The sequence below is a fragment of the Eschrichtius robustus genome, chromosome 1 (genome assembly GCF_028021215.1).
Source record: "Eschrichtius robustus isolate mEscRob2 chromosome 1, mEscRob2.pri, whole genome shotgun sequence".
NCBI classification, from domain to species: Eukaryota; Metazoa; Chordata; class Mammalia; order Artiodactyla; family Eschrichtiidae; genus Eschrichtius; species Eschrichtius robustus.
The window spans coordinates 82,464,288-82,536,376 of record NC_090824.1 but is presented as its reverse complement, the minus strand read 5'-3'; positions in this window follow the sequence as shown (position 1 = coordinate 82,536,376).

Below are 72,089 nucleotides of genomic sequence, written 5' to 3'. Positions count from 1 at the left end.
GCAGTTGTGGCACATGGGCTTAGTTGCTCCGTGGCATGTGGGATCTTCCCGGACCAGGGCTCGAAACCATGTCCCCTGCATTGGCAGGCGGATTCTTAAACACTGCGCCACCAGGGAAGTCCCTAAGTCAACTTTTGAACTTATGTCAGGAGTCAGTTATCATTAGCAACAACCTCAGCAGCTAATAGTTATTGGACAAAATGAGGGGCAGTTTAGCAGAATAGTAATGCATTTGACTTCTGAAATAAGAATTCTGGCTCCAAAACTTACTGGCTGTCCCGATGGGTGCAAATGACTTAACCTCTCTGTCTCTAGTTTCCTCAGTTGCAAAATGAGGAATGGAACCCTAACCACACAAGGTTGTTATGAGGAGTCAGGGAGTTGGTATCTAGAAAGTGCTCAATAGAGTGTAGTACACACCAGTAAACATTAGTCATCTTTATTATTATCATTACTATGTTCTTAATGCTTAGTATTTTGCATGCATCATCTCACTGAATCCTTGCGGTAAGTCTATTCAGATAGGACACTAAGGTTCGGGAGGTTAAATAGCCAGTGAAGGAGAAGGGACTAGCCTGTGAAAGGGCTGGGATTCCAACCCAGATCGGACTCCAGAGCGCACCCTTGGCAGCTGCTCAGGTTGCTCATCTGACCAAGACAGTAACGAAATATCATGGATGAAGGAGGACTGTTGAATTTGCTTTCCATGTTGTAACAGGAAGATTTATTTCAGAGTACAAGAAAATACTCAGGTTTGTTCCTGAGGCTAGAACTATGTGATATATTTTTTAAATGTTTGTGTAAGTCGGAACTTTTTCAATGAGAGTGACAGCAGCCGGTTTATTGGCTGACGAAATGAAATGCCCAAGGGTAGATCTCCTCCATTTTCAGATGTGACTTGATCCAAGTGTCAAGTGATGCAACCAGGGATATTTCTCTCTCCATTGATTAGCTATCTTTCCCTCTGTTGGCTTCTTTTTCACTCAGGCTTTACCCTCTTAAAGGCAAGATGATCACCAAGGGCTCTGAGCTTATATCTTAATAGTCACATCTGTTGGACAAGAGCTTCTCTCTCCAGTTGTTCCAGCAAAAATCTGGATGGCATCTCATTAACCTGGAGTCACGCATCCCTCCCTGAACCAAACCCTGTGGCCAGGATGGAATACTCTGATGGTACAGGCCTGGCTTAAGTCATACTCCTTTGCTCCCCCAAAATAAAGTGAGGCACATGGACTAAGAGTGGGGGTCAGGTGACTTTCCAAAGGAAACCTTAATTGGCTGTTACCTGAAGAAAGAGGAATGGATGCCGTTTAGGCAGCAAGGAACCATGTCCACTACCAGCATTCTGTTCACTGATGGAAGATGGTGCTGTAGACTGAAGGAGTCCATTGCTGACTAGCTGAGGAAACGTAACACAAATCCCTTAAGTCCACAGCTTCAGTTCTCCTGTTTGTAGTAACATCTAACACACACGTAGAGCCCCACGTACTCCTTATAGTAACCCAAGACTGTACACACTTTCATTAGTCTGTAACTTTCACTTTGCAGTTCAGAAAAACCAAGTACAGACAAGTAAATCACTTGGCCAAGGTCACACAACTGGAAAGGGGCTGAGCCAGGATTTGAGCTCAGCCAGGCTGACTCTTGAGCCTCCACTGTTAACCACTAGGCTTTACTGTTATTTATCTGTATAATGATGAGACTGGACAAGATGAGGTCTTTTCTTTTTTTTTTGGCCTTAATGTTTGCCTCAGTGAAGAAGGAGAAGAACAGGAAGAATAGTTAATAATAGAATGGAAACTCCTGAAAGCCCCCATTTGACAATAAATGCTCATTTGGAGGGATAATGTAGACCTGGTCTCTTGGTTTCATGCATTCTTATCTTGAGTGGATGTTCTCTGAATTTGTTAACAGGAAAACAGTTGCTCGGCCATTTCCAAATGAATTTGGAGTCTGTCTTTTATAATAACCAACACACCAAAGGCTTTATTCACTGTCAGTTTAGCTGCAGAAATGTAATGATTTCTTAATGCAGTTGTGTAAAACACACTACTTAATGAAAACTTAACAGCTGAATATGATTGTGAAGAGGATATTTTTCTGCCCAACAGTAACTTCCTTTTCATTGTTTCCTTTCAATGAATTATTGAGTAAACATCAAGCTGACTTAAATATTCTCCTGCTTTCAGCTGCTTATCTTCAAAATCTACTTCTGGAACAGTGCTTTGTCACCAGATGACTTAAGGTAAAAGCAGTCTATAAATTAGTAACTTACATCAAAGTGAAAAGTAGCTACTTATGTTGAATAATGAATAAGCCAAAGCCTTTCAAGGTTAGCAGTTCATGGTTAAATAAATAAAAATAGCCATGTAATGTGGAAAGTTAGCTTATTTTAGATGGTTCAATAACATGAAAGATTAAGCTGTAGCTTTTGGTATAAAAATGTCAACATTAAATATATATTATATTCATTTTTAACTTGTCCAGCAAAAGAATACTTACCTTAAACTTCTTGGTGTCTTGAAGAAATTTTTGAGTTTATAGGTTCCTCTGTGTATGTTCCAAATTGTCATCTTCTTTTTTGGGATTATTTATTCAAACTTCTCACCTCCATGACATATTAAGATTTTGAAGAGGTTACGACTGGTATTATGATTCTATTTTAATCGTCTATATGATAGTCATGCGACTTGTTCAGTACTAAGAAAAATATAGCAACCATGAATGTTAATTTTCTTCCGAGTTCCCTTCCTAAAAACAAGAGTGGTATGGACTTCCCGAGTGGTCCAGTGGTTAAGACTCCGAGCTTCCACTGCAAGGGGCACAGGTTCAATTCCTGGTCGGGGAACTAAGATCCCACATGCAGCAAGCACAGCCAAACACCACCACCACCAACAACAAAAAAAAAAACAAGAATGGTACGTGTAATAATAACTACAAATATAGCATCAGCAACAACTCCTATTTATGTAGAATTTTCATTGGGCCAGGCTTTGTGCAAAGTATTTCACTTACATTTAGTCATGTAATTCTAGCAAGTCTATAAAGTGGATATCACTATATATTTTTTTACAGTGAGGGTAAGAGAAGTTAACTAAAATTCGCCAAATCACACAGATGGTAAACGATAGACCTAGGATTTAAACTTTCTTAAAATCCTATTCTGAGGCTAATATCTTCCTCTCAGGTTCAGATAAATTTAAATTCCGGACTCGAACAGAGGCCGTGTATAAAATTTCCCCTTGCCACTCTGTTGAGAGCTTAAGAGTTCCTGAATAGAGAAGAATTTCTCTTTCATGGCCTCCCAAGGACCAGATCTATAGACTATTTTGTAGGAATAGTCTTGAGGGTGAAAAAAGGTGACCATGAATTGGGTCCCATACAGATCATATGTCATATTGAAACTGTGCTTGAATCACTGGGAAGTTTTGTTCTTTAAGCCACTGGCACTGATTTTATTTAGCACAAAACACCACATGTATTATGCTGTCATCAGAGCCATCCTCGGTGATAATTGCAACATGCCAGCAATAAAAACACCCAGCCCTGGCTCCCATGGCCTATTTCTGAAAGGAACTGCATGGCTTTACAATTATCACTCAGACTGGCAGGGAGAAGGGGAGGGTGGCAGAGCAGCAGGAGAAGAAATCTTTTCAATCTGGATGAACAGATCAGCTGCCTTGGACACCATGCTGTTCTGGCCAAGCCAGGGTTCCTGTGACATCATGCCCCACTCTCATACTGTCAGCAAAATTCCCTGAGGACAACAGCTGCCACTGCCTACAAACGAGTGTATCTGCTCACTCCATTCAAGAATGCATGGCAATTCCTCCTTTCCGTGAGGTTGCTCATCTCCTTTCTACCCCCCAAAGATGCTGAGTTTAGTGAGGATGAGGGTGCTGGAAGAATACGTTTTCATGATAGTTGGAGGACCACAGGTGAGGTGGCCCAAACCTGGCCATCTCCAGACCTTCCCTGTCAGGGTGCCACAGATGGGTTCCAGGTGAGCAGAGATGTAGGTCTATTTTACCTTTGAGCCAGCAGGAAGAGGCACTGAGAAGCCAGAGCCCAGCAGCCTCCTCCATTTTTCCAGGGTGCCATTCACGGATTATTATTTACTATTTGTGCCAGGATGTGAAAGAGTTTGGGAAGTACTGATAAAATAATAGGGAGAGACTCAACCTTTTTCCATCTATCGATAGATCGATCTATCTATCTAACAATGTAATCACTTTGTGATCTATGTTAAGCCTGTAATTATGCCCAAATAACCAGAAAATGCAAGTGTCCAGGTTTTCATGGTTCAAAGTGAAGGTTCTGAAGCATAATCCTAGAGTGTGGTGGGATTATTAAGACCTCTGAATTATTGAAGGCTAAGGTGTTTCCTGTCGCTATTGGGTATTTGTTTGCAGTCTAATTCATCACAAAATTGTAATCCATTTATGATGTGATGTTAGAATATTTTAGTTTTATCACTGTAAATTTAGCCCTTCTGAAGTACTTTGACTGTGGTTAAGGTAATCTAGCAAATCCTCAATTATGAAACAGTGATTATGCCTTGGTTATGGAGTAGTGACTTTATCACGTAGAGTTCCTAACTTTGTTGCTTTGTCAAACAGCTTAATGGAGAGACAGCCTTGGTCTTCTACTCAACAGTCATTACGTTTTTAAAAAAATTAAGTATGGCAAATTTAAACATGCTGTATCTCCGAAGGATGATACCTAAGGAGAAAGGTATAAAGTAATTGAGACATATTTTCTATTAATCCTTAACTTCTATCCATTAGGGCAGGCGTCCCCGACCCCTGGGCTACGGACCCCCGCTGATCCGCAGCCTGTTAGGAACACCAGACCGCACAGCAGGAGGTGGGCGGCTGGGGATCCCCATCGCTCGCATTACTGACTGAACCACCCTCCCCGGCCCCTCCCCCGCCCCGGCTGTGGAAAAATTGTCTTCCATGAAACCGGTCCTTGGTGCCAAAAAGGTTGGGGACCGCTGCATTAGGGCATTAAGTTGATCATTGTGTCTAGACCACAGTGGATTTTTTTTTTTTCTTCACTCTAAAAACAGATCATTGCTGGGAATTTGTCTGTAGGTTCCTAGGATTCTAGACCCATTTGGTATCAAAAGTCTTTGGGATAATTTTCCCAGACAACAAAGTAACCCATCACTGTCTACATTTGACTGCTGGTCCTAAACCATCACTCTTGTCATCCTCTTGGGTTCCACCAGTCTTCCTGTTCTACACTTAACTGCAAATGTCAAGACAGACTGTCTTATTAGTATGCTCTCTATATGTAGTATTCTCCACTCTTAGCTTTTTCAGTCAAGGTATCTTCTGTTCAATTTTCAAATAAAATTTCTTCTCCAACTCTTCCTTTCTGCATTCAGGAATCTAGTTTCTAAAGTGTGTTTACTAGTACTTTGTATATATCATGTCCTAAGTGTCCAACATCTTGCCTGTAACAAAACACCTGTTTAACAAAATCTTAGTTTACACTAGAGACTGTTTTCTGAAAGTGCTAATGTTTGAGAAAATTGCTAAACAAAGATTTGAAAGCACCTCAAATGTGGTAGATGCTCAATAAATACTAAATTTTGTACATACAATTTATTTGATATTTGTTTTGCTGTCAGTCAATAAAAATTTATTAAACTGCAGCCTCTGCACTCTAGGGAAAATGACAAAGTATAAAATATTGCCTCTGCCTTACTGAACTGGCAATGAGCTAGGATTAAAAACCGACAGTGGGCCCATGATAAAGAATACAAAGTAGTTTAAGGTCAGCTGCTGAATGTTTGGCAAAGACCATGCATCCTGCAGAGTGTAAAAGCATGGCTGACATCCTGAGGACTGGAGCGGTCAAGTATGGACTTCTGAAGGAGGATAGATGGGCCTGGGAAAATCTCAAACACAGGGAGAACACAGTGAAAACATAAAGGCAAGAGCACATACAAAAACCACCCCTGAGCTTAACCATTTTCAATACATTTGGGTTAAATTAACTTAATTCAACTAAAAAGAGACATATTACTTGATTAAGAATGACTTTGAAAGGCTAACTGGTACACCCTCCTATCTTCTGATACGTCACTTCTTAGCCTACTCCCAGGCAAACACAGATTAGAGCTATTTTTAAAGATCTAAGGAGGCAGATTTCAGAACTTTCTTCAGTGACCTGGCCTGTTAACAGCCCTTGTTAAGAAGTAAGCCTGCATGTGAAAATAATATTATAGTCCTGCTACCCTGTAAGCTGGCTTCTTTCTTGTTCTGTCCTCTGTGATGTTAAAAAGACATGTTAGAAAGACTCTTCTTTTGGTTAGATGCCCTCCGTGTAATTAAATCTCTCTTTGGCTTTCTCTTCCTTGTTCCCAAACTATTTCTGAGTTGAAGCATCATTTTTCCTTTTCTGTCTGGTTTTCCCTTGTCCATTCTGCCTGTGGCAGTGAGAGGCCCACGTCCCCTCCATTCCCTGAGGGCCTATTGAGGAGTGATGACCTGCCTGAGTGAAGACTGCCCTCTCCCCATGGCCACTAAAGTCACACTGTGCCCGCCCCTGTGGGCACCTGGGACATGCAGCAGGTGAAGAGAGTAGTCTGGTTTCTAGCGAAGGCTAGGACGTGAATAGATTATAGCTGCATCTCATTAGCAGCCTTTGGAATATCTAGCAAACCACATCACCGTGATCTGAGAGATGTGGGTTACAGGGAAGATGAGAACTGTTAAAGGGGAGAGAATTGCCTTCCGTTCCCATTTCTGTGCTATGCATCTAGGCCAGAGGGATGTTAATTTCCTACTCTAATTGGAAGTGTTCGTTTTCATTAAATTGTCTGTATAATGGGAGGGAAGTGTCACTTTCACTAGTGATGACCATTGGTTTCTTGTCCTAAAGAAACTATGTTCTTCATAGTGTCCCCCAGCTCAGGATCATGACAGTGGCTATCTCTCCCCTGTAGTACCAAATTGGAATTCTTTTGCCCGATATTCAAGACATTCAATAGCCTGGTCCAGTCTACCCTTTCAACCACATTTCTCATTATTTTCTGGAGGAAATCTTTGCTCTACCAGAGAGCTCTCTCCACCCACTCTAGCATAAGCCACTATTGTTCCTACCAGTGTCCTTTGCTAACATGATATGGAAAGCTGTCCCTTCTTGTCTCCTCTCTACAAAATCCCATGAATTCTTCCAGACCCACTTCAATTTCCTCTTGGAATTACTTATTCTCAAGTTTGGAAGGGATCACTAAGGTGATCCAATCCCAATCCAGCACCTAGCTTATAACAGAAACGTTTTGTAAATATGTGTGGATGAATTAATGGGCTACATCTCTCCTAGAAACCCCAGCTGAAAGAAATATAAATAAAATATATTGTGAGTCAGAGCTAAGGCTAATTAGATTCTCCCAAAGAACTCACCCTGAAAACTTCAGTTCTACTTTTCAAAGATCTGGGAAAAGCAATTTGATGGCTTGTGTTGATTATTGTAATTCACTGTAATTATGAAAATGTACAACAATTGTTTCAAATGGTTAGAATGGACCATGGAGAGTGCCTTGGCTCAATAAGGCCTCCATCAATACTTAAGGAATTTTAGACCAGAGAGCTCTTTGTTAAGGGCATTTACTCTTGCTAATTCATTCTCTTAAGTTGGCAGAAAGAGAGGACAGATAAGGAATAAGGGATGCCCACCAAAGATGTGACTGAACAGACGCCATCCCATCTTTTAGGAAATACAGAGAGGACATACCAGAGCCAGAGGAGATACTGGAGTTTCCCCATGTGTAAACTGAGGAAAATTCACAGTACCTGGGAGGATTTTTGGAGAAAAGCAAGAGTTGCTTCAATCAAGCAGTAAGCACTGCATCTGCCACAAGGTAACTTTTCATTAAACGTGAGGGGAAAAAATGACTTATCTTGTAGAAGGGAAACAATGAGAACTAAAAGGGAGAATAGTAGGAGTTTTTCACTTTTTGAAACATCTCCTGTTGGCAGGGGCAGGGAGTAAGGCTCAGGAAGAGGAATGAATATTTTTCCAGGGGGAGGAGATGATAACAAATGAAAGATTTTGTGAATCAGGAGACACGAGGTCATGTGAAAGAGTTTGATGTAGCTTCACAGTGAGAACTCAGTGTTGTACAAACAGTATGAAAGGTTATGGGTGTGAAGTTAGCAAAAAGTAAGAATAGGTCCCTTGGAGCCTGGGCTGAGGGTTCCAGCAGAACAGCAGAGTTGGGAATGCGATGGGTGGCTTGAGAAAGGGGACAATCCCTGGGTATGAGAATATGGAGGAAAAAAATAATCAAACATTTTATAGACTAGTGGCCGAAAGGCCCAAGGTGGAGTCTTCTCAGTGACCATTGGATTGGCCCAGAGTAAATACTCAGCCTTCCTGAAAGTAGTCCATAGAGGAGATGGGGCAAAGGAATGTGTATTGAAGGCAGGTGAAGGAGGCATGTGGTCGGGAGGCTGGGGCAACTCCACGGGTTTAGGGACCTGAGCTAACATATCGTTCTTCTATTAAGGTTCGATGTTTGGAAAATGGCTTCTTAGGGAAGAAGTGGCCCCACGAAAGGTCAGTATAAGCAGAATTTGCCTGCCGTACTTTACAGAAGTGTTCATCCTAGGGCATGCTCTAGGTAGCTCCAGGAGTTCTGAGCAAGGCATATATGCATAAGTTCATGTTTGGTTACTCACATTCTGAAGTCACTGACACCTATTGGTCCATCTTTGCCCTTGAGAAAAGACTCTGCATTGCCAGTTCTGCTTGGGCTGTTCCCTGAGAAGCCAGGAGATCGACGGGTGTCAATGTTGGCTCCTTGAGAGAGGTCACTTTGCTTGGTGAGAGACTATAAGTAAAAATAGAAGCCCCAGTGGGGCCTCTTGGGCAAATGACTTATTCATGGGTTCTAAATTATTGAGGTCATTGAAGAGAGTGCTATTTTTAATCTTTGAGAGAGGAAAAAATGGGGTGAACTGCGTTTTAAGAAAGGCTGTGCCTTCATAGGGCAAAAGGTGGATGGTGCAAACAGTGACTGAAAGAAGAGGGGTGGGTGTGCTCACCTATGATGGTCATGTGCTCCATGGGTGACCTTCAGAAGCCTTGTGTCTGTAGACCAGTCTACCTCATCTGTGGCCCTTGCAGAGCTGGGCTGGCACTGCAGGCAGGCACTTTAGCTAGAGCGATTTTACAGAGTGCTGGGAAGAGCTCTCTGCCACCAAATACCGTCCCCACCTTTTGTCACTCCTCCAGAACTGGAAGGCCTTGCTTTTCTCTTTTTTTTTTAGCAAGGTTTTTTTTTTTTAATTTTATTTATTTATTTATTTATTTATTTATTTATGGCTGTGTTGGGTCTTTGTTTCTGTGCGAGGGCTTTCTCCAGTTGCGGCAAGTGGGGGCCACTTTTCATCATGGTGCACGGGCCTCTCATCATCGCGGCCTCTCCTGTTGCGGAGCACAGATTCCAGATGCGCAGACTCAGTAATTGTGGCTCACGGGCCCAGTTGCTCCGCGGCATGTGGGATCTTCCCAGACCAGGGCTCAAACCCATGTCCTCTGCATTGGCAGGCAGACTCTCAACCACTGCGCCACCAGGGAAGCCCCCTTGCTTTTCTCTTGAAATGGAAGTGCTTGCTGAGGAGCTGCATACATTCATGATTGGTTTATCAGCTGCCACCTCCATCATTGGTGAACACCTTTGCAAACAAACAAACAAACAAAATGATTTAATAGTTGATTAAGAGCAGAAATGGAATGCAGAACAACCCTCGAGGTGAGGGTAGGGGAGGAGGGTTGCAGTAGATGAAGGGCCTGGCATGTGGGAATGTAGAAATGAGGACCCTGAGAAAGGAGGGAGAAATTGACAAAGGCAAACTTCTGTTTAAAAACATAATATTTCCCCTGCACTGTCCCTGAGCTCTTTAAGGAATTCCAGATGATTTTCTCTTCTATTAATTTTTCTTCCTCTTATAACAACTTCTCACCCACATTGATCAATAAGTACTGCAGATAGCCCATAATTTATCAAGTCTGTGTGTGGATTTGCTGGTTCTTTCATTTAAGATTCTTATAATCCTTCTTTCTTGGAACCCCCTACCCATTTAGCACTCTTGTTGACTTCCCACTGAATTTCATTTCTAAAATTGGGAAATCCCCAAATTTGTGAGGCAGAGCTTATCTCCCACTGTAGAAGCTCCCTTGCAGCTATGACGTGAGCCCTAACCTACCCCACCCCAGATATAAGTGCTCACCCTAGACATGGAATTGGAGGGTGATGACCCAAGGAATCAGGGAGGCTATAGCATGCCCTCTGGGGAGAATGGAGGCAGCTACCTGCAGTTCCCAGAGACAGCATCCTGGGTCCAGCAATGTGGCCTTGGCAACCTGCAGTGTCTGTTGTGTCTTTGCCCTTCACACCTATACTGTCTTCGTGGGACAGCTCTGGGGTCTGTCCACCTATTCCTCCCAGACATTCTCTGAGGAGGCCAATACCCTCTGAATTAAGGTCCAAATCTGCTTAAATTGACAAGGACTGGTATTTGCCGTGTGCAACTTAGAGTTCTGATTTTTAGTTTATTTAACACATACAAATGTTTCTATGTACCAACACTTTACAAGTATTAACTCATTTAATCAATTAGCTCTTTAATCCTGATACCCAGTAGGGACTTATTATCATCCCTATTTTATACATAAGGAAACTAAGATACAGACAGGGCACCTAATTTGCCTTAGATAACTCAGTTGGTCAGGGGTAGAGCTGGGATTCAAACCCAAGCCCTTAACCACTATGTTCCCCTGCCTCCTAGGCAGATCTTTCCCCATTGTCTTCCTTGGCAATCTTCCCCACTACTTCTGTCTGCTTTCATGCTTGGGCTTCCACATCCTGTCATGAAGCATAAGGGCCTGTGTCTCAGACTTGCCTGGTTACTTCACCAATCTACAAACCTAAGTTGTTAAAAAAAAAAAGAAAAAAAAAAGGTTAGGTGTTTTGCTCCTGAGACCTAAAAATATTTCATTACAATTGTAAGAAACAATTTCCCCTGAAAGATCTTAACTAAGTTTGTCTTAAATAAGTAGCTTTGGGAATTTCTAATACCTTTAGATAAGGAAGAAATATCACTATCAGTCTATCAGTTAAGGAAGAGCAAGGCCAAAAGAAATACTGATATTAATTCAAGCCAATTTATGAGACATTTCTCTGTGTGCAATAGCTTATGATGAAATTTTGAATAAAGTAGGTTATTTCTATGTAGGATATTGAATAAAGTAGGTTATTTTTATGTAGGATAAATATCAATGCTGTTTCTGATGGTGTTTTGATTTCTGTTTCTCACTGTCTATCTTGGTCTTTCTCTTTCCAAGCCTTCTGTCTTCATATTAATTTGCTCATGATCCTGAGCAAAACACTAACTGGTGTCTAAGAGGACATGTCTTTCACTTGACAGGAAGCCATACACGGAGAACTGTGCTCCCAAAGACCTGTCAGTGCTCTGTTATCATTTATTCCTTCCAGATCTGTCAAAGCCTCCTAACAACTTGATTCCTTCTGCTGGCTGTTGCTAAGTGTCCATCATTCCCTTTGAAGAGGATAAAAGCCATCCCAATTACATTCCACTTAGGTCACATATACCCTTGAGAGATTTACCAGAAGGTTCCAGTATGTGAAGAGACTTTCCACAAGTGAGAGGCAAGAGTTGAGGACTGGGTAAGAGAACAGTGGTCGTCCACATCAGCAGGGGGATCTGAGTGAAAGGTGGAAAGGAATTCTCAGATGGTGAAAGGCAAAAATACTGCACAAGAGAGACTCTTGGATTCTCCTTCTTGGCTCTTTTTTTTTTAAAGTACAGGCAATTGCCAGTTAGAAATGAGAGAGTAGAACCTGCCTCAGAGCATGAGTGTAGATATCCCACTTTGCTACCTGAGTGGCACTGATAGGCTGAGAGTATGTAGGGAGTGCCAGGAAGACCAGGGAGGGAGAGGAAAAGAGAAGAGAATGGAATTAGGCTTATCTGTAGTGCTGTGCTCTTCAACATTCCCAAGGACTTTACAAAGCCTGTGTTTGAATTAACAAAAATGCCCATAAAGGGTAGCCAATGTACAGATGAATAAAAATGATAGGTTCGCATGTTCTGCAACGTAAGGAAATACATACTTTGACCCTAGGAACACTTGTGGCCAACAAAACAAGACTGTGGGTGGCATTTTAAGGAGTCTCTCCATTTATCTCCCCCCGTTGCATGAAATGCTATTTATTCCCTCTTTTCGCAAACCTCATTCGTTCTTTATGACCTGACCCAAACCCCGTCTCTTCCATGAAGCTGTCACTGGTGACTCTAATCTTGATTAAACTTTACTCCGAAATCCTATTAAATTCAGAGTCTGTGCCACTCAGTGTAAAAAACAGATACTTATAATCTGTATTGGATTGTTTGTCCTTGTTTCCTGTAAGTTAGTCTCATCTCCCAGTCAGGAGTTGAGCTTCCTAAGAGGCCAGTTTATCCTGTGCTTTTATATCTCCCAAACTCCCTTCAGAGTAGGAAACAACTGAACTTTCAGCTGCAAGTAACTGAAATCTCCAACTCAAACTAGCCTAAACAATAAGGACATTGATTATGTCATGTAACAAGAGGATAGGCAATAGGGTGGGCTCAGGTGTGGCTTCCAGCTCCACCTCTCTCTGTGATACTGATGGCTCTACCTTCCTTTATAAGTTGATTTCCCCCAGCTGTAGGAAAATGGCTGTGGCCAATCCTGAGTCCCTTCAGTCATGACACTATCTGAGAGAAAAAGGGGATGGACCATTTCTCCCTGTGCCCCTTTTCTAGGAATGAGGAAACTTCCTCCACAGCTCCTCCAGTAGACTTTACCTCATACCTTCTTAGCCAGAATTGAGTTACATGACCTTTAACTATGCAAGGGGACTGGGATTACCAGGGTTAGGGTTAGGGACAGGCTGCCCCTAGAACTGAGGACAAGGTCATCTTCCTCCAAGTCACATGTGGCGATGGTGAAGGAGGTGAAATCTTTTTACACAAATGAAGGAACGAGCATTGGGTAGACAACCAGTGGTGTCCTGGGGCTGCCTTTTGCAGGCTTGTAAAAGCCAACTGCTAGATTCAGGAATTTTGAGTGCTGGTGGTTAAACACAGTCATTATAAGAATTGAATTATATAATCTTACAATTAAAGTATATTAAAGCAAAGGTAATAAATACTCAAAAGTCATCACTTCCTAATTATTTTCACTACATCATACTATTACCTATGCTTCTGCTGTTATTGACAGCTGTGTATCTGTACAGTGGAAATGCTATAATGGTGAGCCACAATGCATCATTCCCAACTCTGCATTCAGTAACATCATGTTGGCTATTTGAAAAAGGCAATGGTGCTAGTATTCCACCATGGAAATAGTCAAGTGATACAAATTGGGGCTTGATTTATTGTTTTGCTGATTGTCTAGATGCAAGAAAGGGACAGAGAATACGTTACTAATGCAGATTAAGCTTAAAACTCTGCTGTGTCTATAGACATTTTATTGTGAATAGTACAAAATACTGAAGAAGTATTCTTCAGTTTTCAAAAGCCATTATTTGAACCAGCAAAGTCATTCACATTGACAAACGCGTGAAGTTTTGACATGTATCTTCTTTGTTTCACTTTCATATTACTCAGTAACATAAATGAAAATATCAACCAACATTCAGATCAGAATTACACTCATTTATTAATTGCAACCATAAAATGATTGTGAAGACAAGAGTTCAGAAAAAAATCAACAAAAGCATGCTGTGAGAGTTGGTTTTATGGAATTTATAATGAAAAGTGTTGTATACTTTATGATTATTTATAAATTATATGTTGCACATCCTTTATATTAGTAAAATTTGTAACATATATAAGTACAAATATATAGTATAATACTAATATATATAGTATAATATCTGTGTGTGTGTGTGTGTGTGTGTGTGTGTATCTCCCTGAAAGCCTGTTATTACACATTTATCAGTACAACACTGGGACTGTCAATAGATTTAAAAATCTACAACATCCTCAATGACCAAACAACTATGGTTACTTTTCTTCAGGTGCCATTTAGGAAATATATTAATCTGATTTTAGATTTCCTCAATAAGTTAAAAAATGGTTCACTAAGTTTATCTTTGTGGAGGTAAAGGCTTGAATGAACAACTCTCCTTTGGTTTAGTTTGGTGGTGATTTCAGCAGATCAGGGAGGTTTATTTCCCCACTGAGTCCATAGTTTGAATCAATTCAACTTCCTGGTAATAATAAGCCACACTGACAAAGAGATCTACCATAATCACATTATTCTGTCTCATCATGATGAATCCTCCAGGACATGGCACATCTAGGTATTTTGACACCCACTGAGCCAGTGTTCAGCTCTGAGCTTATACCAAGGGAAGCAAGGAACTTCATTCATAAAATGTTTCTTCCTCCTTTTTGAGTTGCTTTACCCAGGAGAACAGATGAGCGTTCACCTGCTGTTCTATACCTTTATCATGTTACCCGGTGGTGAGAGGAAAGAAGAGGTTTTGCCCCCTGGAAATGCACGTTCAAGATTTGACTCTCAGGAATTCCCTGGCGGTCCAGTAGTTAGGACTCAGCACTTTCAGTGCTGTGGGCCTGGGTTAAATCCCTGGTCTGGGAGCTAAGATCCTGCAAGCTGCGTGGTGCAGCCAAAAAGAAAAAAAAAAAAAAAAGATTTGACTCTCTTCTCAGGCCAGATGTGAGTTGATGATGTGCCCTCTTTGGGGAAGTTGCCCTCTGGGCTTTTCCTGAGGATGGTTTCTCTTCTCAGTAAATGTGATATATGTTGAAATGGGGAATGAAGGGAACCCAGTCATTAACCTTATATGTCTTTGTTGCTTATTTCAGCAATGCTTCCCTTTTAGGTTCTCAACGTGGTTGAGCAAATCTTGACACCTCATCTATGGTTGTTGTTATTTTTATTGTTATTATTAATATAAGGGCAATGGCAGTTATTTATTTGTCCTCTGCTATGTGTCAGGCACTAGGCCAAATACTCACCCATATCTTCTCTAATACTCAGAACAACCGCACAGATAGAGATAATCATTTTCTTTTCTAAATAAGAAAACTGAAACCCAAAGAGATTTAATAACCAAGGTTTTATCCAGAGTCTGTCTGACTCTAAAGCTCTCATTTTCCCCACTATACCAGGATTTCTCTCCTCCCTCAATAACTCATTAAGGCTGAACCCTATTGGAGCAACATATCGAATGATGAAAAAATTCAAAAGTTGCATTTGGGTAACATAGGCCAATAATCCACATTAGGACATTCTTACTTTAAGCTTGACCATTTGCTAATGGGTTCAACGGATACCAATTTTTTTTTTTTTCAAATGCACTTTCGGTGTCCTTACAAGTCTACAAAGGTCAGGTGGAGCCAGGGCAATAAGGGCTCAGGGACACTTCCTGAAAACCTAGTGACTATCTGGGGCACAGAGTCTTCTGTTTCATTGGTTTCATGAACCTCTTGGTATTTGAATCTCAGAAAATAAGCTGAGGCCACACAGAATTTTTTCATTGTGTAAGTGTAATGCTGTAGATAGAGGTCCAGCAGTTCCGGAAACAAAATGTGCCCTGCCTGATGTGACTAGTTTTCCTGGTGGAATCCCAGCTTTCAGGTCAGAAAAGGAATGCATTAGGTGTAAGGCCAACCAGACAAGGAACAAGCAGCCTTTCAACAAGATGATCCTGTACTAGTTACAGGATATTATTCTATATCCTGCATCATGCAATCAGAAGAAATTTAAAAGGCCAGATCGGGTTTCCTTTGTGGTGCAGTGGTTAAGAATCTGCCTGCCCTGAATGCAGGGGACACGGGTTCGAGCCCTGGGCTCGGAAGATCCCACATGCCACGGAGCAACGAAGCCCGTGTGCCACAACTACTGAGCCTGCACTCTAGAGCCCATGAGCCACAACTACTGAAGCCCACATGCCACAACTACTGAAACCCGTGTGCCTAGAGCCCGTGCTCTGCAACAAGAGAAGCCACCACAGTGAGAAGCCCATGAAGCCCGTGCACCACAATGAAGAGTAGCCCTTGCTCGCCACAATTAGAGAAAGCTCGTGTGCAGCAATAAAGACCCAATGCAGCCATAAATAAATAAATAAATAAATAAATAAATAAATAAATAAATAATTTTAAAAATAAAAAAATAAAAGGCCAGATCATCAGCATAGAACCACGGCAATTCCTAGCACCCACAACCAAGTGGCATTAGGCCTAGAGAGAGAAAGGCTATTGCTGGCATCATTTTTCTTCCATGGATTGCTTCTAAACATCAGAATTAAAAACAGATGGAGATGCTTTATATCATAACAATTGAGATGCTCCAATGTCATTACAGGTCAAGGTAGGCTTGTCCACATTTAGAAGTTCAACACAGTCCTCAGACACACAAGTAGGTTTAGCCTCACCCAAGAAGGTTCTCTGCAGCCCCCATGAAATCATTGAAATGAGCAATCAGGGCAGCCTTGAAATAAAGGAGGTATCACTAAAGGGCAACCAAGCCTATGGCAGTGTATTCAAATTGTTTTCCTCCTGTACCCACTTAAAAAATTATGAAAAACTATATACCCCTGATGTATTTTTAAGTTTACAAGTTTTATCATCAATTTTTTATAGTTGCAAAGGATGTAGTTTCTGACATACCGTGTTGTACAACACATTGGCATTCAAGATCTTTTCAACAAAATCTTGAAGTTACAGAGCTAGCAGCGTCCAATTTATTGAAAATATCTACCATGTCTAATTGACAAAGGCAGTCCTCATTGTCAAACTAATAAAGAAATCAGGGATAGTTTGTGTCAGAAAAAAACAGTAATGTAAAAACTTCAAAGTAAAATATGCATTTCCCCTTGACAGTCTTCTCCCTTCTGAATACTAATTGTGAGAAAGAGGGAGATTGAGAGAAAACAGTGTGTCTCCTGGATGACATAAAGCCACTGCTGTCTCCAGTGTCTGTCATCCAGTCTTTCTTGGCTTTCTTGCAGAGGCCTCTCCTGCTGGAATGATGTGTTCTTGATTTGACCCTTTGTTTTTACTCCCAGAGCAATGGACCTTGGTAACATTGGGGGTGGTTAGTATTCTTTTCTTTTTAAAGTGGGAGAAGGTCTGTTGTGAAAGTGGGGGTGGGAAAGGAGAGCCTGTGACAGCAGGAAAGTTCTCAGGCAGAGTTTTTAGCAAAGGGTTATAAGGAAGCTGAGTCTGAAAATTTATTTTCTCAAAGCTCTCAATACTGTGTATGGCTGGGAAAGTCTTCCTTATGCCCAGCAGTGAGCAAACCATTTCTGAAAACCACTGTTCTGAGCCATGGAAACAAATAGGGTTTTGTTGCTAGGACACTGTGTTTATGAATTTTAGGGTCGTCTTTCCTTCTTCTTCCCTCTTCCTTCCTCCCTCCCTTCATCAATGGATAGGATCAGGGAGCATGTGTTTCTCCTCCACTATCTGATGTTCCCACAGCCATTTAAATTCCCTCCTCCCCAAAGGGGAGAAATCCTTCCCTACTTGCCATACCTTAGGGCTGACATACAGAGTTTACCTTGAGAAATGGCACAGAGGGAAATTTACCATGAAGCTCATGAAGATGAAGTGTCAAGTCTCTCACTTTCACGGCCTCTTCCAAAGTCTTGGGAGGGTCCCTAACGTGTGTTTACAATGTCATGTATTTCTGTAAATTCTTTTTTAAAAAGTATGTCTGTATTCTCTTACTTAAAGAGGATCCCTTCCCCCAAGTATAAGCTTCCCATCCCTTGAGGGTTTCCAGATTTAGCAAATAAGAATACAAGATGCCCAGTTAAATTTGAATTGAAGATAAATTATTAATAATTTTTTAATTATTCCAAATATTTCATGGGACAGAGTTATACCAAAAAAATTATTTGTTGTTCATCTGAAATTTTGTCTAGCAGCAAATTTTGTCTATTAGCTGCCCTACCTCTCTCAAAATTTTGATTCGCTACTGTTTGGACACAAAATAGTAAGGTAAGCCTTGCTCTTCCCCAATCATATGAAGATATATTGAGTTTATATTGTAAACTCTTCTCAAACTATAATTTGAGACTTTGAAAGTCAGTCCTGACCGATCTTATGCAACCTTATTTTTTTGGCACATTTTTGCTACAGAAACACCGATCAAAATAATTTCCCAGCTCTGTGGGAAAATGAGAAACTCTCTTGTTTGGTGAGAGACAAGAGAACAGTGAAATGTCACTATTGGGCTTTGAATTGGGATCCAGTGTGGAACATGAAGTGTTGGGAAAGGAAGCTCTGTAAGTGGCTGCAGGGAAGCAATAACTAGTGGGGGAGGAGAGAATCATGGCTCAAGAAGATTGGGGTCGCAATAGGAAGTACTAGAGAGTATTTCTCAATTTTACACCCTGACCTACAGTGAGAAACACATTTTCCATTGTGACCCAAAATTTACCTCCCTATGTATGTGATTGAAACAAAAGTTTCATGAAACATTCACCGTTACTACATGTACAATTACTGTATGTAACGCACACTGATATTTTCTACTCTAACTTATTTGATTTTTTTTTTTTTAAAAAGCTAATTGCACTCAGTTGATTTCACAGCCAACTGATGGATCATGAACTGTGGTTTAAAAACCACTGCACGGGAGCACTGCTACTCAAAGCAACTGTTCAGGGCACTGGCTGTGATGGCCTCCAACAGAAAAGGAGCTTGTGGGAATTCCCTGGTGGTCCAGTGGTTAGGACTTGGTGCTTTCACTGCCAGGGCCAGGGTTCGTTCCCTGGCTGGGGAACTAAGATCCCACAAGCCATGTGGTGAGGCCAAAAAAAAAAAAAAGAAAAGAAAAGAAAAGAAAGAGAGAAAAGGAGCTTGCGTCACAATGTAAATCAATGAGCTGCTTTCTTCATTGAGAAAATCTCTGAAAACCATGTCAGCTGAAGAACATGCTTAGGGACAGCTGGGTCATCTTCTGGTGTGAGTTCCTTACCCTGTCACAATGGGTAACAAGCAGTTCTCAGGTGAGTACCAGTCCTCAGATGACCCTTTGAGAAGCAGTGTGAGCTAGAGTGTGGCACAGAAGAGATGACCTAAACCCATGGAGCTGGGGGCCAGAGGAGCATAGACAGAATGCAGTCTAAAGTGTGAGAGCAGGGAAGCAAGAGCAAGTGCTACCTGCTGCTTGGAACGTCCATGAATACACATCACTGAGACCAAGGGGCTTGCTTCAGAGAAGGGCGAGACCCCTTTCCAAGGATGCCGTCCAACTGAAGGAGAAAGTCCGTTGCAAACAACTGGCTCAACAACAGAAATTTAATTCCTGCATTCAGAGGGACGGGTTGGAGAAAATGTGAAGATTTTACTGCAAAGAACAAGATTGGTCTTTCTTACCCTGAAGAAAGTAAACTTCATCTCTCACTCTCTCTAGCATCTATGTCAGACCCTCTCCTTTATCCTGGAATCACCAGTTCTTTCATTTGGTCCCCTCCCTCTAACTTAATGACCTTTCTTTACACTTCATAGAGAAAACAGAAGCCCATGTAAAGGAATTCTTTCCTCTTTTCTCCACTAAACCTTACCAGTCCGCCAGCACAGCCCTCAGTCTCCCTTCCCAAGGAAGGTACTGCCTGGTGATGTGAAAAATTATGAGAACTTTCATTGCCCCATTACAGTGGGGGTCTATACTCCTTCAAGCCCAGTACACAAACCTTAAATTATATTGCTGTGTTCATTAACAGGGACAAAGACTGATGACTAACACTTAACAAAACAGACCCATTCTGGCTGCCAAACAGCTTTATTCTCATTGCACTCTACATCTCTAAATTTAAGAAGAAAATAACATGGAACCACAAGGCCCATTTGTCTTTAGGTAGTAAAATATGTTAGCCACGCCTTTGGGAAGTTATCTCTGTGTCATATTGGTTGGGAGAAAACTATCAAATGCTAGTCCCTCCATTTGTGACAGGACCCTGTCCCATCTGATTTTCAAGCACTTGCACTGTTGATTACCTTCTCTCTTTTGCATCTTCTAGCATTCCCTCTCTACCAGATCCTTTCACAAGCACTCAGTATATCCCATCTTTTAAAATATGCCTCCATTTATTCCATGTCCTCCCCCAACGACTGCACTCTCTCTCTACACTCCTTCACAGATAATTTTCTCTAAAGAGTTGCCATCTCCATTTATTTCCTTTTGCTAGTCTGCCTTCAGTACCTACCACTCCACCAAAAATACTCTTGCTATAAAAGTCATCAGTGACTTCTGTATTGCTGAATCTAACAGAGACTTTTCAATTCTCACCTTCCTCAACATTTTAGCAGCTTTAGACCCAGTTCCAGCTCCCTTCTCCTTGAAAAACTCTGATCTTTGCTTCCCTGATAACACACCTACTCTCCCGGCTTTTCCTCCTATCCTTCAGTCGTCTATTCTTCACTGGCTTATCCATCTTTCATTGATCTTTGCTTGTTAGGAGAATAATTTTTGCTTATTGCTAGAATAATTTTTCCTTGAAGCCATGCACATCTCTATCACATACTCCCAACCACATCTTCAACCTGCCAGATCCTTTGGCAGGCTGGGGATTTCTCCTGTCTTTGCCCTCAGTTCCTTATCTGTGAAATGAAATGGTCCAAGTTGATTGTCTCTCAGATCCTTTATAGCTCAGAAATATTGCATGGTTCTAAACGGTTAGACATGTGAACCCTATTTCTAAATGAGTCTAAGAAGAAGGCCAGGAAAACACGATTCTGAAAGGCCTTGGCCTGTGATAAAAAGATGCTCAGCAATTCCATTTGGGGATAAAAGGGTGAAGTAGAATGATCCCCTTGCTACAGAGTTAGGTCAGTTTTCTTTTGGCCAAAGAAGAGATTTGGCATCTGAGGATGGCAGGCAATCTCATGGGTTTTCCCAGTGAGCATCATTAGGTACATCCAGTGGCCATTTGACAGGAAAATGAGGTCACAGGAAAAGGGCAGAGCAGCAAGATAGAAAGAACTGACTGGAGAAACTAATCGAATCAGGCTTGATAGAGCTGATGCTGCCTTAGATCTCCTGTGCCTAGAAGCCTTGTTGGAGCTGGTCTGCCACAGATCCTGATTTAAGATATAGGCTGACTCGGCAGAAGCAAGAAAAACTACAATCCTGCAGCCTGTGGACCAAAAACCACAGTTACAGAAAGATAGACAAGATGAAAAGGCAGAGGGCTATGTACCAGATGAAGGAACAAGAAAAAACCCCAGAAAAACAACTAAATGAAGTGGAGATAGGCAACCTTCCAGAAAAAGAATTCAGAATAATGATAGTGAAGATGATCCAGGACCTTGGAATAAGAATGGAGGCAAAGATTGAGAAGATGCAAGAAATGATTAACAAAGACCTAGAAGAATTAAAGAACAAACAAACAGAGATGACCAATACAATAACTGAAATGAAAACTACACTAGAAGGAATCAATAGCAGAATAACTGAGGCAGAAGAACGGATAAGTGACCTGGAAGACAGAATGGTGGAATTCACTGCTGCGGAACAGACTAAAGAAAAAAGAATGAAAAGAAATGAAGACAGCCTAAGAGACCTCTGGGACAACATTAAACGCAACAACATTCGCATTATAGGGGTCCCAGAAGGAGAAGAGAGAGAGAAAGGACCAGAGAAAATATTTGAAGAGATTATAGTCGAAAACTTCCCTAACATGGGAAAGGAAATAGCCACCCAAGTCCAGGAAGCGCAGAGAGTCCCATACAGGATAAACCCAAGGAGAAACACGCCGAGACACATAGTAATCAAAGTGGCAAAAATTAAAGACAAAGAAAAATTATTGAAAGCAGCAAGGGAAAAACGACAAATAACATACAAGGGAACTCCCATAAGGTTAACAGCTGATTTCTCAGCAGAAACTCTACAAGCCAGAAGGGAGTGGCATGATATACTTAAAGTGATGAAAGGGAAGAACTTACAACCAAGATTACTCTCCCCGGCAAGGATCTCATTTAGATTTGATGGAAAAATCAAAAGCTTTACAGACAAGCAAAAGCTACGAGAACTCAGCACCACCAAACCAGCTCTACAACAAATGCTAAAGGAACTTTAAGTGGGAAACACAAGAGAAGAAAAGGACCTACAAAAACAAACCCAAAACAATTAAGAAAATGGTCATAGGAACATACATGTCGATAATTACCTTAAACGTGAATGGATTAAATGCCCCAACCAAAAGACATAGACTGGCTGAATGGATACAAAAACAAGACCCATATATATGCTGTCTACAAGAGACCCACTTTAGACCTAGGGACACATACAGACTGAAAGTGAGGGGATGGAAAAAGATATTCCATGCAAATGGAAATCAAAAGAAAGCTGGAGTAGCTATACTCATATCAGATAAAATAGACTTTAAAATAAAGAATGTTACAAGAGACAAGGAAGGACACTACATAATGATCCAGGGATCAATCCAAGAAGAAGATATAACAATTATAAATATATATGCACCCAAAATAGGAGCACCTCAATACATAAGGCAACTGCTAACAGCTATAAAAGAGGAGATCGACAGTAACACAATAATAGTGGGGGACTTTAACACCTCACTTACACCAATGGACAGATCATCCAAAATGAAAATGAATAAGGAAACAGAAGCTTTAAATGACACAATAGACCAGTTAGATTTAATTGATATATATAGGACATTCCATCCAAAAACAGCAGATTACACGTTCTTCTCAAGTGCGCACGGAACATTCTCCAGGATAGATCACATCTTGGGTCACAAATCAAGCCTCAGTAAATTTAAGAAAATTGAAATCATATCAAGCATCTTTTCTGACCACAACGCTATGAGATTAGAAATGAATTACAGGGAAAAAAACGTAAAACAGACAAACACATGGAGGCTAAACAATACGTTACTAAATAACCAAGTGATCACTGAAGAAATCAGAGAGGAAATCAAAAAATACCTAGAGACAAATGACAATGAAAACACGACGACCCAAAACCTATGGGATGCAGCAAAAGCAGTTCTAAGAGGGAAGTTTATAGCTATACAAGCCTATCTCAAGAAACAAGAAAAATCTCAAGTAAACAATCTAACCTTACACCTAAAGAAACTAGAGAAAGAAGAACAAACAAAACCCAAAGTTAGCAGAAGGAAAGAAATCATAAAGATCAGAGCAGAAATAAATGAAATAGAAACAAAGAAAACAATAGCAAAGATCAATAAAACTAAAATTTGGTTCTTTGAGAAGATAAACAAAATTGATAAGCCATTAGCCAGACTCATCAAGAAAAAGAGGGAGAGGACTCAAATCAATAAAATCAGAAATGAAAAAGGAGAAGTTACAACAGACACCGCAGAAATACAAAGCATCCTAAGAGACTACTACAAGCAACTTTATGCCAATAAAATGGACAACCTGGAAGAAATGGACACATTTTCAGAAAGGTATAACCTTCCAAGACTGAACCAGGAAGAAACAGAAAATGTGAACAGACCAATCACAAGTAATGAAATTGAAACTGTGATTAAAAATCTTCCAACAAACAAAAGTCCAGGACCAGATGGCTTCACAGGTGAATTCTATCAAACATTTAGAGAAGAGCTAACACCCATCCTTCTCAAACTCTTCCGAAAAATTGCAGAGGAAGGAACACTCCCAAACTCATTCTATGAGGCCACCATCACCCTGATACCAAAACCAGACAAAGACACTACAAAAAAAGAAAATTACAGACCAATATCACTGATGAATATAGATGCAAAAATCCTCAACAAAATACTAGCAAACAATCCAACAACACATTAAAAGGATCATACACCACGATCAAGTGGGATTTATCCCAGGGATGCGAGGATTCTTCAACATACGCAAATCAATCAATGTGATACACCATATTAACAAATTGAAGAATAAAAACCATATGATCATCTCAATAGATGCAGAAAAAGCTTTTGACAAAATTCAACACCCATTTCTGATAAAAACTCTCCAGAAAGTGGGCATAGAGGGAACCTACCTCAACATAATAAAGGCCATATATGACAAACCCACAGCAAACATCATTCTCAATGGTGAAAAACTGAAAGCATTTCCTCTAAGATCAGGAACGAGACAAGGATGTCCACTCTCACCACTATTATTCAACATAGTTCTGGAAGTCCTAGCCATGGCAATCAGAGAAGAAAAAGAAATAAAAGGAATACAAATTGGAAAAGAAGAAGTAAAACTGTCACTGGTTGCGGATGACATGATACTATACATAGAGAATCCTAAAACTGCCACCAGAAAACTGCTAGAGCTAATCAATGAATATGGTAAAGTTGCAGGATACAAAATGAATGCACAGAAATCTCTTGCATTCCTATACACTAATGATGAAAAATCTGAAAGAGAAATTATGGAAACACTCCCATTTACCATTGCAACAAAAAGAATAAAATACCTAGGAATAAACCTACCTAGGGAGGCAAAAGACCTGTATGCAGAAAACTATAAGACACTGATGAAAGAAATTAAAGATGATACCAACAGATGGAGAGATATACCATGTTCTTGGATTGGAAGAATCAACATTGTGAAAATGAGTATACTACCCAAAGCAATCTACAGATTCAATGCAATCCCTATCAAATTACCAATGGCATTTTTTACGGAGCTAGAACAAATCATCTTAAAATTTGTATGGAGTCACAAAAGACCCCGAATAGCCAAAGCAGTCTTGAGGGAAAAACATGGAGCTGGAGGAATCAGACTCCCTGACTTCAGACTATACTACAAAGCTACAGTAATCAAGACAATATGGTACTGGCACAAAAACAGAAACATAGATCAATGGAACAAGATAGAAAGCCCAGAGATTAACCCACGCACCTATGGTCAACTAATCTACGACAAAGGAGGCAAAGATATACAATGGAGAAAAGACAGTCTCTTCAATAAGTGGCGCTGGGAAAACTGGACAGCTACATGTAAAAGAATGAAATTAGAATACTCCCTAACACCATACACAAAAATAAACTCAAAATGGATTAGAGACCTAAATATAAGACTGGACACTATAAAACTCTTAGAGGAAAACATAGGAAGAACACTCTTTGACATAAATCACAGCAAGATCTTTTTTGATCCACCTCCTAGAGTAATGGAAATAAAAAACAAAAATAAACAAGTGGGACCTAATGAAACTTCAAAGCTTTTGCACAGCAAAGGAAACCATAAACAAGACAAAAAGACAACCCTCGGAATGGGAGAAAATATTTGCAAACGAATCAACGGACAAAGGATTAATCTCCAAAATATATAAACAGCTCATTCAGCTCAATATTAAAGAAACAAACACCCCAATCCAAAAATGGGCAGAAGACCTAAATAGACATTTCTCCAAAGAAGACATACAGACGGCCACGAAGCACATGAAAAGATGCTCAACATCACTAATTATTAGAGAAATGCAAATCAAAACTACAATGAGGTATCACCTCACTCCTGTTAGAATGGGCATCATCAGAAAATCTACAAACAACAAATGCTGGAGAGGGTGTGGAGAAAAGGGAACCCTCTTGCACTGTTGGTGGGAATGTAAATTGATACAGCCACTATGGAGAACAATATGGAGGTTCCTTAAAAAACTAAAAATAGAATTACCATATGACCCAGCAATCCCACTACTGAGCATATACCCAGAGAAAACCGTAATTCAAAAAGACACATGCACCCGAATGTTCATTGCAGCACTATTTACAATAGCCAGGTCATGGAAGCAACCTAAATGCCCATCAACAGACGAATGGATAAAGAAGTTGTGGTACATATATACAATGGAATATTACTCAGCCATAAAAAGGAACGAAATTGAGTCATTTGTTGAGACGTGGATGGATCTAGAGACTGTCATACAGAGTGAAGTAAGTCAGAAAGAGAAAAACAAATATCGTATATTAATGCATGTATGTAGAACCTAGAAAAATGGTACAGATGAGCCGGTTTGCAGGGCAGAAGTTGAGACACAGATGTAGAGAATGGACATATGGACACCAAGGGGGGAAAACTGCAGTGGGTTGGGGATGGTGGTGTGCTGAATTGGGCGATTGGGACTGACATGTATACACTGATGTGTATAAAATTGATGCCTAATAAGAACCTGCAGTATAAAAAAACAAACAAACAAAACAACTAATACTAAACTTTCATTGGGTTATTTGTATGGAAATATGTTAATATAAATGTTTCAGACATTACATGAAATTTCTAAAAAAAAAAAACAAAAAACCATATAGGCTGACTCATTCACCTCTTCTGAGTAGCAATTCAGCTGCATGCATTTCAATTACATGAGGCTTTGATGGTGCTAAGTAGTGGCAAAAGCCTGGTATCTGCTGAAGGGACCTGTTCCCAGGTATCCATGGACCCCCAGGTAGGGCTGGTTCTGGGCCCCCAAGGCCCTCTTTTCCCTCTCCCTCTTTGCTTCCTCCTCATCCCTAAAGGCAGGAACAGCTGCTGCCAGGTTGGGTAGTTCAGCCCACTCATCTCAAGCCTCCCTGAAGCTGCAGGACAGCAGGAAGCCAGAGTGATGTGCTTTCCCCATCAGCACAGCCCAGCTGTAGCTCTGCACTGCTGCAGGCAGCCATGTTGACATCTGGCTCAGAGAGAAGAAAGGCTGAATGAAGTCTTCTGTGTCTGGAGTTACCCAGCCCAGGTGGCTGTGGCCCTGGCCGAAAATGTGGGTCAGGGCTTGGCCACCCCAGAGGGCAACTAGACATTTGCTTGCCCCTGAATCTTTTTTTTTAATTTTATTTTTTTTATTTTTATTTATGGCTGTGTTGGGTCTTCGTTTCTGTGCGAGGACCTCCTCCAGTTGCGGCAAGCTGGGGCCACTCTTCATTGCGGTGCGCGGGCCTCTCACTGTCGCGGCCTCTCTTGTTGCGGAGCACAGGCTCCAGACGCGCAGGCTCAGTAATTGTGGCTCACGGGCCTAGTTGCTCCGCGGCATGTGGGATCTTCCCAGACCAGGGCTCGAACCCGTGTCCCCTGCATTGGCAGGCAGACTCTCAACCACTGCGCCACCAGGGAAGCCCCTGCCCCTGAATCTTTTGATTTTTCCTTTTGGAGGATGAAGACAGCAAAAATCTGTTTCTCAGAATGGTTTGATTCACCATAGATTTAATAAGGGCCTGCATCAAGGGTAGACAAGTGAGTACTGTGGGCCAAGAGGAAGAAGAACACAGTTTCTGCATTTGAAGAGTTCACAGTCTCCTGTGTGACATTTTACATGAACACATACTTTCAATCAAACGAGACAAGTGGTAGCGTAAACATATGCACAGGTTGCTATGGGAGCCCACAGGAAGGATCTTAGACCAAAAGGAGCTGTCACCTGACCTGTTTTGTGAAAGATGAGGAAGAGTCAGATAAAGCAAGTTAGAAAGAGAGTTCCAGGCAGAGGGAAGTGCACAAAGCATTAACAGCATGGAAAAACTGGGGGCTCACAGGCAGTTTGGTGTAGGGAGGGTATAAAGTGGAAGACAGGGCTTGAGAGACACACTGCTAGGGAGGAAGTCTGCAGCCCGGTGGGGGCAGGACTTGAGAGCCTTGGTAAGGAAACTGAGCTCTGTTCTGTAGGAGTCTGGGTAAAGAAACTATAAAGAAGTAATATGATAAAGTAAAGTAAAGAAAGAAGTTATAAAGTAAAAGTAAAAGTAAAGAAAGAAGAAGTTATAAAGTAAAAGTTATAAAGTAAAGAAGTTATATGATCAGTTTGCATAGATGGATTCCTCTGGTGCATGAAGAGGATGAATTTAAAGAGAGTGAGATGAAAGGCAGACAGGTCCTTTGTGCAAAGGGATTGGTGCTCCAAGGCAGTAGTGGTAGATATAGAAAGGAGTGGGCAAGTCTGAGAAGCATTTAGGAGGTAAGCTCAGAAGAACTAGAAGAACTTGATGATGGACTAAATATGTCAGGTGGGATGATGGGAGAGAGGGATTGGCCTAGGATGGCTGCCGGGTTTCTTGCCTGGGTGACGTGGGTAGATCTGCATTTCTCAAAGTACGTGCCTTGTAACACTGGACGTGAAAAGGTATTGTGTCAAGAGTGGCTATATCCTCAGATAAATCTGAGAAATGTGGGCTTAAACAAAAGTAAACCAGATCTCTTTACTATAGGACTTCTCAGAGCCCTTAATATGCTGGTACTGCTGCAAATAAAGGTAGCTATCATTATTAAGCACTTACATGAGTTCCACTTATTATGTCTTTGAGCAATTTGGAAAGAAGGAAAGTCCCAAGAACACTGTTCTGAAACTTGAAAATAATGTGTGAGCAAGTACACAAATACAAACTAATAACGTAGTAATCTTGGTCACCAAGCAAGAAGCTCCTAGGGCAGGCAATATGAGCCAAAGGCACTGTGGGAAATGGGCGGTGCACGACTAAATATTTGATATACATTATTTCAGGTTCCCATAACAACACTGTGGGGTAGGCATTTTGTACCTATTTTGCATGTGGGGAAACTGGGGCTCATAAAGATTAAACAACCAACCAAAATTGCCACACATGTAGTAAAGAGTAGGACCTCACCCTTAACAATTACATCATATTATTTCTGTGTGCTAATGTATATAGTGAATCTGCAAGGAAGGGAAGGGTGTAGCATGCTGTGTCTTCTGTTAAGCTAAAACAATAAAACAGCCAGTTATTTTACCAGCAAAATGGGTTTATTTAGGAACAGCAAAGGATTGCAATTCAGGACATGCAATCTGCGGAAACCATAGGCAAGTCTGGAGAACAAAGGAGAGGAACATTCTTTTATAGAAGAGAAGGGGGTGCTGGAAGGGGTTGTTATAAACAGAGTCCATTGGAGGAAACTGGGAGTCCTTTTTAGTGGTCGAGTTGTGACAGTCTCTCACTGGCTGGACTGTTGCCAGGCAAGGAGAAATTCTTCCTTCCTCCTGCTGGGTAGTAAAGTAGTAACCTTCCCCCTGGAGATGAAAAGGTACAGCTTTTCCTGTTGGGTATGCAATTGATGTTGAGTGGTAGGGTGTGAGAGTGCCCCCTTCTGGTCTTTATTAAAGCCCAGAACCATAGCCCAGAGGTAGAACAATTCCACTGTTGGTGAATTCAGTGGTTTAACATCATCATCAAAGATGCAAGTTGTTTTTTTTTTTTTTTCTTATTTTTCTGCCTTGCCATTTTCAATATGTCAGATCATCCTCTGAGGCTCCAAGGTGGCTGGCACCGTTCCAGGTGCTGGATGCCAACAGCAGCACAGAGGACCAAGAATGCACATCAGGCTCTCAGAAAAGAGCGGTTGAAGAGGGAAGATATTAAGTGATGCTACTAAGGAAACATCTCCTTACACTGCAAGAAGAAAGTGACGCTTCCTCCTAAAAAGCCTTTCAATCATTTCTTGAGTCCATTGCACATACAGACTGAACTGGGCAAAGTGCACCCAGACACAGTGCACTTGGGTTGAGAGGGACAGGCTACCATGAGCAAGCAGGCAGCTGGTGCTTCCCTGAGCCAAACCTCGGTGAGTACTGTCCTGAAAGCTAATTGTGAGTCAGCATAGGATGACGACTGATAACTTTGAAATAAGGGCTATCCCAATGCAAGAAGCATCCTGCTGCAGTTGGCTTGGGCCAGGGGCATTGTGGGCCCAGAGACACAGAGATGATCAAAGTTGATTACCAGTTCCCTAGTGGATTGTGTGATAGACTATCACTTGGGGCCTCAGACAGGAGGTATGTTAGGAGTGGGCCTTCTGCCAGTTCTCAAAAATCCTTGTGTTATCTTCATAACTGAGCAATCAAAACACTTCATGGTTTGTTATTTGACATATCTGGACTAGGTGAGGTCTATTTCTGGCTCAGATTGATTCTAAGAATCAAAATGAGCACAATTTAAGAACTCTGTCCTATGGAGGCTCATTTCTGAATTACAAAAGCACTTGGTACACTGTAAGCCCCCATGCAAATAGTAGCCTTGTTATTAGGAAGCATGTTGAATGAGTTCTTGGCATGCACTTTGGAGGACAAGAAAATGCACACAAAAAAAGGAGGGGGGGTGGGATGGGAATTCCCTGGCGGCCCAGTGGTTACAACTCCGAGCTCTCACTGCCAAGGTCTCGGGTTTGATTCACTGGTCGGAGAACTAAGATTTCACAAGCTGGGCAGCTCGGCTCCCACCAAAAAAAAAAAAAAAAAAATATATATATATATATATATATATACACACACATACACACACACACATATACATATAAAGTGGGGTGGGGATTAAAAATAAATAAAATAAAAAGAAAGTAAATGTGTAATAATTTAGGTAATAGACAACAAAAAAAAAATCTAAGAGAACATCTCTGGTGTCAGTTTTCTTACAGATTATTTCTGTTTTTCTGTAGCATCAGAGATATGGTAGAACGGATGGATTCTCATTTTATGATGCACTAATCACAGTGTAATGGAGTATCAGGGCAAAAACAGTCCGAAGGCATCTCACACTGCAGCCTCTGGAACAGCTCTATCATCTAGTAGTTTGGAGTTTCAAGTTTTAAGGCAGGAGATGACAGTGAAAGTGTACCCAGTTAATATTTCATCTGCAAGTGTTACAGAGTGCTGAGAAAGGAGTGCTATGTTGAAGAGCAAAGTTTTCAAAAACAGAACAGTTCAACCTACAAAATGATATAGGAAAGAAGCTGCAGAGGAGTATGTGAAGGCCAAGGACCTAAAAAGGAAAAGCAGGCATGGGGGAATGGGGCTGGAGAGGCAACAAACATTTATGGGCATGCAGCTGCTCTGCTAAGTGCTTTCACATGTCAAAACATTTAATCAGGAAGGTATCATTTCAAGGCCATATCAAATAACGTTTAGACTTATAAAACAGAATTTATGTTGCAGGCTAAAAGCAATATCAAGTTCTGGAGGAAGAGACACAATGTCTGCCCAAGAGACAGACGTGGGAAGAACACAGCAATAGTTTGTCTCAGAATGACCCATAATAACCAATCACTGGCCAAGGTTATCAGGAAAGCAGTAGATATGCTGTGGTCAGAAGGAAAGACTTATTTGGGGCCTTATTAAACAGCAGGTGTTGTGGGATCTGGAGCATTTCTTTCTCCTGGTTTCAAGTTACTAGTGGAGGAGGCTATAGCTTCTTATTCCATCTATTCCTCTCTCTCGTCTCCAAGAAAGGAGGAATAGCTCATATAATTGATGAGCTTGGGAGAAGCTAAAAGTGCCCATCTCAGCCCCTTTCTCCTTCCTCTTTGGGGCTCTGCCACCCCTCAGAGAACACACATCCCTCCATGGTACCCACAGGGGAGACTTGGAGACCTGGCACCACCATGACCGACTGGGGAGCTAAATCTGAATCAGGGATGCACTTTGGGGAATCCACTGTTGCTGTGCTCAAAACCCATGTCCTCCAAGTCCAACCAACCCTGTAGCAGAAATGCAGGCAATATTTTTATTACTACCTGCCTGACTCCTACATCTATGTCTCAATTGTCTCTAAACCCAAGGGGACTGGGAGGGATTTCTGACCATTTCTGACCCTCCTCAAACCCCAATATTCAGAACTGAGGAAGAACAACCAGAATCAAAACTTTTAAGAATACAATCAAATGTAGTAGGCTTTAACTTATTTTACTAAATAAAATTCTGATTCTCTTGCCTTGGCATTCAAGGCCCTCTATGATCTGATGCTATAAGCAGATAGGGTAGGGGTTCCGTAGAGAAGGAGAACCAAGCATGGCTTTCTTGACATAAGAGAAGCCACTTTTGGCCTAAGCCATCTTGTGATCTAAGTCTGGCCACAATGCTTGGCCTTGAGTACGTGTCTTGAATAATGATCTTAAGGGAACAAGAGGACAAACTGTTATCAGGCAAGAGAAGTAACAAAAGCAAAGATAATAAATCAGGTGTAAAGACCCCCAGTTCTGTTTCAACGGTAAAGACTAGGCTGAAGGACTGTCTTGAGCTGTTTTGCAGAATTTAAACCCCTCTCAGGAGTTCAACCAGCAGATCAACTGTAACTTAAGGGATGATGATGTTGACCTTTTCTGACTCTTGACTTCTGTCAACTGAAGCTTGGACTCTTTCGACCGCCCAAGCCCCTTCGTGAATATGCATGTACCTTTAGCTTAAAATGTCCCCAATTTTGCTGTTCAGGGAGACACTGCTTTGGGAAGGATCCCCAGTGTTCTCCTTACCTGCTGCAAGTAATAATACATCCCTCCTTCTCCTGATCTTTGGCTTGGTTGTGTCTTTTGGCTTGACAGCCACCAGGAGGTGAACCCAGTTTTTTGGGTAACAATGCCAATATATCCTTGCATGTGATCTAACACTACTTCCGCATATGCACACCACCATCTGATAGCATCAGGCAGAAGCACGCGCAGCGCCTTTCTGTCTCTGTGCCTTCACTCAGGGTGTTCCCTCCAAATGGAAAGACCTTTTGCCCATTTTTTCATATCCATATCTGACCCATTCTTCAAGGACTAGCCCAAATTTCACCAAATCCATAAGTGCTTCTGTAGCGGGTTCTATTTAGAGGTTTCTTACCTGATAGTCACCCCCACTTTCTTCTTTTTCCACAGAATCCCAATTTTTTTTTTTTTTTTTTTTAATTTGTAGGTGGTTATACACTTCAGATGAGGCAGCGTCTCTGACTATCTGAACCAAACTAGGTAGTGCCATTCCCCTTGCCAATGACTGATTTAGGAGTGAATGTGTGACTCGGTTTTGGACATGAGCCATTTAGAAAGAAACTGTCAAGGCTGGGAAAATACTTTCCACCTGATTCTTGATACTCTGGAAACATTGTGTCAAAACTCTTCCAACACTGGAAGTTTCTCTTTTAGCAGCATTTTAACCTTCCTCCTTTTTCTCTCTGTAAGACTGCTACCACCCTTTCTCCTTTCCTTTTTTTTTTTTTTGTATCCTTAGGGACATTCCATTTTATTCTTCCTTGCCCTTCCTTGACTTTCTTTTCTCATAACCTTGACTCTTGACTTTGTTTTACCTACCCAGCTACCTCTCACCAATTAAGTGTATTCTAGTGAATTCTCTCCTAGAAATGTCTATTTTGGTTTGTGAATCCTTTGGCTCAACTCTCCTGCTTGAGAGATTTCTATATATCACACGTTCATATGTTCCACTTCTTGGATACCTTTTATTTCCTTCCTGTTACAGAAGAAATGTGCTGCTGTCTTCAAACAGGATTCACTTAGCTATTCCAGACCTCTATCTTTAACTTTACATCTAACAATGTCTAATCTTTCTTGCATACAAATTATATCAATTCACCTACTTACTCCCTTTTTAATGTAAAGTACAAATGGCCAAACTACAATAAATAAATAATGTTCAATCTTGTTTAATATCCTGATTCTAAAAATTTGGTTTCATGGGTCACTTCATTACTTCTATTCCTTCTGCCACCGACCCTCCTGATTGGATCCCCCAACAAGGGTCCTTCTGCCCAGGGTTGCTTGGGCCGATAGAACGAGACTGAATTCAGTGCAGAAGCAAAGGAAAGCTTTATTTTTGGATCAAAGAATGGAGAAGTGCAAGCTTGAGCTCTAGAGGACACGCTCTCCCTGACAGGCCATGGGTGGGGCTTCTTTAAAGGATTCTGGTCTGCAGGGAGGGGGTGGAGTCCTTGCGGTCCCGCACATGCGTGTTGCTCACAGCTCCGCCGCCGCCGTCTTGAATCAGTGTCCCGCACAGCTTCTGAGCAAGGGCTGCTGAGCTGAAGTGTCTGCGCAGGCTTTTCGCACGAGGAACGAGGAACTCCGGTCTGAAGTGAAGCGTACAAGGTCTCTGCATGCCACCCGCTATGAGCAAGTGACGCTAGACTCAGCGTAAAGGAAAAAAAAAAAAAAAAAGGTTAGACTTTATTTTTTTTACCCAGGTTCCATTTTTATTTCTCAGGAATTGTTAATGGGCTCTGCCGGTGACACTTTCACTTTTGCCCAAGGTTATGTTTCAGAATTTGTTCTAAAACCACCTTCCTGGTCTCAGTAGGAATGGCTCCCAAATCTTAAGAACCTGAAATCGTTTTCTCTTTAAGATTTCCTCATGGGTTGCGTGTGGAGGTGTTTCTTCCGAATTCACATGCCAATACTATGTTCATGGAAGTGGGAGAATGAACAGATTTATTAGTAACCGTAATTCACCAGCTTTCCCGTGCCCTTCTCCCCCTCCCCTGCTAGGACTAGGTAAAGGAGAATACACAAGCTTTCTTTTTCTAAGAGAGAGAATATTTAGAGATGGGAGCCCCTGGTAAAAGCTGGAGAAAGGAGCTAGGACTTAGCAGAGAAGCTAAGGTGATGCATAGAATAAAAGTCTGGGTGAGAAGGAGAGAAGACCTGGAGAAAAAATTAAAGGGGAGGAGGAATGGGGCGGGGTGGGGGGAAGAGAGAGAGAGAGATTTGTGTTCAAGAGGCTCCAGAACATCTTCCCTCCGGAGAAAACTAGGGAGGGAACGAACAGCTTTTGAGAAGTTCCTGGGAAGAAATTGCCGGTAGAGTAAGCCCACGGGAACAATGTAGAAGTCGTCGATAGTTCTACTCCTGGTACCATCTTTTCATCAGCCTCACTTAATATTAAAAACAAATGACAGGGCTTCCCTGGTGGCGCAGTGGTTGGGAATCTGCCTGCCAATGCAGGGGACATGGGTTCGAGCCCTGGTCCGGGAAGATCCCACGTGCCATGGAGCAACTAAGCCCACGTGCCACAACTACTGAAGCTGGCATGCCTGGAGCCCATGCTTCGTAACAAGAGAAACCACCACAATGAGAAGCCCATGCACCACAACGAAGAGTAGCCCACACTCGCCGCAACTAGAGAAAGCCTGCACATAGCAACGAAGACCCAAGGCAGCCAAAATAAATAAATAAAATAATAAATAAATTTATAATAAATAAATAAATAAACCAGTGGAGATCTAATCAGAGCAGAAAGAATTGGCCCCCCCAAATCCTACATTTCTATGAATGTGTGAGACTTAGATTCATTATTTTTTTTTAAATTTTTTAAAATTTATTTATTTATGGCTGTGTTGGGTCTTCGTTTCTGTGCGAGGGCTTTTTCTAGTTGTGGCAAGTGGGGGCCAGTCTTCATCGCGGTGCGTGGGCCTCTCACTATCGTGGCCTCTCTTGTTGCGGAGCACAGGCTCCAGACACGCAGGCTCAGCAATTGTGGCTCACGGGCCCAGCTGCTCCGCGGCATGTGGGATCTTCCCAGACCAGGGCTCGAACCCGTGTCCCCTGCATTGGCAGGCAGATTCTCAACCACTGCGCCACCAGGGAAGCCCAGATTCATTGTTTTTAACAATGAACCTTGACCTTAATGTGTAATGTGCCTTCAGGTGTTTGCTGAAGTCATCACGGCTAACTCAATGTTAAAAATATTATTTCTTCCATCTTTAACTCATGCCTTTGATGTGTTTGATTTAAAAGGAGTGGTGTATACTAACACAGGAAAACATATATATGATTTATGAAGGAAATATAAGTATACTTGGAGGCAGGTGCTCAATTTTTTTTATTGATGGGGTTCACAGTCAAAATTATTTAAAGACCACTCCTTTATATTCTACACTAGTCGTAGGTCCAGTCTCCACTGTGTGGCCAGGACTTCCCAGGCCCTTTGCACTCTGAAAAAGAGGTGGCATGAGGACATTAGGTAACTAAGAGGCGGTGAAACATGAAGTGAATCTTCCCTGACCCTCCTATTTAAAATAGTAACCCATGCCGTTCTCTATGCCTCTCCTAACCTGATTTCTCTCTACAGTGGTTATCACTTATCATATCCTATTAAATTCCCTTATTCCATTTATAGCTATCTCCTTCCTGACTAGACTGTAAGCTCTTTGAAGGCAGATTTTTTTTCTGTTTGTTAATTCCTATATCCCTGTGCCTGGAACATTGCCTGGCACATAGTAGACCCTCAATTCATGTTGGTTGAATGAAAAGGATAAATACCCATTCATCTCTGAGAAGCAGTTCCAAGAACACTCAGTCTGGTAGATTTGGTAGCAGTTTTAAGCCACTGAGTCTTCAGCAGCATTGGCCTTACGTTTGTAAAGTGGCCAAGATGGGAAGTCTTCTCTGGCATATTTCCATCTCTGTTGTCCACATTCTTTTTTTATTTTTAATTTTTATTTATTTATTTATTTATTTTTGGCTGTGTTGGGTCTTTGTTTCTGTGCGAGGGCTTTCTCTCGTTGCGGCGAGCGGGGGCCACTCTTCATCGCGGTGCGCGGGCCTCTCACTGTCGCGGCCTCTCTTGTTGCGGAGCGCAGGCTCCAGACACGCAGGCTCAGTAGTTGTGGCTCACGGGCCTAGTTCCTCCGCGGCATGTGAGATCTTCCCAGACCAGGGCTCGAACCCGTGTCCCCTGCATTGGCAGGCAGATTCTCCACCACTGCGCCACCAGGGAAGCCCTGTTGTCCACATTCTTATACTGCTTCCCCGCTGCCAGGAAGGGATGCCATGTCCCCCCTCCCTGCCCACACAATTCGGGTGCTCATTGTGCTGTACTTACCTCTCCTCCCTGTCCCCTGATTCACACACACTTTAGGTTTCTGTTTCGAGTATCATTTCTAAATGAATTGGTGTGCTGCACTGGGCCACGGCTGACTGTTGACCGGGTACATACTTGCATCACAACTCGTAACTGATGAAGCCGTGCCTCAGCTAGGAAGCCTCACTCTAATGGGAGCATTTCAGGAGGGGGCAGAATCCAGAGCAGAGAGATTTTTGGTATTTTAGGGTTTCTTCACATCACCCTCTCTGGGCAGCTGCCTTGGTGTCAGCCTTCCCCCTCAGAGGTGTGCGGACCACGCCCTTGTGGCTGCTCTTGGGTTTCCGGGAATTGCTGAGTTGAGAAATGGGCTGCTGGTGATCAGTAGGCACTGCATGGGCGCTGCTTTCCCTCCAGCGAGTCTTTCAGTGAAGGGCCTGAGTCTGAGATTCTGATTTTTTGTGCTCTGGGTGGCTGGTGTCAACAGAGGCAGAGAAAGAGGCTCTTGCTGTGTTTCCTTGTGCTCTAGTTGGTACCGAGTGTTGCAGACACTAACCAGTACTGAACGTGGTGCTCCCTAACTTGAATCTTAGGGGGGAAGGCATTTGAAATCTCCGCATGCCTGGAAACCAGAGACTTGTTTTTCTGGCACGTGCTTGGTTTGGAAATAAAGCAACAGATGTTTTGTTTTTGCCTCTTTCCTTTCTGTTCAGTGGCTCCAAACATGGGTGATATTAACTAAGTGTGACAGGTTTCAGGTTTTTATTTATAGCAGTGGAAAACGGTTTGCAGGTCTTTGCAGAGTTCTGGGCCTCGGAGGCTGTCTTTCTACAGCCTCAGCTTAAAATCCTGAAGGCTGGGAGTGCAAGAAGCTTGAAGGTTCTAGAAGTTACGAGTTGCATTCCAAGGGTGGGAGAGAGCATGAGGGATCTGGTGGAACTTCCTCATCCCTTTCACTAAGGCAAGATACATAATGGCTTAGCTGGAAATGTGGGGCTTATAATTACAAAAATCTTTACATCATCATAGTAGAAGGCCTCTTGTCTGACATCATTAAGACTGCTAGCAAGACTGAACAACTATTAAATTGGGGAATCAATATGATGCCTATCTTAAACATTTTATTTTAGGTCACGTAAGTATACGTATTCATTTACCAATCATTTGATGTAGAGCCAAAGCCTTTTACTTTGAGATGGACCTGCTGATTATAGTTCTGTATTATCTTTCTTAAATAAATCACATCTATAATGCATTTTCTTTAATTTACAAATTATTGTTTCTCAAGTGGAAAAATAAAACACTTGCAAAGCACTCTAAGTACATCTTCCTTCTGGATTTTAAAAAATTCTTCCCACCTCCCCCATCACCACACACACTGCCCCATCTGTAATATTTGCTTTTTCTGCACCTAACTGATGATGTTTTTAAAATAAAAATATATTGGGTTATTCCAAAGCATTCAACTATATTTTTATAGAATCAATAACTCCTTTTAAAATTCCTTTTTAAAAACAACGAGGTATAATTGGCAAACAATAAACTGCACATATTTAAATTGTACAATGTGGTAAGCTTTAATGTATGTATATAACTGCGAAGCCATCACCACAATCAAGATGATCACCCCAAAAGTTTCCTCATGCCCCTTTGTAATTTCTCCATTCTGTTCCTCCCAAACCATCACCTTCTCCCTTTCCCCCCAACCACTGATCTGCTTCTTATCACTATGGATTAGTTTGCATCTCCTAGAGTTGTACGGAAATCAAATTACACAGTATGCACTCTTTTTTGACTGGCTTCTTTCACTTGGCATAATTATTTTGTGATTTACAGTGTATCAATAGTTCATTCCTTTTTATTGCTTAGTATTCCATTTTGTGGACATACTACAATTTGTTCATTTACCTACTGAACATTTGGGTTGTGTCTTAGTTCATTTAGGATGCTTTAACAAGATATCAGAGACTGGGCAACTTATAAACCATAGAAGTTTATTTCTCACAGATCTGGAGGCTGGGTAGTCCAAGATCAAGGCACCAGCATGGTGAATTCTGTTGAGAGTCCTCTTCCTGGTTCATAGCCAGTGCCTTCTTGCTGTTTCCTCACATGGTGGGAGGGTCTCTTTTGTAAAAACACTAATCCCATTCATGAAGGCTCCATCCTCATGACCTAAGAACCTCTCAAAGCCTGCACCTCCTAATACATCATCTTTTGGGGTTAGGATTTCAACATCTGAATTTGGGGGGAACACAAACATTCTGACTATAGCAGATTTTTCCCACTTGTTGGCTATTACAAATAAAGCTGCTATGAATATTCGTGATCAAGTATTTGTATAAAGATCTGCTTTCATTTCTCTTGGGTAAATACCTAGGAACAGAATGACTAGATCACATGGTAGAAATATACTTAACCTTTTAAAAAAACTGCCAAACTGTTTTCTAAAATGAATGTAGTATTTTACATTCCCCCCAGCAATGTATGAGAGTTCTAGTTCTTCCACATCTTCACCAACGCTTGGTATGGTCAGTCTTTTTAATTTGGGCTATTTTAATAGGTGTGCAGTAATATCTCATTGGATTTTAATTTGCATTTCTGTAATGTCTAATGATGTTGAGCATGTTTTCATGCAGTGATTTGCCATCTATATATGTCTCGGTGAAGTGTCTATTAAAGCCTTTTGCTCATTTGTAATTGGGCTGTTTGTTTTCTTAGTATTAAGTTTTGAGAGCTCTTTGTATATTCTGCATATAAGTCCTTCATCAGATGTATGATTTATAAATATTTTCTCTCAGTCTGTGGCTTATATTTTTTTAATTGAAATTTTTATTAAAATAATTATAGATACACATGCAGTTATAAGAAATAATATAGAGAGATTTTCCCATAATGATAGGATTTTACAAAAGTATAATATAATATCACAACCAGCACAGAAATCTTGATACAATCCACCCATTTTATTCATATTTCCCCAGTTTTGCTTGTACTTATTTGTGTATATGTGTTTGTATATGTGTGTGTGTGTGTGCATTAAATTCTACACAATTTTATCATTTGTGTAGAATCCTGTATCTGCCACCCGTCAAGATATTAAACAGTTTCAACACCACAGTGATCCCTCAGGTTGCCCTTTTAGAACACACCCACCTCCTTCTAGCAACGCCACCCCCATCTGTAATCCCTGGCAATCATCAATCTGTTCAATTTGCCATTTCAGAAATGTTCTACAGATGGGTCATACAGTTTGTAACCTTTTGGGATTTGTTTTTTTTCACTCAGTATAATTCTCTGAAGATTTATTCAATCATTATGTGTATCAATAGTTCATTCTTTTTTTATTGCTTTGTAATGTTTCATGGTTTATGTGTAAAGTAGTTTCCCCTATCCATGGGGGATATATTCCAAGACACCCAGTGGGTGCTTGAAACAGCAGACAGTACTGAACACTATATATACTATGTGTTTTCTATAGATACATACCTATGATAAAGTTTAATTTATAAATTAGGCACAGTAATTGCCAGCATCACTACTCTTGTACTTTGGGGCCATTATTAACTGAAATAAAGGTTACTTGGACACAAGCACTGTGATACCATGACAGTAGATCTGGTAACTGAGTCTACAACTAAGTGACTAAAGGGCGGGCAGCATATACAGCATGGATACGCTGGACAAAGGGTGATTCACATCCTTGACAGGATGGAGCAGGACGGAGTGAGATTTCATCCCCCTCCTCAGAAAGGGCGTGTAATTTAAAGCATGAATTGTTGGGAATTCGCTGGTGGTCCAGTGGTTAGGACTCAGCTCTTTCACTGCCGTGGCCCAGGTTCAGTCCCTGGTCAGGGAACTAAGATCCTGCAAGCCGTGTGGCAATTAATCAATCAATCATGAATTGTTTACTTTTGGATTTTTCCATTTAATATTTTTGGACCACAGTTGACCATGGAAAGCAAAACCATGGCTAATAAGGGACTACTGTACCATAATTTGTTTAACCATTCACCTGCTGAAAGACATTTGAGCTGATTCTAGTTTGGGGCAATTACAAATAAAGCTGCTATGAACATTCATCTATAAGTTTTTGTGTGAACATAAGTTTCCAGTGTTCTGGAATAAATACCCAAGAGCACAGTCGCTAGGTCATATGGCAATTGCATATTTAGCTTTAGAAGAAAATTTCAAGCTGTTTTCCAGAGTGACTGTACCATTTTAGATTCCCATTAGCAATGTATGTAGGATCCATTTTCTCTGCATCCTTACCAGTATTTGGTGTTATCACTAGTTTTTAAATTTTAACTCTTCTGATAGGTGTGTATTAATATCTCATTGTGGTTTTAATTTGCATTTCCATGACAGCTAGTAATGTTGAACATCTTTTCATGTGTTTGTCATCTGTGTGTCAACTGCAATGAAATGTCTGTTCATATCTTTAGCCCATTTTCTAATTGTATTGTTTGATTTTTTTCCTTTTTTTTCTACTGTTGAATTTTGAGGGTTCTTTATATATTCTAGATACTAGTCCTTTGTTGGCTCTGTGGCTTATAAATATTTTTTCCCAGCTTGTCTTTTTATCCTCTTCACATGGGCTTCCACAGAGCAAAAGTTTTCCATTTTGATGAGGTTCAGTTTATCAGTTTTTCCTTTTATGGATTGTGGTTTTGGTGTCAGGTCTAATAACTCTTTGCCTAGCCCTAGACCCTGAAGATTTTCTCCTATATTTTATTCTAAAAATTTCATATTGTTACATTTTACATTTAAGTATGATCCATTTTGAGCTAACTTTCATATAAGTTGTGAGATTTAGGTTGAGGTTTAGATATCAGTCCTCCAAATGCCTCCTGTGCTCTTTTCGTGCAGAATCACTTGTGGTTCCCTGGCAGGAGATGTTCTCCCACACCTCTTCCCCAGGCCTACGTGCACGCTTCCTCCTCCTTTCTTCTCACCAAGCTGGTTCCTTGTCCACTGAGACTCTACTCACTCTACCTGCACTCAGGATCCTACTCCTCTTGCCTCCTCAAGAACTTTGCCTTTTTAGTTGTGCCCCCCTCTCTTCCATTGTTAACTTCTCTCTCTTTTTCCTGGACCATTCCTATCACCGTACAAACATGCTTTTATATTGCCCTTTAAAATAATAATCCTTCCTTGACTCCATATCCCCCTCTATCTATCTGCCCTATATCACTGTATCTTGCATAGACAAACTTACTGAAAAGAGTGATCTATACCCTCGCTACTCAAGTTGAAGTTTGTGGACCAGCAACGTTGGCATCACAGGGGGCTCCAGTTGTGAGAAATGCAAAATCTCAGGCCCCGAACCTCAAACACTATTCTAGATGTTTCTGTGAAGGCATTTTTTAGATGAGATTAACATTTAAATCAGTAGACTTTTTTTGGGGGGTGGGGGGGTGGGGAGGGGCTGCGCCACGCAGCATGTGGGGTCTTAGTTTCCCAACCAGGGATCGAACCCACGTCCCCTGCATTGGAAGCACAGAGTCTTAACTGCTGGACCTCCAGGGAAGTCCCTAAATCAGTAGACTTTAAACTTAGTCGATTAACTTCCATAATGTGGGTGGGTCTCATCCAGTCAGTTGAAAGCCTTAATAGAAAAAGACGACCTCCCTGGAAGAAGAGGGAATTCTGCAAGCAGATGACCTTTAGACTCTAACTAGAGCTCTTCCCTGGGTCTCCAGCTTGCTAGCTTGTCTGCTGATGTTAGACTCGCCAAGCCTCCACAATTACGTGAGCAAATTCCTTAAAACAAATCTCTCAATAGATAGATACAGATAAAGATACCCTGTTGGTTCAGTTTCTCTGGAGAACTCTAATAAACAAACTTCATGTTGTCAAAAACTAATGATTAATTCTCTGCCTCACATCTTACCTAAACTCTTAGCACATTTTTTTTTGAAAAATTCTTTGTCTTAGGTTCCCTGACAGTATAATTTCCTGGATTTCTACTTACCTGATTGGCCACTCCTTCTCAGTTTACTTTGTTGACTTCAAAATATAATGTTGAAGTTCCTCAGGACTACATCAAGCCTGGGTGCTTTGCTCTTCTCTCTGTTCACTCTTTCTCTAGGTTATCCCATCTAGTCCTTCTGAAGCTGATGACACCCAATTTTTCATCTCAGACTAAGCTCTCCACTCTAAATTGATATATGCATATCCATATCATCTACTCACTTCCTCCATCTGGCTGTCTCATTGTCATCTCAAACTCAGCACACCCAAAACTAAACCTCTGATTTCCACTCTCCCCCTTTTACAAACCTGTCCTGCCCCAGCCTTCTCTATTGTGGTAGCTGACACTAGCAATCTATGTAGATGCTCAAGGCAGAGTCCAAAGAGTCATCCTGGATACCATCCTCTTTCTCAACCCCCCATCCAATTTGACCATGCTTCTGATCCAGTCTATTTCTATAGTATCTTAAATTTGTCTACTTTTTTATCTTCACAGATCTCCTAGTCTAAACCTCATTTGTGTCTCTAACACCATTCCATGGGTTTATTTTAAATTGAAATATAGTTGATTTACAGTGTTGTGTTGGTTTTGGCAAAGTGACTCAGATCTATCTGTCTGTCTGTCTGTCTATCTGTCTATCTATCTATCATCTGTTCCTTTTCAGATTCTCTTCCACTATAGGTTATTACAAGATATTGAATATAGTTCCCTGTGTTATACTGTAGGCCCTTGTTGTTTCTCTATTTATATATAATAATGTATAACTGTTAATCCCAAACTCCTAATTTATCCCTCCTGCACCCTTTCCCCTTTGTTAATCATAAGTTTGTTTTCTATGTCTGTGAGTCTATTTCTGGTTTGTAAATGAGTTCATTTGTATCATTTTTTTTAGATTCTACATATAAGTGATATCATGTGATATTTGTCTTTCTCTGTCTGGCTTACTTCACTTAGTAAGACAGTCTCATTCATGTTGCTACAAATGGCATCATTTCATTCTTTTTTATGGCTGAATAATATCCCATAGTGTGTGTGTGTGTGTGTGTGCACGCATGCACGCGTGTGTGTGTGTGTGTATATCACATCTCTTTATCCATTCATCTGTCAGTGGACACTTAGGTTGCTTCCATGTCTTGGCTATTGTAAATAGTGCTACTATGAACATCACGATGCATGTATCTTTTAGAATTAGAGTTTTTGTCTTTTCCAGATATATGCCCCAGAGTGGGACTGCTGGATAATATGGTGACTCTATTTAGTTTTTAAAGGAACCTCCATACTGTTCTCCATAGTAGCTGCACTAATTTACATTCCCACCAACAGTGTAGGAAAGTTCCCTTTTCTCCACACCCTCTCTAGTATTTATTATTTGTAGACTTTTTGATGATGGCCATTCTGACTCCACTCAGTGTCTTTTAATGTGCAGTCATCATTCATCACCTTCTCTGTGAAGCCTTCCTTGACTCTCCCTCCTAGTTTGGGTTAGGTGCATGTCCTATGTACTTTCATGGTACTTTTTTTTTATAAGTAGCATAGTGCCTATTATACTATATTATACTTTTACGTTTACTTGTTTGTCCATCCTGTTAGACTGTGGTCCTTAAGAGTAGGAAAATGATTTTTAAATCTTTATTCCCAGTGTCTAGCATGATGTCTGGCATGGAATATGTCTTTTATAAATGTTTGTTGAAAGTTGAGTGAATGAATGCATAGCATAGTAGAATTGGGAAAACCATATTTGGAACTAGTTGCTACTTTACAAAATTATCATATGGCTCCAAAGATTTCTTTATTTCATATCTGGCTAAAGATCCATAAAAATGAAATTCCTTTAACACTCTTTACCCAAGACATTTTAACTATTAGACTATGATTCATTCCCTACACACAGCACTTAATTTTTTGAGGCTTAACTTTACATCTTACTCTTATTTAAAGTTCAGTTATAGGGATGCCCTCTTAGCTGTTTCTATGCAGTTACTACAGTGTCCCTTTCTTTCTTGGTAAAACAGACATAGGAATATGACTTAGAACACAAGGAGAAAAGTCAGGACACAATTTTTTTTCTGTTTCACAAGCTGCCCATGCCCATGAGATTTTCTGCCTTAGAATCATTGTACCAGCCTATTAAATATGTTCTCTTGCCTGGGGCAGTATTCCTGAGAAGGGAGAAAGTTGCCTAAAATCTGCTTAGCAAGTTGTAGAATATTGAGTAATGAGTACCATTCCTGCCTGACCATCATTATGTTTACATACCCTCTGCAGTGCGTAATCTTCACATATTTTGTTTCAGGTATTAAGGCAGGGCAATTAAGTTTTTCAAGGATTCAAACAAAATTCCATGCAATTTCCAAATCTGTCTCCGTTATGTCTCAGTACTTGGTTGTTAGTGATTTTTATCTGCATTGGATCTACTTTATTAAGCTTCACGGAATGAGTAACAGCTACTAAGATGGTACCAGTAGATGTCAGAGACTGGGACAGGATGGCTGAGTGAGTGGGAAACTGCACAGCTGAGAGCAGCCATGGCAGTTACAGAAGTAGGACGTGGGCACTGGAAAGCGCGAAAGGATAATTTTTGAAAGAGGATATAATTATGATTCTCATGTAATATGAAGATATGTCAAAGATTCTATTTAACTCACTAATTAATGACAGAACTAGTAAAATGTTACAACTGGCTCAAATGAGGATTTGACTTATAGAGATTTATATTCTTTACTGGAAAAAATCCACTTGCCTTGCCACATACAGGAATCATAAGAATGAGAAACATTTGCATTGTTACTGATTTTCTACAACTTCTCTCTCTAAAGAGCTGTAAAATAAGCCTGTCAAAGACAACCAAAGGTGGAAAAGACCCAGATGGACGAGCTGGACCGGACAACTACTAACCTCTTTTGTTGCCCAATTCAAAGTCTTTCATAATTTTTCTTAATAGAAGAATATAAACATATGGACAGATGTTATGCTCCTAAAGAGAGACTAGAGAATGTTGGAATATATTAATCTTAATGGATACTTACTGAGCACTTACTTATTACCTACCAAGAACTATTCTAGGCCCTTTACCTGTATTATTTCATGTTCCTTAAACAAGCTAGTAAGGAAAGTATTACAGATAGGAAAGTGGAGACTCGTTGATGTTGGGTACCATGACCAAGGACACACAGCTGAGTCAGGACTGAGACTCAAATCGTCACACTGGATTATAGTAAACCTAGCATCCCTACCCCTAACTGTGGTTTTTATATTTGGAGCAATGGGAAAGTTGTGATTTTCAAGGTCACAAGTCTCCGAGCCCAGAGCTCTTCTCACTCAGCCATTTTGCCTGTTAGATCTGGTGATGAAAGAACCAGAATAACACACAGGAGAGATGGTTCCGCTCTCATCATCTAGCTGTATGATCTTGGGCAAGTCAGCTGTTGAGATGTTACTTCATTTTTGAAACAGGAGGAAAATATCAGACCTACCCAGGTCATGAAATTCTTTGAAAATCAGTTGAAAAAATATATGTGTAACTCTTTGAAATATAACATCCTGGGTGGGTGTTAGTTTTCCCTATTATTAGGTTTTAAAAGTGAGGGTAAATGCTGGAAGCAGGATATTTAATGGAATGGGACATAGAATGCATTAAAACAAAAAGATATATATATATATATAATATTTTAAAAATAAATTTTTATTTATGTATATATACACTTTCCCCCCAGTGTACAGCCCATAACTTCTGAGAATAGAGAGTATCTGAAAACTGAAAGGCCCTGTAGGAATGCTGACAATGTCTCCGAACTCTTCAACCCAAATAAAAGATGAAAAAGTGAAGTTGATGATAAGTGTAAGTGGCTTCCCATACTCAGGATCCCTAGTGTTTAATTCATGATGCTCTCTGGGAAAGCTTCTGATTCTGACCTGTCTAATTACCTCCCCATGGAACTCACTGACTCAGTGGTAGGCTAAATCAGCAGCGTCAGTGGAGCCCTCAGCCCTCAAATCGGAAGGTGGGGTTGTACCTGTGGTTCATAAGAGGATTCTGTAAGGTGTTTGCCCTGCTGAAGTAGAGAGAACTTTAATAGGCATCTTATCAAACTAAGCGCAGAAGGTACTGGCTTAACTCTTCATAGCCTTTCAGCACTTTCCATTGCTCTAAGTAGGAAAATTCTGCACTTCTTGGTCTGGTGGGATTGCTGATTCTATTTTAGTCCCCATATATTGTACATGATAAATATAAAAGGAATTCATTTTTTTCTGACGAAAGAGTCTTTTATTCCTACATAAGAGAATCATAACTTTTAGTAAAAAATGTAAATTCACCCTGTTTTCATTAAATGTTTTGGGTTTGTTTTGTTTAAGTGGAAGAAGCCATGAAGAAAAGTGGGTACAATTCTACCCTAGCACCTAGTGGTAACTGAACTGTGTGATTAGAAAATGCATCCTCTTCAGACAGACAAACTGTAAAAAGGCGCCTCCACCGGACACGGCAGTTAGACCAGAGCTTGCAGCCTTGCCCCAAGAGCAGAGGTGGAATTCAGCCCCCACTCCTTCCTTCTTACCTACTGGAAGGGGCCCAAACAGCACAATGTAGCCCTCTATGCTGAACAGTCTATTTCTTAACACTCAGCCTTCTTAGAAAGTCAAGAATGGGAGAGGGAGGGCTGTATAAATAAAGCATATCTTTTCTTCCTATCTCAACGCTATGACTAGCACAGGTGTAAATGCTGAATAATAATAACAAGGATGATGAGAGTGTACCCTGAAGAGGAGGGACAGGTGAGGGATGTGTCAGAGGGCTGGAGGATGAGTAAACCTCACGGGGACAGGGATGTGGACTTCGAAATGAGTTCTAGTGAAGGGAGTCAGCAGGAAGAGAGAGGTGGTGCTATGAACAGTCTGGACAAAAGCTCAGAAGTTATGAAGAGAGGAAAGTCGGATTCACTGGGAAGGAGTAGAGTTGAACCTAACAATGGAGAGGTGTAAGCTAGACAGTGAGTGCCTTGAAAAGACGGCTGGGTCTTCTTCAGTCTCACATCCCCATTGTTTAGCATGGAGCCTGGTTCAATATATTTACTTAATAGATTGATTGATTAATAGATTTTAGGCAATGTCAGATTGACCTAGAGTCAGTCAGTGCAGCAGCAGGTGAAGTCATCCCCTGCTGTTTATTGATGACCCAGCCAGCCTCTTCTGCCTTCACACTCCAGCACTCACATCTGCCTGTGACAGCTGCACTTCCAGAACTCCCCGATTTGGCTCGGTCATTTCAACCAGGGAATGCAAAAACTGAGTAGCCACTGAAACACTCAGGGAACATTTAAACACAGCTCCTGGGTCCCCAGATGCTTCTGGTCATCAGCCAGGTGGAGCAACCATCCAGTTAAGCAACAACAGGAAAGAGGAGAAATGAGAGGCCTAAAGCTGAGGGAATGTGGGGAGTGGGAGCTTGCTGACTTCAGGCTCTGGGAGCATTCCCTCCTTATGCCCTCCCCCTGCACATCTCAGTTTCCTGTATCACCTAATGTTGACGCTACAGCAGCATCTGGGCTACTTCAGGTTCACAACCTTCAGGGACACAGCATCATGTCAGCTGTCACTTTGAATTCAACCTAGGTCGTCAAAGTAATTGTGCAGAAAGGCAGCAGAATGCTCAGGACCCAGCCCCTCCTATGGTTCCATCTTCCAACCTCTCCTATTCAAAATACATCTTCTGAGCTGAATCACTATTTTTTCCCAGCTCCCACCTCCATCCCCTGTCCTCAACCCCACTCTTCGAAAGTCCTCCTTTCTAAACTGCACAATTGTTATAGGATATTTCTAAGTTATAAGGGATTATACATATTCCAAAAATTTCTTTGTTGGAATTCCTTTGGAGCTCAAAGCACATTTCCCAGAAAAATGATGTCTGACAGATTCTTAGGTCACCCATAAAGTTCTATTTAACATATGATTAAATTAATTCATGACATTTTACTCTCTCTAGTTGCTACTCATTTAACTGATGAGTAAACCAAGGCCCAGTGAAAGTGAGTTGCCCAACCCAAGGTTCTCAAGAAGGTTGGAGTGAGGACAGGGAATGCTTGGTGGTTGTGAGACAGGTGGCTTTGATGGGCTGGAGCTCAGGCAGTGGAGAACAGCTGGAGACGGGGTTATGTGGACACAGTTTGAAAGGCATCAGAGGAAAAGGGCTGGATGGCCACCTGGATTCAATAACCAGCAGAGTGCTACTTGCACAGTGTGGGGACTACCCATCTTCCCCCACCTCCAACTCCATATTTATAACAGATCATAACACAAGCTCACTTATACTTATGTGAAATTTTCATTGTGCCAGGCACTGTACATACATACTCACAGCTCTCATCTCAGCTTTCCAGATGAGAAAAGTGAGGCATAGAGAGTTTCAATAAATAGCCAAGGTTGCAGCTGATGGATGATAGAGTCTGGACTCTTAGCCACTACACAGTTTTCCCCTTTTGTGTATAGCTGATCTGTATTAATTGCAGCTAAACAGCTTTCCCTAAAGATCTGGAAATCTGCTGACAAGATCCCTTTTTAAACCTCAGGGGTGAGGTTTAAAAAGGGAAATCCTTTGCAGTGATCCAGCATAGGGTATTCTTCTGAGGCATGGAAACCTGAGATCTGTCACTAATTACGCACTTAGAACAAACCATTCCACTTCTCCAGGTGCCAGTTTCTTTAGCTGGCAAAGGAAGGCATTGAATGTGATGAACACTTCCAGCTCTAAAATGCTATGATTCTAATTTACATGAAAAATAGTGTGTAGACAGGCTCTTATGCCTGTCTGAATGTAAATACTACATCTACCTCTTGGTAGCCATGAGACTTCTCTAAGCCTCAGTTTACTCATCTGTAAAATGGGAATAACAATAATACCTACTTCTTAGGGTTATTGAGAAGATTAAATAAGAAAATAAATGGGAAGCCTTTATCATGTGATTTAGCATTAGCTATGTGATTAGCACGTAGTATGTACTCAAGAAATGTTCCCTTTATCATCATCACCTTATATGTATGTAGGTGCTGCTTGCCTAGGTGCTCCAATTCTAAAGCCCTGCAGACTACAGATGCAACAAAGAGTTGGCAAATTCTCAGAATTGGCAAATTTGGAACCAAGTGTATTATGACTGTCTTCTTTTTACACTAAAAAAAAAATGTATTTGGCCTGCACTTTTAGAACTGCCATTTTGGAGAATTTGGATAAAGTGATTATTTCAAATAAGTTCCCTTGAATTACCCTTATGTGCACCTGTAGCACAGTGCATGGAAGAGGAAAGGGTTCATTAGCATTTCTAGGAATGTCCCTGATCATAATCCTCAGCCTCCAGCCCCAAACAATAACATGCAACTCTTCAGCAATGAATTAAAGGAAGGCAGCCCCTCTTCTCTGCTTTCTGAGAAATTCTGTGTGCTATTTGGTATTCCTATCTCGTACCATCTAGAAAAGGCAGTGAACTGGAAACTCAAGTCCTTGTTTGTCACTAAGTAGCTCTATGACCTTGAGCAATTCATTTCCCCTTTCTGTGTCCACTTTCCATCTGCAAAATGCTGCACCTGAACTCGACAGTCTTTATGATCCCTTCCAAATCCAAGAGTTTGTAATTGACTCCTTATCAGGTAATTTTATTTTTCTTATGACAGACTGTCTTCTCTTGCTCTCTTTCACCAGCTCAGGGTGAACCTAAGTGCCTAAATCCATACCCAGGGCCCAGTTCATGTAGCAACCATAGGCCATCAACAAGAGGGGTCTCTGGCTACTACAGTTTGGAACATGAATGTCATGAATTCTCAGAGTTGGCAAATTTGGAACCCAGTATATTATGACTGCCTTCTTTTTACACTAAAAAAAAATTGTATTTTTATTTGGCCTGCACTTTTAGAACTGACATTTTGGAGAATTTGGGTAAAGTGATCATTTGAAATAAGTTGATCAAATGAAATGAGTTGATCAAATCAAATGAAATAAGTGATCATTTGAAATAAGTGTCACTGGGACCAAGATCTCTGGCCTGGAGCATCTATAAGAATAGATAGAATTTCAGCGCTGAATATCACAAACTTTATTCCCCAGTAAAGACATAAAAAGACCCAAAGAATGCAGATCTAATATGTGGAAATTGTCATGGCAACTCATACCAGGGTCATAATATCATGGGAAAGCAAGCATCTGAGAATTGCGTTGCCCTGTCTTCTGACTCTTTGTCAGGGGACTGAGTGATTGCTTCAGGAGAACAAGAGGGCAGCACAGTCACTACGATCACACCAAATATCTCCCCTTCTTCACTGCCCACCCACACTACCTCCCCATCAGTCAAAAATATCTCACAGCTGGGCCCTCCGTGACTGAACATAACCCTCCTTTTAGGAAGGAGGTGGTGTCTCCCATTCTTGCCCTGACTCATGCCTAGTGTGTAGGTGTCCAGAAAGCGGGGAGGCCCTTGAGTTTGTAGACACACTGTGGTTCTCAGGACGACTCCAACACTGGAGAAGAGGGAGTCTGGGGAATGCCTTCACTTGCGCCCAGGAAGAAGTGGTGTGGTGAACACGGAGTGGCAGCTGCCACAGTGGTCCTTTCATTTAGGTGAATATTCAACATGTAATGAGCACCTCCCATGGTGTGACGTATTTCCACATATTGTCCTTGGAGTTTGCTTTAATTTGATTCTACCTATATAAAAGTAACTAAATGGGGGCAGGGGTGGTGCAGGAAGGGTACTCTCCCATTCCTGCTTTTATAAGTGAATATTTATTTTACAGTTTTCATGTCATAAGCATATGAAGAAGGCCTGCTTTGTGTAAAACCTTGTGATCAATTGTATGTTGTGGCAGGAAGCAGGAAAGTTTGCAAATATAAAAACAGTCCTTCAAAAGACTTTGCAATTTATATGGGGAAGCAAATGTGCCTCAATAATATGGGAACATCAGGGAGAGGAATGCTGACCGTGCAAGGGACGTACAGAGGGTCAGCCTTGATACCGCAAATTGGGATTCTGCTCCTATGAATGCACTTTTTCATAGTTCATTTCTTATGTATAAGTGAAGCATGCACAGAACACGAACTCCAATAGGGACAAAACGATATTCAATGAAAAGCCTATCTCTCCTTCCTCCTAGTCTTCTTTCTGTCCCCAGATGCAACCATATTTACAGTTTCTTATACAGCCTTCCAGGGTATTCTCTGTATTTACATACATCTGTTATTTTTTTCCTCTTTGGTTTACTTTACTTAACAACATATCTTAGAATTTTTTCCAGAGTCATATATATAGAGACTTCCCTCATTTCTTTAAATTTTCTTTAAACTACAGCCCACAGGTCAAATCTGGGCTCTGTCTGTTTTTGTAAATATAATTTTATTGGAACAAAATCACTTCCATTCATTCACACATTGTCAATGGCTGCTGTTGCACTACAATGGCAGGGCTGAGAAACTGCAGCAGAGAATGTATGATCTGCAAAACCTAACATATTTTCTATATTCCCTTTGCAGAATAAGATTGCTGACCCCTGTTTTAAATGACTACATAATGTTCTATGTATGAACTGTTATAATTTATTTTAAGAGTCCCCTATTAAAGGATACTTATGTTATTTCTAATCTTTTGTTATAATTAACATAGCTGTAATTAACATATTAATATTTGTGTTATTCTCAAATATGTGAGTATATCTGTATAAGAACCCAGGAGTGGGATCACTGGGCAAAAAATATCATAGATTTTTCATAAATCTATGCATTAATGATGTAAAGGAAGGCTAAGGCCAGAAGATGGACCAATAGCTAGAATGAATTGAGAACTCTGGGCTGCTAGGAGATGAAATGAAGAACACTATTTCAAAGGAGAGTAAAAGGTGGTTGCTTTCAGCCACATGCCTTGAATGGGACTGTGGGAATCTGATGGATGGAAAGTATGTATCTCCATTCAAATAAATCTACTGATGTATCAGGACTGTGGAAACCAATGCAAGAGCATTCACTCCTGTTAAGGTCACTCTTTTTTTTTTCTTTTTTTTTAACATCTTTATTGGAGTATAATTGCTTTACATTGTTGTGTTAGTTTCTGCTGTATAACAAAGTGAATCAGCTATATACATACATATATCCCCATATTCTCTCCCTCTTGCGTCTCCCTCCCACCCTCCCTATCCCACCCCTCTAGGTGGTCACAAAGCACCGAGCTGATCTCCCTGTGCTATGCAGCTGCTTCCCACTAGCTATCTATTTCACTCTTTGTCCTAATTGCAAACTCCTCTCCACATCCCTCCCTGTTCTCATTCCCCAAAAAGAGCTGCGTCAGAGCCTTGGAGGCAAACACATTTGACTGTCAGAGCTGCTGCTTTTGGGGACAGCTGCATAGCTCACTGGGGTCAGTGAGTTTGACTTTGTGTGGACAGGTTTGCTTGATTTTGCCTTTGCTAGACTGGACAGGTCTTGGCGATGGGGCTGTGGGTTGCCCAGCCCTGGGAGACCAGTTTGAGCTCATTCTTAGAAAGGGGGATCTGGAATCAACAAGCTTTGGGAAGAAAATCACCCCAGGAGGCTCAGAAGAGTTCAGATCTTCTCTGTAGAGAATAAGAGGTGGGTCTGAGAACCAGGAGCAATTCAGGCCTCTACTTTCACCCACTAATGCCCTGCTATGTGCCAGGCCGTATGCTAAGGGTGAGTGTGTAGGGATAAAGAAGAGACTTTGGCTGACTGTCAAAGGGCTCACAGCCTAGTGGAGGAAACTAGAGAGACCTGCAGTTCCCAAACTGTGTGTACCTTATAAATTTTCAAGAAAAACACATCCATGCTTGACATCTGTCAGACCTGGCACAAACAGCTAACTCAAAGTAGTTCACAGTTTCAACATTAGGACGAAACACTCCTTTCAATGATGCAATATCTTTGCAAAGCTAGGTTTTTTGGAAGTTATTATGCTAAAAAAGAAGTAACACATAAAACTCAACATGGAAGAGAAAATGAGGGTGGTGGTATCCAGTTTGACACCAAGTTTGAGAAGCTATGCATGCCAAACATGTACACACATCCCATTAGTAAGTGAGTGTGGTTAAGAATGAAATAAAACATGGTATTTTTTTCTCCCAATTTATATGTATTGTTTTTTGAAATGACTCCTAAGTTGTCAGGACAGAAATATTTATAAATAAATGGAACTGTTAGTTATTTCTTTTGGCCTTTGTGCACTGGAAAAAAATTAATGAAACACTAGGGTACAGAGAACTGAAAAAGTTTGGGAACTCTGAGATGGCCATGTAATGCTACTTCCAGCATTGTGGCCTTGAGAAAGTTAACACTCCAAGCTCAGCTACCAGTTCCTCAAATAGGGATAGGATAATAAGGATAATAAGACTAAATACCTTTGGGGACTATTGTAAAAGTTAAATGAGATAGTGCAAGTAAAGAATTTAGCACAGGGCTTGGCACATAGTAAATGACCAACAAACACTGGCAAGTATAAATCCACAGAACCTTGGAAACTGTAAGTTTAGCCCTAACTACCCTAACAACGTCAGCTTCAAATTCATTTTTAAGCCTTCTGTTTCTCAAATCAAGTGCTGTTGCCATGGTAACTGTTGTAATGTCTGTAATATCTGGTGTCAACCAATGCATTCTGAAACCAGGAAATTAACAATCCCCCAGGAAATTAACAATCCCCCTGAGATTTGTCATGGTACTATGTGAATGATTTCACTGTCAGTCTTCCATTAGGGCTTTCCTCCTTATATTAGTTCACAGATTGCTTATTCTGTTTGATAAATCTAAGGATCCTTTAAGAAGCAAGTTTAAGACAAATTGCATCAAAATTACTTTCCAGTGTCTCTGAAATATTTCTGTTTCAAAAACTCAGTTGGCTTGACTATGGTACAGTTTTATCGTGGTTTATATTTTTTTAAAACTAATTCTGTATCTAAGATCTTATTTCCCTCCCAAAGACAAATTTATAGTAAGATCCCTGAGTCCTCATTTAAAAAAAGAAATCCTTCCATTTTGGACGCTACCTTAATTCCAAAACATCCATGAAGATGGCTACTTCTACTATTAAACAGAGCCTTCCAGGCCTTTCAGCAAAGCTGGTAACTCTTCTGCTAGTTCCAGATGGGTTTTAAGAATTTATTAGACATGTTAACTTTAGGAAAGTTGATCAGATTAGATAAAAGAAGAGAGAAAACCCGCACTCTTAATTGTCTAAATCAGTGGTTCTCAAATGGGGTCGGGGAGGGTGTTTACACACCAGGAGACATTTGGCAATGGCTGGAGACATTTTTGGTTGTCAGAATTTGGGGGGGGGGGTGTAGGGAGGTGGCACTGCTACTGGTGTAGAAGCCAAGGATGCTATTAAATTTCTTACAGTACACACAGGACAGCACCCACAACAATTATCTGACCCCAAATGTTAAGATTACTGAGGTTGAGAAACCCAAGCTGGTCTTGATATTATTCCTTTTCTTCATTGAATCACACTTTTTGGTTCTTCATTCTAATACCTCTTCTCCTGACCTGATGGATTCCTTTGAATAATTAGCTTCTGAAATTAGGTTACAGTAGCTGCAGAAAAGTATCAGGCTTGTCTCCAAGTCAGTGGTCCTCAACATTTCTGCACATTAGTATCACCCGGGGGAACTTTCAAACTATGTCAGTGTCTGGACTGCATCCTTGACCAATTTAATCCAAATATCCAGAATTAGGACCTAATTGCAGTATGTTTCAAAAGTTTCCCAAATGACCCTAATGGGCCACCAGGGTTGAGCACCATGAATCTAAATAAATAGAAAGGTTATTTACTGTACTAATCATGCACCCACAAAGAGAGAGCTCAGTTGCAGGAGCGGGGGATAGTGGTGTTTCTGTCAATGTAGAAATGCTTTTTTTCCCCCTAAGCGTCAGGTTGACTATTTGAATCAAGGCCTATTTGAGATTTTCACTCATGTGGCTTGATCACCTGCGATATTTCACTTTTGGTGGCTGATCTATGCATGACCCAAATTTTATATACCTATAAGTTCTCAAGGGTTTTCTTAATCTTTTTCAAAAAATTATAAGTTAAAGAGAATAATGTAGCCCTCCTCTGGTGCCCCAAAACTTGACTTTCACCTTTACTTGAGTCTGAAGAAGACAGGAATATTTCTTCTTTGGATCTCATGCACCAGTGGAACCCAGATGCCTCTTAGCATCCTGAAAGGCCGAAGGAAGGTTTTCCAGTTCACCCTTTCTCTGTCCCTTTCGCCCTCACTCCCAATCGCCCTAGAAAATACCGCTTGAGCAGATGGTTTTGGTGTGATGCCCCAGAGGTTAACAGATGTGAATTCTGATGGAATAACAAGAGGACAGAACTCTTCCACTGCCATATTCAAACCAAACTCATGGTTTTCCCCCCAGCAAGCAAAAGGTGCTTCAGACGGCTGACTTTAAACATCTAAGCCAGAGTCAAAGACTTCTCAGAACAAGGGGAGAAGTAGAAGTCAATAAGAGAGAGCTGATTTCATCATCACAAGAAATGAACATTTTTTAGTAGGCAGCCTACTTCTCATTTCCCAAGGGTTGCCATCTTCTGGCCCTGCCCAGTGCCCTCCTTGAAGGACCCCAGATGTTTAGGGAAATAGGCCTCTTTCTCTTGATGGACTGTGATAAACGAAAAGTGTTTTATCAAAATGGGGCACAGGACCATAGTTGTATCCTCAAGAGTCCAAGAGTTTTCATGAATATTTTTAATGTTGTGCTGTCATGTCATTCTAAACAGTATGTTAGCACAATTCTGATCATCTGAATACCTTAAAATTAAGATGCCACTTGCTATAGGTACCTGAAATTGTGTTTATGTTCTAACCCTGCAAGGGGTCGGTGATGTTGCTGAGTGCTGCCCTAAAACTTTGGTAGTTGACTACAGAAAGATGGGAGAATGGAGTCATCACATTCTCATAGCATAGCAATCTTACAGTATTTGCTTTGTGAATGGATACCCCGCACGGATACCAGTCGTGAATATACCACCTTGAGACAACAGTGATTGACAGTGAGCAGAGTGACAAATAGACAATAGAGCATTCTTTTATTCAATTCTATAAAAATATTTTGATTATTACTACTAATACCATTTTATCATAGCTACTTATGAAAACCAGCATTCACTGCTTTAATGCTTTCATTTTGAAATACAAAAATTACTAAATTTAGAATTGTACCAGAGGCTACTTCTTTCTAGCGTTAAACCCAAAATCATGTTTTGCTTCTGCAAATCATTATTTATCATATTTAATTGGTATTTTAAATTTAATTTTCATTAGTCTTGTATTTTGTTTGTACTTAATGTACAAATTTGGGTTTTGTATTTACATAAGAGCCATAAATATATGCATGTTTATATTTAGGTAACATTAAAAATGTTAGTTCATGCTGGAATTCTGTGTGCACTTATTTTTTCCTTTAAGAAAGATTCACACATTGGTCAATTTTGAGAAATTCAGGACTAAAAGATTTCTTTTGAAACCAAGGCTGGTTGAAACCTCAGATTTGGACTAGATCTGAGCCTGGAGACTGACTGAGCCAACTTAGGATGTTAAGGCAGATTTTACCCAATTTCCCCTGCCTTCACCAGAAGGCAAATAGCCATATTTTCTTCCTTCCTAGGTATACTTGCTGAATACTTGTTCAGTGATAAAGAGAAGGAAGAAAGAAGTTTAAAAATAGACAAAAATAAGTAAATCTGAAAATAAGATTACAAACAGGAAGAATACAGATTGTAAACTTTACTTCCTATTGGTATAATTTCAACACTAATACCCATAATCCTTTTATCTAAAATCTACTGTAACCTATTTCACTGCATGATCTCAGCCCCCTGCAAAGTCCTTCTAACCAAATATTTCAGAGAGTTCTAGTCTCACAGCTGCTCGTGAAGGCATCTGGTCAGATACCATGAGCTGTTCACCACTTCTCTCCCGGCCCCTCCTGGTAGCCCTGTAGCAACCGGTCCTCCTGTCACAGTCACCACTTTGCTGGGCACTGCTCCTGGTGCCCTGTGCTCTTGAGTTCAAAGCATTGGGAATGGCCCCCATCTCTCTTTCTTTTTTTTGGGGGGGGGGAGCCACACCCCCCGGCACCTGGGATCTTAGTTTCCTGACCAGGGATCGAACCCGCGTCCCTTGCAGTGGAAGCGTGGAATCTTAACCACTGGACCTCCAGGGAAGTCCCACCCCCTCCCCTCTTTTTTATGTAACATTTTGTTAGCAGGATACCAAAGGCCTTGTGCTTTAGTGTCTTACAGATTTTCTATTTAAAGGAAAAGAAACAGTTTTTTTTTTTTTTTTTTTTTTTCAAATTTATTTATTTATTTATTTATTTATTTATTTATGGCTGTGTTGGGTCTTCGTTTCTGTGCAAGGGCTTTCTCCAGTTGCGGCAAGCGGGGGCCACTCTTCATCGCGATGCGCGGGCCTCTCACTGTCGCGGCCTCTCTTGTTGCGGAGCACAGGCTCCAGACGTGCAGGCTCAGCAATTGTGGCTCACGGGCCTAGTTGCTCCGTGGCATGCGGGATCTTCCCAGACCAGGGCTCGAACCTGTGTTCCCTGCATTGGCAGGCAGATTCTCAACCACTGCGCCACCAGGGAAGCCCAAGAAACAGTTTTTACCTTCAACTCTCCTTCCCTAGGATCAAGAAGTAGAATTACTAGCACAAAGGTAGAAGGGGGAGGACAGTCATGTACAAGGCAAGGAGAGAGTTCTCAAAACATGCTAACCCAACCCTGCTGACACCTTGGTCTTGGATTTCTAGCCTCCAGAACTGTGAGAAATAGATTTCTGTTTAAGCTACCCTGTCTGTGGTACTTTGCTGTGGCAGCCCTAGCAAACTAGTTCAGGGAGAAAGAGCTCGGAACTTTCAGAAATCCACAAGTATTATGGAGGGGCTCATTATGTGGTGTCAGTCTTACTTTTCTTCAAAATTCTCTGTGTAATCGAGTGACTTGTCAATAGATTTACTTAGTACATAGTGAAATATTAGTTCCCACCATTTCCATCCCAAATTCTAATGTTCTCTGAGCTCCCACAGGCATCTTACTTGTACCTTGATTATAAAACTATATCCTATGTTTAAACTGTCTGTTTCAACCATTATCTGTTTCTCCACAAGACCATGAGCCCCTGAAAAACAGGGACTGTGGTTGTATTTCAGTCTTCTTTGTATGCCTGGTACCTAGTATATAGTAGGTGCTCTACAAATGTTTATGGAACAAATGAGTTAATAAATGAATACATTAAAAGAAAAAAAGCCACCTTTATCCAAAAGATAACCTGCAGGAGTTTTTTTTTTTTTTCTGGGAGATTTAGACATAACCAGCTACAATTATTTATGCAGCCCTTAAGTCAAAATTGTGGTGGCAGCTGGACACCAGAGCAGTGTCACTTTTTGGAAGCCACCCAAAAGCCACTGCACATTTGCCCAGCCATGGGTGAGATCATCTGCACTCTGCCTTAGCAAGTATTTTGGAGGGAAGATACCCCAAGGTACACTGCCCTGGGAAGTCTTCTATGGCTTCCTATCCCTGGGAGGAACCTATGTTTTTGTTTTGTTTTGTTTTTCGTCTTTTCTGTTGCATTTTATTTTATTTTTTTCTTAAACATCTTTATTGGAGTATAATTGCTTTACAATGGTATGTTAGTTTCTGCTTTATAACAAAGTGAATCAGCTACACGTATACATATATCCCCATATCTCCTCCCTGTTGCATCTCCCTCCCACCCTCCCTATCCCACCCCTCTAGGTGGTGACAAAGCACCATGCTGATCTCCCTGTGCTATGCGGCTGCTACCCACTAGCTATCTGTTTTACATTTGGTAGTATATATTAGTCCATGACACTCTCTCACTTCGTCCCAGCTTACCCTTCCCCCTCCCTGTGTCCTCAAGTCCATTCTCTATATCTGCGTCATTATTCCTGTCTTGCTCCTAGGTTCTACATAACCTTTTTTTTTTCTGTTTTAGATTCCATATATATGTGTTTGCATATGGTATTTGTCTTTCTCTTTCTGACTTACTTCACTCTGTATGACACACTCTAGGTCCATCCACCTCACTACAAATAACGGAATCTCGTTCCTTTTTATGGCTGAGTAATATTCCATTGTATATATGTGCCACATCATCTTTATCCATTCATCTGTCGATGGATGCTTAGGTTGCTTCCATGTCCTGGCTATTGTAAATGGTGCTGCAGTGAACATTGTGGTGCATGACTCTTTGAATTATGGTTTTCTCAGGGTATATGCCCAGTAGTGGGATTGCTGGGTCGTATGGTAGTTCTATTTTTAGTTTTTTAAAGAACCTCCATACTGTTCTCCATAGTGGCTGTATCAATTTATATTCCCACCAACAGTGCAAGAGCGTTACCTTTTCTCTACACCCTCTCCAGCATTTATTGTTTGTAGATTTTTTGATGATGGCCATTCTGACTGGTGTGAGGTGATACCTCATTGTAGTTTTGATTTGCATTTCTCTAATGATTAGTGATGTTGAGCATTCTTTCATGTGTTTGTTGGCAATCTGTATATCTTCTTTGGAGAAATGTCTATTCATGTCTTCTGCCCAGTTTTGGATTGGGTTTTTTGTTTTTTTGATATTGAGCTACATGAGCTGCTTGTAAATTTTGGAGACTAATCCTTTGTCAGCTGCTTCATTTGCAAATATTTTCTCCCATTCTAAGGGTTGTCTTTTTATCTTGCTTATGGTTTCCTTTGGTGTGCAAAAGCTTTCAAGTTTCATTAAGTCCCATTTGTTTATTTTTGTTTTTATTTCCATTTCTGTAGGAGGTGGGTCAAAAAGGATCTTGCTGTGATTTATGTCATAGAGTGGAACCTATGTCTAATGCTAGCAAGGGAGAAGCTAACTGAAGTAAAAGCTTTGCTCAATCAGACACATTTGTTGTTGAAAGGGTATATCGTTCCCCTTGTGAACTGCTTTCTTCTTGGGAACTACTTGTTTGCTGCTCAGCAGTCTATCTAGAGGCGGCAGCAAACATTTTCTGTAAAGGGCCTGATAGTAAATGCTTTAGGCTGTGTGGGCCATGCAAATATGCACATGTGAATATTTCTAGAAAGGAATGGACCCTCTCCTCAGTCATTTCCAGCTCACTGGGAATGAGTAAATATCAAGGCCTTTCCTCAAAGGCTGGAAGAAAATGAAGATCAAGGATACTCGAAAGAAAATAAGATAAAGCCAAATTTAACCCAGCAAAGCCTTGCCTGACACCTGCAAAACAGCTCGCTTTGGTTACAGCTCAAGTCAGGTTGATTTTTCATTGAAAAAGAATGAGCTTATTTCTCTCATCAGAGGAAATGCTCTCATTTCAGATAAACCAAGGAAACTGTTGACTCGCTGACCTCAAATTCGGTGAATGCCTGTGAGGGGTTGGTCTGGGCCTCGGTGTGAAGGAAGGAGGACTCACAGCTGATACGACTTGGTGTTGTGCCAGTCTGTGCAGAATTAGAAGGTGGATTATTGTGGATTTGTTTTCCTTTAGGAATTAGGGCTGGCACTGGCTTAGCTTCAGTGCAGCCGAGGTATTAACTGAAATGCATTTCTATCTTAACAGCCACATCCCATTTAGCCATAGTGACTTTGGGGTGACTTCCAAAGCAGTCTCATCAGAATGAGTCGGCAGATTAAGGCTAACTTTCGTGTCAGAACTGTAGGCAAGAAGAAATGAAGTGCACGACATTGATCCTACTCCCGCTGCAAAAAATGAAACTGAACTGTGTGAGGTGGGCTAATGAATATTGGTTGAACTTTCAAATGGATCTCCTTTAGTCAGCTAGCTTCAGGAAGATTCAAAGCAGTATATAAAACACTCACGACAAGGTAAAAATGTGCTACTGTGTCTGGCCGTGCACCATGCTGGAGGGCTCTTTTGGTTCCATGTCAGGTCTGATTTGAAGTCTTTCCCTTGTCTCCTTACCTGTTTGGTAAATTCACTCAGCTCAATCAGAGCACGTATGTGCATGTGCACGGAGCATGACTCCCTCTAGATGGCCCTCCCCTTCGCTGAGAAGTCACCTAACTCTGGGAGCCTCAGCTTTCTCATCTGCAAAATGGGGCTTAGCATCCACATCTCAGGACTGATATAAGGATTACATGAGATAACACATGTGAGGATGGCTTATAAACTCTACAAATATTGGCTTTTGTCTTACCCTCTCTCCTTGCCTAGAACCCAAACAGAATGTATTCTCTTCAGCTGCCTGGAAACTGGGGAATGGACAGCTGAGTCAGCAACCCAAAGAATTGTGCTTTTGTGGTCTTCTTGCCTTTTGCCTCCATCAGTCAGCACTTAATCAAAAGGATGTATGCATTAGAGCAGGAGACATTTGATTTACAGAAGCATGGATTTCTTGAAGGATGCAGTTCAATTTGTTGGTAGCCTCTAATTTTTACCTGCCCACCCCTGCCAAGCCAGTTCTGCACAGATCTATCCTTTAAACACACATAGAAAATCCCCAACACAGTACCATGCAAATAAGCACTACATACGTGCAGAATCAGTCTTACAAATAGACAGCTGAGTGATCACCCATATTCTGTAGTATAGGAATGCCACTGTGGTCTCTCTGCTATAAAATACCTCCCTACTAACTTGGATGATATATGCAAAATGCCACCATTATGGAGTTGTTCATTTAAGCTATAGAATTGCCCCTTTTCAAAAGCAAATATTTCTTAGAAAGGTAATATTTTGCTACCACTAGATATTAACAAATTCATGTAAATGTCTTTATTATATCTTCTCTAGAGTACGAAGCCAAGGGCTTCCTTTAATCTAGTAGAATGGGTAGGGAAACTGGGGGCACAGAGATGGAGGAAGGACATATCAAAGAAAGGAAAATTTCCATTCCATTCTGTTTGCTGTTCTGCAAAATTTTCCAGTGGATTCTTGGCTGTCTCTTCAGCTTTGTGTCAAAGGCACCCTGGGGAGCATTCATTTGATTGGTCCACCCCAGGCCTCATGCCCATGCCCTATCTACAGAGCTGGGGATATAAAACTGCCAAGGTTTTCACTTCTCAGTGGGAGGTGTACTCTGTCTTAAACTGTTAAGAAACAAAATCCCATTGAGTAAAATTTAAAGATCCTACTGGCTCTATTCAGCAATTCCTGAATCAGGCAGCATCCAATCTAGCAGAGAGAAAGGAGCTCTGAAGACCTGAATAAGGCAAGAGAATTTTATAGGCCAAAGTGAGCAGGAACAAAGGAGATATCCTGGGTGTTTGCTGATTGGTTAAAACAGGGTTCGTTTCCTTATATGGAACAAAGGGAAGCCTTAGAGCCAGGTCAGGTAACTAAGCAAAAGCCGATTGGCTGACCTAGGACTGCCTTTTCTGGGAGAGTTAAGCATAGAATCGTAATTAAATCTGGGCTTGCTGATGTGGGGCTTAGCATGAGTGACTCCATCTTGGGCCCAATCTGGTTACTTTAATAGCATCGAGACTCATAAAGTGAATAATTCCCTCAAATATAGAAAGGGAGCAAAATGGTGAGCCGTTCCCAAGATGATAAGTGCCTTTTACTCGCCTGTTATGTGTCAAGCACTGTGTGTGATTCCAAGAATAAGACACAGCCACTGTCCTCAAGTAACTGATAGTGAAATGGGAGAGACAGGCAGGTCAGGGGACAGTTCCACTGCAGTGCCCATTGTAACAGCATTTAATATAGTGCAAAAAGTGCTATTGGATCCCACTGCAGGGAGTGACTAAACCCCAGGAAATAGGAAAAGGCCACAGTGAGGAAATACCATTTGAAATGAGTCTTGAAGGATCAGTGGGAGTTGCGTCCTGGAGAAGAGAGGGAGGTAACCACCCTTCTTGTGTGTGGGGAGGAAAGCTTATACAAAGCTATGTAATCATGAAAAGTGAACAACTGAGAATTCTTTGTTATAACCAGCTTCCACTGATTCTGGCCAACTTAATTCGAAAAGGAATTCATGAGATGCATGGCTGATAGCTCAGAGTCAACAGAAAGGCTGGAACTAGGGCTGGAAAACTGGCAGCAATCAAGGGATTGGTGCTAAAGGGCTGGATCTTAACCTAGGAGCAGCCTGTCAGGACCCCAGTCACTGGACCCCACCACTGTCCTTGCACACAGAATGCTGCTGCCACTGCCACTAGCAGAATGGATTAGCAATGGCCTCTGCATCTTTCAAAGTCCTGGGCCAGAACACTCAAGTGACCAAACCAGAGGGTACACCCATACTCTCAGTGCTCCCCAGTGAGAATACCCTTGGACTCCCACCCAAACTCACGCCTTGGGATTCTCCCCAAATAGGAAAGGGGTTCATAAACTGAGTAGCCAGAAAATAAATAAATAAAACTGACAGACGTTCTTGGCAAAGGGTATGGCCTAATCTGAGAATATTCAGAAATTCTGCTTGTTAGTTCCTAGAATGTGTGGAGTGAAGTAATGCTAGAGGAGGTTGGAGAGAGGTGAAACCAAATTTTTGAAGACTTGCATGACCAGCTCATTAATTTGAACTTTCTCCTGTAGGCAGTGAGAGTCAGCAGAGGTAGTAACAGCCAAATGACTGTGTGTGGATTCTTCTTTTTCCAGAAAGATAACGTTGGTGGCAATGTGGACGGTGAACAAGAGTGGAGAGAGATTGGTATCTGGGTATCTGGAGGGTCAGTCAGGGCTTGTTGCTCTATTACAAATGATAGACTTGCAGAGTTTGGGCTATGGCGGTGCTCGGGCTGGAACTGAAATACAATCAATGGGATTTGATCAACTTGAGGTTGCACAGATTTTATCACTTTCACTTACCTGCTCAGTGACTTCAGTGTGGAGAGAAGTGGAGGGCCAGGAAGCAGCTGGGGATAAAGAAGCCTTATGTTCCCCACTTGTCTATTCCAACGCCAGGAATGAGATCCTTTGTGTTTCCCTCATCAAGGCAGGAACCTGTATTCTGAGGCTCCTTAAACAATCGCAGCTGCTGGGAAGAACTGAGGGTGTGGTGCTGCCCTGGTACCCTGCTGAGAACTACATACCTGCTCCAGAGCCAGTTCATTTTAGATGAGTGAACCTTTGGTTCTTACCAATTTCCATCTGTCTCCAGCTTCCCATCATGGCGGAAGCTAAAAAGGTGAGGCAGATGGGTCTTATAAGCCCCCAGAAGCCAGGGGGTGGAGGAGGCTCTAGGACCTCAGGGTCCAGCTATTTCCCTTATCATTTATGCATTCATTTTCAATGTTAATGAAGTTTCCACTACTAGCAGAGCCCTGCACTAGATTCTATGGGGTGTCAGAAGCGATATAAGACACAAGCATCACTCTAAAGGAAATTACAGTTGAATGAAGAAGACAAGGCATGAAGCCAAGTCAACAAGTGTCTATTAACTGTGTGTTGTGTTCCTGGCACACTAGAGAAAAATTACAAGGCTCCATATGTCATGCATGCTAGCAGTGCTTGGCTAAATGCTAAGGATGCAAAATATAAAGAAATGAAAAGTATTGGGCAAGATAAATTGGAGAAGACTCCTTGGAGAAACTGATTCTTACTCTGGGCCTCAAAAGAAATGCAGCATATAGGTTCCTCAGTAGAGAAAAAAGGAGGAGTATTCCAAGGTGGGGGACCCTCAAGAGCAAAGGCACTGAGGAGAAGTGAACACGCAGTGCACAAGGGAGAGTTCAGAGGCCGGCATCGCTCTAACCAGGTGGCTGTACAATAGAGAAGAGAGAGATGAGGATGGAGAGTAAAGTGGACCCAGCCATGAAGAACTTCAAATATCTGGCTAGGGGATTTCTGATGCACTGCCACTGAGAGTTCCTGTGTGGGTGAATCACATGTCAAATGATATTCAAAGGGGGTTAATCATGGAATTGGTCTGCATCATGGCCCAGGACAAGAAAAATTCAAGATCTAGCCCCTTGGGGAATAGTGTAGTAGTTTGGGTGTGGGTAACCAAGGGCCTGGAAAAGAGTATTGGGTATAGAATGAAGAGAAAAAAGTCAAATCTGGAAAACACATTGAAACGTTGAAGAAAGAGTGCATATTCCTCATAGGATCAGGATTTGGAGGTAGAATCAAAAAAATTCCAAGACCTCCAGGAGCCTTGGAGAATGGTAGTATCAATAATAGAGAAAAACAAACATTGACCTGGGCGGGGAGGGAAGACTGGGCAGGTCAGATTTTGAAATGTCCTACATGGAAATAATAAATAGCTCTTCTGTCTGACCTGGTCATATCACCTCTGAGGACTGTAAGTGGTTCTAGGTCTAACTGTGGAGACAGAGAGGAAGTTTTATGGAGAAAAAATAACATATCATTTTCAAGCTTACACATTCGAAGATGAAACCCTAAAATACTTCGACAACATGCTTCAGCCTGTATACTAACTCATCATTTCATATTAGTCTCTTGCATTTGTGACCCACTTTATATTTTGTAAAAGATTCCCCCATAGTTTTTCCTGTGAGTTTATAATAACTGTAAAATAAACAGGACAGGAGCCACTGTTGGGACTGAGGTACAGAAAAGTGAAGTGACTGGTCCAAAATCACATAGCTAAAAAGCACTGGACTATTGATTTCTGGTGTTGTGTTTTTACCATTAACCCAGGTTGCCTTCCTCATAGGGCATGGTGACACTAACCATTATCTTATGATACAGTATTACTGAGTCTAGTATGGACTAGCTGCAATGCTAAGCCCTTTACGTACACTACCTCATTTCATTCTCCCACCAGCTCTGCAAAGGTTTGATGATGGGCTAGCAGCACTGTGCTAGTTGTTTTAGAGACACCATTCCATTTAATCTTTACAACAACCCTCTGAGGAAGATACTGTTATACTCATTTTATAGGTGAGGAAAACAAGGCTCATAGAAATTCAATCACATGTACAGTGTCATGAAGCTAAAAAGAGGCAGAGCTGGGATTTGAACTAGGATATTCTGGTTTCCAAGCTCATAGTTTTCCATTATTTTACACCACTTCTAAATTAGCAGCTAAGAGATGATTTTTTAAAATAGTCTGCATTACATAGTGTTACATTGTCAAATGGAGCTGGATTCTGGAGGCTATGCCTAGTGTACTCTGTAACCAAAGTGCTCGTGATATTGGGGTGTTTTTTTTTTGTGATGGGGAGAATGATTTTAATTTTCCTCTTTCACTGTTGAAGCCTGCAGATCAGTCCAGGATACTCCCTATTGTTTTTTTTTCTTTCACTCTTTCCTTCTCTTTCTACTCCCTTTCCCAAGCTAAAGCAAAAATGCTCACCTGCAATGGTTCTATCCTCTAAATTAAGAAAGGAATTAGAAATGTCATAGATGACTTCTTTGGTCATGTGTACCTGGCATCCAGGGTTCACGTTTCAAGAGATCATCCTGAAAGGATATGAGGGTCTTCGTAAGCTTGGAGGCTTTTCAGATCCTATAGCACTTATGGCAATAATTACACCCCTCCAGAATCTCCATTTCAAGAATTACAGTCCATCACCGTCACATCCTGTCCTTTGAGTGAGCGCCCGCACAGTGCCCACACCCTTTACTCTGTTGTCTCTGACACAAAAGCATAACTAGCCTATAGAACTGACTATGAGCCTTCCTGCCACAGTATGGTGGCCTCTCAGGTTCTGCTCCTTACTGGATAAATCGCTTGACCTCAATGAGCTTCCACATGGGTATCATAATAGAACCTACATCATAGGTCCGTTGTGTGGGTTAAAGAAATATTTAGCACAATGCCAACCACTAGAAAACACTCATTAAATGATTCTTATCATGAGAAAACTTCAAAAAAATCGTCCCTGAGACATGGGGCAACTGGCTTTGGGGAATTATCTGGCCCAGTGCAGAGCCTGTTGTATGTAGGCTTCTAGGAGTCAGTACCAGCTAGATCTGCAGTGAACAGTCCCCACTTAAGAGCTACTATCCTGGGGGGCTGAGTTCACATGCATACCCCAGCCTCACACTCTTTTTCTTGAAGCACAGCACGTTGGGCACTTCCAGAGGGAGCCCGATGCTGGACCTGAGCACGAAGACCAAGGGTGCAGCAGCTCTGCAGCCCAGGCAGCTGGGGCTGCCTCAGAGTACACAGAGGCTGACCCCAAGCCTGCACTTCCATCCTGACATCTGCTGAAATGAATGGATTGAAGCCTAAGGGTGAATGGAGGCAGCAGGGAAGCATTTGATTTTTCAGTCAGGTTTAGAGAAACCCCAGAGCAGAAGTGGATTTTTTAAAAAGTAATTTTGAAATGTCTCGTTGTATCATGAATGAAGTTAATAGGGCCTCCATCCCTGCCTCAAAGGGTGTCAGTTTCTCTGTTGACAGACAAACTGCCCCAGGAGGAGCTTGGCGCCTCTACATAAGGCCTGACTCAGCCCTGGGAAGCAATCCCAGTGCTTCCCTAGCACTCATGAGGAGACACTACAAGGCAGGGTGGAGTGGGGTGTGATAGCCGTTCTCTAATGTTTGGAAGGCTGTCACATAAGAGACAGAGTAGACGATGTGGTTCCAACAGGCACAGCAAGGACCATGTGTTAAAGTTACAGGACAGACTTTTTTCACTTAACCTAATAAAGATCTTTGTAAATCTACCACAGTCAGACAGTTGACAGGCAGTATTGTGATAGAAAGAACACCTGTATAATGCTTTCCAATGCTAATCTTCCGTAAGTCAATATGGACTTGGCTGTCTTGAAGGGATAAGAAAGATTCTGCACACCAAAGGATCAGAAGTCAAATACATGTTTCATGCTTTTTAATGTCCAAAGTGTTCTGCTGTGAGAACAGGGCACACCTCAGGAAGCCAGGATAGCCATAGATGGAAGACCTAGGAAACACAGCCTCTGCTGGAGCCCCATATGAAGTGTCCCCTGATGCGTAACTGCCTTGGCTCAGGCATACTCACTAGCCCTTCTGGCTGTCACCTGTGTGAGCTGCCTACTTCTGCTACATCTGGAACTTATCTGGTGCCTGCCTAGCTCTGCATTCTACAGTTTCTAACCTGACTCTTCAAATAGCCCCTTCCTAGTTCCCTAAGCTCCCAACCTAGTCCAGAATAGTGGCTGGATCCGGTCTAAAATGAGTGGGGACGGGGACACGAGAGGGGATAGCCCTTGACATTCAGAGGTGGCTGGTACTCGCAGATGAGCCGTGTTGCTCTCCTCTTAGATATAAAAATCTCACAGAACTCCAGCTTCAGACAAGGTCGCTCTGAGATCATGATAAACAAGGCCATGTCATAGTTTTGCCTAAGCACAGACAAAAACAAGGTCACCACGCCAACTACAAAATACCAAATACCCCTCTCTCAGCGAAAATGAGCAACTGTTACCTCTTTACCAATTACAACTTTATACTTATTCGAGTCTCCCTTCTCTGTAGATAAGACTTACTGAGATACCCAATTAAAGAATTGCCCCCACTGACAGCGTCCAAGCTAGAGCAAATCTTTTACTGGCTTAGACCATCCCCTGAGTAACCCAACAAAAACCCAAATCTCATAACAGGTTATTTCTATACCCTCTTACTGAGATGCCCTAAGGCTCTCTGTGGTGTGTGTTGCCTCACTGCAATGAGTAATAAGCCCAACTTGTTCAACTGCAAGTGTGTTCCTGGTGTTCTTTGGCTGGAGTGTATTGACAGCCTACCCTTTGTCTAGAGAATGAGCACCAAACCTCCTAGCCACCATTATATTTTGTTTTAAATTTAGAGGTAACTTCATTGGCCTGCCTTACCACCCAGTGGATTTAAAACCATCATATTCACACTTATGGGTCTCCTGCAGGTGCTCATTTCCACAGCTAGCCTTTCTCTAGTTATGATGCCGCCAAGCTACCCTACATACATTTGATGCACCAGATCCCCTAAAGTCCCTCTGCCATCAGGACTTGCAGTAGTTGATGACACTCTCACAGAGTTATCTTTTAGCCATGGTGAAGAGGATCAGAACCAATATTTCCAAATTCTTGACTACTATCTCATTATCTACCACTCTTACCACTTCACCCCCATTGACTCTCCAAGTATTGATTTGGGGATTTTTTTCTGTTTCCCACAGCTGGTCGGCATGGCTTCTTAGGGTCCTGGGGTAACATAAGGAAGACAAAAACATGTTAAGCTTCCAAATCTTAATCTTACTGATTGCTGTTGGTATGGGAACAAAGCATGAATGTCTCCCTCCTTGCTCAAAGGTGACTGTTTTGACTCAGGTTTATATAAATCACCAAAGCCCTTCTCTGATTGCAAAAATTCCTAATTCCTTCCCAGTTTCAACTCTTTTTCATTACCCTAACTGCCTATTTACCAAGTAGAGCAGCAGGGGAAATAGCAAATGAAAATGAAAGAGTCAGCCTAGCAGTACAGTCTTTGCCACCAATTTGGAGATGTCTGTCTTCACAAATCCTTCTCCTTGGGAACCCTCAGCATCTTATGACATTATTTTATGGATTTTTCAGCCTAACTCATCTTCTGGCATCAAGGTTATCTCTTCTGTCCTCCCCAGTGCCCAGCTCCAGCAGATCAGAGAAATGCAAACTTTACCTAAATGCTGGGTATTAACTAGACAATACCTAGCAAACTATTCTAAGGAAAAAGAGACAAAACCAGACAGTTTGCTTTGTTGAGCAGATAAGGAAATGCAGGATGATGTACAGATGTGCTTAATGTTGGAGAACAAAAGAGAAGAAAATTTAGTTCTTTTTTAGGACTTAGATTCTTTCTTAGTCTCTGCCATTTTAGTTCCAGTCTTGTCACCTTAATTGAGTCCAGTGTAGACTCCCCACTTCTATTTGAAACACATTCAACATAAGCTAATGCCCACTGTTTGTTATAGATCAGCAATTTGGCCCCAAGTTCCTGCAAACTCATGAAGGCTCCTTTTGTCTAGAACAGAGGAAACTCAAGTGGTTTGTTCCTTGACTCCTTTCCTCTGAGTCTATAGTAAGTCTGTTCTCTTAATCTCTGTACTTTATGGGCTTCAGGTATAGAAAGTAGAGTCTTCTCCTTAAGAACTGACCACGAAGGCTCCCTTTCCCTCGGACCCCACCCTGGCCCTGCTAGGCCTTCCGGGATGGAGGGCAGGACTCCCCCAAAGGGGTACAGTTGAACCTCTGCAACAGTTGACATGGAGTACTTCTCATATGCCAGGCACTATTCTTGAGAGCTTTATTTCCTGAATTAATTTAACTCTCTCATCCATTCTATGGGCTAAATGCTATTATAATCCACATTTTACACATTAGCAAGCTGAAACACAAAATTAAGTAACCTGGGCAAAGTAAACTGACCAGTAGGAAAATCAGAACTTAAACTCTGGAATCTGACTTCAGAGGCCACGTTCAGCTGCCCCTCAAGAAAGGAAAAGGAAAGAAGGAAGTGATCCAAAAATGCTTTGCCTATTAGCGCCACCGTCCATATGGGTATGGCTGAGTACATCATGGTGTCCACGTCTTGGAGTAAAACTTCTCTTCCCCAAGGTCAGCAGTGGTCTTCACACCTGGGAATGAGTGCCCCTAGGCCTGTGCAGAGGCTTTCCAGGGTAATGTAGGTGCAGTCAGTTTTAAGGGGACTGATTTCCATGTCCCCACCTTCCATGTGTTCTTTCCTAAAATGGATCTTCTTCAGAACTTACCAGCATGGACAGGCAGGCTCTCCGTCCCATCTCCCTTCCATAGTAGCCCTTCTTCCAATTAACAGCAGAAGAGCACACCTCTCAACCTTCCCAAATATTGATACGGTTCATTGTCCCAGGTTGTAAACATCTAGGGCCGCAATTCTGGAGCTGAGAAAGTGAATAACTCTAATGAGTGGATAACATATTCTTTAGAAAATCAGTGTTTCAACAAAACTGAAACACTACCGAATAGAGATGATGGATCATTAAAAATAATTGTTGATGCTAGAGTACTACATGACTTTTAGTATATGATTCAGGAGTCTGAGAACTGAATGACATTGCTATTAAAAAAACTGTTTCTTCAGATGTGTATGTGAACAAGGTTATTTAGTGCTTACATCTGTTAAAATGGAACTAGGACTATAATTGTACCTTCATTTGTAATATTCATCCATGGATATATAATACTTTTTACCCACAGATATATGACTAATTGGGGGGCTGGGGTGATACCCACTAGAGATGTATTTCCAAAATTTTTTATTTTTATGTTTTTTTATTGAGGTATATTTGATTTACAATATCATGTTAGTTTCAGGTGTACAGCACAATGATTCAGTTATACACACATACACACATATATTCTTTTTCAGATTCTTTCCCCATATAAGTTATTACAGTGTATTGAGTAGAGTTCCCTGGGCTGTACAGTAGGTCCTTGTTGTTTATCTATTTTATACATAGTACTGTGTATATGTTAATCCCAATCTCCTAATTTATTCCCCTCTCCCTTCCCCATTTGGTAACCATAAGTTTGTTTTCTATGTCTGTGAGTCTCTTGCTGTTTTGGAAATAAACTTATCGAATCTTTTTTTTTTTTTTTTTAAGTAAGCCAGACAGAGAAAGACAAATATTCATATGATATCGCTTATATGTGGAATCTA